Source organism: Notolepis coatsorum, assembly GCF_963971535.1.
Source record: "Notolepis coatsorum genome assembly, chromosome: 1".
Lineage (NCBI taxonomy): Eukaryota > Metazoa > Chordata > Actinopteri > Aulopiformes > Paralepididae > Notolepis > Notolepis coatsorum.
In genome coordinates this window covers 195,361,359-195,433,447 of record NC_140165.1, presented here as the reverse complement: position 1 = coordinate 195,433,447, position 72,089 = coordinate 195,361,359, and the positions used below count along the sequence as shown (strand labels likewise).

Sequence of the window (72,089 nt, the reverse complement as noted above, 5' to 3'; positions counted from 1 at the left end):
CAGAGCGCTATCGCTTCTAGCCCGGGCCGAGAAATACGAAAAAATTTAAAAAATTTAAAAAACGTGATGTCACTTCCTGCTCAGGAAAACGAGTGTTTTTTTATTTGAGATAATAACGTTATATTGTGCATTGGAAATACAAACATACTTAAAATGAGTAAATATTATTCATTTTAAACATGTTTATATTATTTATAGGGCTATAAAACAAAAAACTAAAAAGTTTTATTTTCTTCTTCTGTGATTTAACAGCAGCTGGCAGCAGGTGGGTCGGCGCCCTTGCGCCCCTAGTGGCAGAGCCGCCACTGAGACTAAGACTAAACAAGACAAGAAAAACACTAGACTAACAGGGCAACATTAAGAAGGGCAAGAGAGAGAGCATGAGAGAGAGAAGGGAGAGAACACTAAGGGACAGGGAGATGAGAAACACATACAGGGGCGGGAGAGGTAGAGCAGGGGAGATCAGTCCATGGCTTGTTGGGTAAGGACAATCTGACGTAAATTTCAGCTTGATCGTGCATGGTTTTCATACCCATCCCCCTGATCGGCGTGTGTTGTGGTAATAACGAATGCCGTTATTGGCAATCAATTCAGAAACGACCCCCCCCCCCCCTTTCATGCATTCATGATGAAACATAATACCTATCATATGCATTTGATTTGAAAATAATAGCGTATCCAGGTACGAAAGGCCAATGGTTTTAGTAGAATTCACGTTGCGCCCTATAGCCAGCCTCCCAGGAATTAGCCCAGATGATTCCGAAATTATATTCATATTCACCACGGGATAACACGTGAACGTATTCATGAAAAACTTGATTATTTTTTGCAACTTAAACGGAAGATAGTTACTGTCAAATGACCATGGTATTGTATCCATAGCTATAATATAAAATATAGATTTAGCTTTACAAACAACGTGACGCACAGTGAAACTATGTAATGAAAATCTGGCCGTGCTATAGCTAGATGGGGAAATCGAATGGCCCCGAATGTGTTAATGTCTGCTTAAGCAGTTTAGTGGTTATTCGTTATACGAATAACTTAAAGAGTCCCTATTATTTGCTAGTGACCCAAACATCTGCAGCCCTCACAAAAGTTTGTTTTGTTGTCTGATGAATGTGCAACACAAACAACAATTCCAGGTGTGAATGTTGTTCTGGTGAGGCTCCCCATGCATGCATCCCACTGCTCCATCGGAGACTCAACAGTTCACACCTCAATGACCTGGGAGCTCATTACTTTCTCCACCGCCTGAATATTGTCACCTTGTTGACCTGGGAGCTCATTACTTCCTCCACCGCCTGAATGTTGTCACCTTGTTGACCTGGGAGCTCATTACTTCCTCCACCGCCTGAATGTTGTCACCTTGTTGGCCTGGGAACTCATTACATTACAAGGCTTCCAAAAACAAGTGTAGGTGCATCATCAACAAATTAGTGACTCTTCAGTGAACTCTTAACACAATAAGAACTAGTCACCACAGTGAGATTTTACTATGTTTGTGGACAATAGCACAACAGACAATTCACAGCATGTTATAGTTTAGTTTAGTTTAGTTTAGTGAAGTTTAACTACTTAAAAATTCTGGACAGACATCTTCTTTTAGTGGCAGTACATGTCAGCTTGTGGCAATGAAGGCTACAATATAATGCTGCTCACAACAGAACGTAAACAATACACACATGTATCCCATCTCCGCTCCTAGAGCATTATCCTGGGCTCACCCAATAGATCATCATAAAATCCCAGAAGCGACTGTACTTCCTTAGAAGGCTGAGGAAAGTTGGCATGCCACCCAAAATGTGCAGCAACCTCTATAGAAGTACAGTTGAGAGTGTCCTTACCAGCTCAATTTCATTTCAACCTTTATTTAAAATCGTAAGCTTCTGAGGTTTCCCTCATTTACAGAAACGACGATTGTACAAATGTAAACAGTACACAATAAAAGCAATATTCACAGAAAATTAAACACAACTCTTTTGTATATAGTTATAGTTATAAATAATAATAAAAAACAATGGTACACAATTAGGGATGCTCGATATTGGCTTTTTTACCGATACCCATATACCGATATTGTCCAACTCTTAATTTCCGATACCGATATCAACCGATATCACATTTTAATGCCGATATCGGCCGATAATATCGGTAGGCCGATAATATCGGACATCATTTCTATAGAAATGTAAAAAAAATAAATAAAAAAAAATTGAAAACCGATACCGATATTTTCCGATATCACATTTTAATGCCGATATCGGCCGATAATATCGGTAGGCTGATAATATCGGACATCCCTATACACAATGGTCTGAAATCATACATTTAAACATACCAAGGGAAGGTAGAACCTCCAACTTCAGAGAGAGTTGGAGGACATTCCAAGAATTAGAGCAGGGGTTCTCAAACTTTTTTATACCACAACCCCATTTTATTTAGGATTTTTTTGGGTGACCCCACACTTAATGTATCGTGTAATTTCAACGTGGAAATAAGGAATATCAAAATAAAATCACATGTTTTTTAACTTGATCATGCGTATTTATTAGAAAATGAAATTACAGCACTATGTTATCAATGAAATTAATGAATATTATCAACAAAAGCAACGGAATTGTTTCTGTATACACATTTATAAAACGAGGCATATTTAACCCAAATATGTTGCCAGAACATAAAAAAAGAAAAGAAAATGCGTTCACATGCGCAAAAAAAAAAAATAAAAATACTTAATGGGAAGGGTGTGCTTGTACATTTGAACAGTTCCATGATACGTGGCTGCGTTGTGAACTTGACTTTCTCGTCACACGAAAGATCACAATTTGCGCCTCCTGCTCAGACAGTGGGAGGCCTGTTGCGTCATGCGTAATGAACGGATCTAGGATCCAGTTGTCCAAATTATCCATGCTCTCTCTTTCAGGAAAATAGTTCCACAATTGTTTAATGAGCCCTTCTATGTGGCTACAGATGATGGGCTTCAAATAATTTTTTTCAACATTCTGTTCCTCCAAAAAAGCCATCAAGCTGAGTAAATACCCCAAAATCTCTGCTGATTATCCTGGAGTGCCACTCTCCATTTTAGTCCAAACAGGTCTGTGTCCTGACCTTGTAGTCCCAGATTCAATGCATTGAGGCGGTCAAAGATGTTGGCTAGATAATATATCATTATCAGCATATTTCTCTGCCAATTGGTTGTTTTTGTCTGCAAGGCAAATCCACGCTTCTTCTCTCTCTCCGCGCTTCTGACAACTAACTAACCTATTCATTGCGAGTCCAGGTTACACACAAAAGATGAGACGTGGTCTCCGCGATTTAGGGCTGACCTCTATTAGTCGAATAGTCGACTAATCGATCGAAAGGAGCCGCAGTCGACTGCCAACCTCTTAGTCGAATACAAAAAATATATATATATGTATTTTCTTCTTTTTTTAAATATATATTTTTTTATCATTCTTTCCAAAAGAAAAGAGGCCTAGAAGCGTGGCTAACGCTAATGGCACGCATACCAGAGGCTAACTGCCTAAGAAAACAGGCACAGAGGCACTGAAAGAGGATTTCACCCATCTAATGAACACACTAGACTAGACAAATATCAAGATGTATCCATCAGTGGACCAATTGCATCCTTTTGCAGAGGACAAGAAGCCTTCCATCGACTCCTTCAGACATTAAGCACCCCCACAGCCCAAATGGAATGATAAAAAAAAAAGATTATAATAATTATAATAATTATACTTAAAAAAAAATTTCATAGTCGACTAATAGTCGACTATCGGCTAATTTCGGCCAATCATAGTCGACTATCCAAATCCTTAGTCGGATACAGCCCTACCGCGATTATACACCACTGATTTTCATTTGGTTATAAAATATAGAGATTAGTTTAAACATGTATTATGTGTTAAATTCTGACACTGTAAGAGACATCTTCTCTGTGTGCAGGGCCTGTGGGGTAGATATAAGGCAAGCCAGGCACACAGATAAGGCAGCCCGGCACAGAGCTCAAGGTCGACATTCTTGAGATGGCACCGACTTTCAAGTGATGGGGGCAGGGCAGAGCAAGAGTAAGAGAGAGAGAGAGCGTCTCTTTTGTTTAGAGAGACGGCGGTGGGGGGGGTGAAGAGAGTTAGAGAAGCATCACCAGAGAAGGGGAGATTAAGACCTTAAGCTGGTAGTTTTCCAGTAGGAGAGGCAGACACGCATTGACACATGTTGATAGCGAGACAGCAGAGAGAGCTCCAGCCTCCTTCGAGTTTATTAAAGAGTTTGTTGGACTCTGCAGCACTAATATGCCCAGAGAAAAAAGGCGCATTTAAGAACGTGCCACTCTCCCGATGCACTGTAACAAGGAGGGTTGAGGACATCTGGAGCTTCAGGTGAAGAACAGAGCGGTCAACTTTGACTATTTTCCCCTGGCTTTGGATGAGAGCTGCGATGTACGTGACACTGCCCAGCTGCTCATCTTCTTACGTGGGATAACTGCAGACTTTAAAATCACAGAGGAGCTGGCAGCCATGCAGTCAATGAAAGGGACAACAACCGGGAGTGATTTGTTCATGGAGGTAAATGCATGTTTGGACAAGTTGGGATGTAAATGGGACAAGCTGGCTGGTGTGACAACAGATGGTTGTCCAAACTTGATGGGGAAAATGTTGGACTTTTGAAGAGAATGCAGGATAAAGTGACAGAAAGCCAGATTTCAATGCACTTGTTCAAACCCAAGCCAGACTGGATTTCTCTCACTGAACAAGTAAAAAGTTACACATACTGTTGTTAGGGATTTCCTTCCCTCGTAAGTCCTTGAATTGATATAGTATGGACCAGCTGAACCAGATATATTCAGAGCGACAAAATTGTATTTCTCACAGAGTCTTTATTGCACAGAGAACACAGAGAAGAAGCGCAGTCGCCCTCCACGGGGCTCCCTCTCTCACCAGCATCAGATCAGAGGCAGATGTACAGAGAGCCACAGAGACGAGCATGTGAGCTATAGCATGTGAGCTGTCGTCATGCTGATCAGGAGGGGCACTGGACCCTACAGCCTGAGGGCCCCGGGGGAGACAATCATGCTATCATCAGAGGAGAGCTTCAAATATTAATGAAATATCCTATACTGTACACAGGCCTCATATATGAAAAAAATTTAAAGCATGTATTGCTTTTTGTATAAGGTTGATCAATTGCATGTATTTTAACATACTACAAAACATCTCTTCAGTGTTTGTGAAGATTAACAAGTTGAAAATAAAATGGAACACTGATGTAATGATTGTTTTAGTTTTTACTGTTTATTACTTCTATATTTCTATATTTCATCGGCATAGCAATGATACGAGAAGGCATGAGACGTGATAATGTTACCCAGAGATTTAGTATAGAGGGAGAAGAGAAGGGGTCCTAGGACCGAGCCCTGGGGGACATCCACCCACAGGGGGCGGGTGGTTCCATGACACTTGGTAGGAGCGGTCATTGAGGTATGATGTCAGGCAGAGCCCCAGTCAGAACTGCTTCACCTGCCGGCCAAATCATCCCTGCTGACCGACCTTTCCATCACAGTGGAAAATGTAGCTGTAGCCTTGTCCCAGACCGCCAAGAACCTTGGTGTATTCCTTGACGACCGGCTGAACTTCTCCACTCACATCGCTGCAACAACCAGAACCTGCAGGTTCCTACTGAGCAATGTCAGAAGGATCCGCCCCTTCCTGACAAAAGAAGCCACCCAACTCATTGTCCAATCAACAGTCATATCTCACCTCGACTACTGCAATGCACTGCTCGCTGGTCTACCGACCACCGCCACCAAGCCTCTTCAACTCATTCAGAGCGCAGCTACCCGTCTGATCTCCAACCTACCAAAGTCAGCCCATGTTACCTTAGGGACCTGCACTGGCTCCCCATCACCGCACACATTTGCTTCAAGGTCCTCGACCTGGCATATCGCACAGCGAAGGGAACATCTCCCACCTACCTCCGGTCAATGGTCTCTAACTACACACCCTCAAGACACATCCGCTCTACATCCTCTGGCCGCCTCAGACCCACTCCTATCCGAGCTCCGGGAGAGTCATCAAAGAGAAGCCACCTATTCTCTGTCCTCGCTCCACAATGGTGGAACGAACTTCCCACCACAGTTAGGACAGCTGAAACCCGGTCACTTCTTCAATTAATATCTGAAATTTTTAAAAATTATAAGAAAATAAAATATCCTTCTTACTATCATGCACTCTTCCTACTATACTAATATGTATTTACTAGTGCTGTCAAACGATTAAAATATTTAACTCGATTAATCGCATGATTGTCCATAGTTAACTCGCGATTAATCGCAAATTAATCGATTTTTTATTTTTTTTACCTTTTTCAAGTTCCAAGTTTTAATACTCTTATCAACATGCGAGTCAACAAATGCTTGCTTTGTGCAGCCATTTAACACAAAAGGATGACCCTCATGCATTGCAAATTTGCATCAAATTCAAAACAGAGTGATGCACAAAATAACTTAAAAGAAAATAATAATTTAAAACAATGAATAAAGTGTGCATGAAATAATAGGGGAAAGAAAACGTTAGGAACTTGTTACATTCACACACACAAGGGCTGATTAATCACACACCCCCCTCTCTCCCTCACACACACACTCTCCCAGCTCTTTTTCTCTTTTGCCCCTTCCTCATCTCTCTCACCCCCCTCTCTCTCTATATCTCACACACACACACACACACACACACTCACACTCACACTCACACACACACACACACACACACACACACACACACACACACACACACACACACACACTTCAGAAACAAACATAGTATCAATGAGAGCATCAATAATACACCTGAGTGAAGTCTAGTAAAAAAAAAAAAAAAAAAAAAAAATGTTTAGTTAATCTTGAGTTAAAAAAATTAGTGGCATTAATAGAATCGGGAGTTAACGCGATATTAACGCGATATATTTGACAGCCTTAGTATTTACTAATATGCACTCATCACTTCCTGCTGACTGTAACGGTTCCCCCGGTCCTGCTCCACAACCCCCACTTGTCCATGGACATTTTCCCCCCGGTCCTGCTCCACAACCCCCATCTGTCCATGGACATTTCCCATACCTGAACTACGGCTCTCAACCACCAGGTGGCCTAGTTCAGTGTATTCATCTTTGTTGTCTTGTACTTATTAATGTCCTGTCTGTCATCACTAATCTGTTGTGTGTTCATCTGTTGTCGGTGCTGTGCACCATTGTCTAATTTAGTTTTGTCTTCCTTGTGTTGTATCTATGTGCATTTGGTCTTGTCATGTTTTGTATATTTACCTTGTTATGTTTTCTGTTTAGTCATCTCCCCAGCTGTGTGTCATTCACTAATCATCCTCTTGTCTCTAATTAGTCCTTGTACTTTAAGTGTTGTTGGCCCAGCACTGTTTGCTGGGTCATTACTTTTGTTTGCTGTTCATCGTCGTGAGTACTCTGTTAGTGTTGTGATTATATCGTTTTTTGAGACCACGGTCTCTCTTTTCTTTTCCTTTTCAAAGTGTTCTTTTCATATTATGCACCGTGTGTCAATAAAGTGCACGTTATTTTGAAAGAAGCAACCAACGCCTTCCGTCTCCTATCTATCCTCTCCTCGGCCTATACTGCAATTGGGTTCCACACCACATCATGCCATCAAAACGTTCCATTCGTAACAGCTGACTTGTCATACAGAACTTGTACTGTAAGTCGCTTTGGATAAAGGGTCAGCTAAATTACAAAATGTAAAATGTGACCCGGCACAGTCTAACCCGTCTTGTTAACACTTTAATCGCAGAAGACGCTGGGCAGCGTCTTTCCCCGCCATGCTTATTCTGCCGAAGACGCTGGACGGCGTCTTTGATATCAATATTTCAAAAATCTGTGATCGAAATCATATTTCTCCCCCGGAGACATGATATGTACTGTTGAGCCCCTCTCAACTCTCCAACGGTTCAAGAGCGCCATCTGGTGGCCGATCGGCGGATCGCCCAAACAGGAAGTGATGAGGATGAAGTGGTGCTCACCCATATTTCGTCCGGGCACTCGCTATTGTTAGCGGGACTCCATCTTGACACACTGGACACCGATCGGTTGCAAATAACTCGATAAACAACATGATTTGGACGTATATACTATTATGCAACCTGGAAATGGATCGGATCTATCGGTTTTACTGAAAAAATCCATGAGGAAATGAACACGGCTATTATCAGCGCGCGCCTCGAATGGGTGTGCGTGTATGTATAATATTGATCATCTAGCGTTTATTTGAAAACTATTCATAAATAGGCAGACAAATATCAACGTTCTGGAATATTCCAGTAAAAGACGATTATCATAGAATGCCACAGAATGGACTGTTTTTTTACCTCAAAACGGGTGCTTTTCAAAATGCTCTCAAACGGAAATGAAGCGATAAAAAACCAATCTGCCTTGACAGCACTGACTGGAAAAGGATTCTTTGATAAGCGACGGGCAGATTAGACACATAGCCATAATTTAAAACATAGATTAGGCGATATTAACGATAACATTAAAGTGGATGGTGGCATTGAAGCGCTAACTCTGGCGCCACCTCGTGGCATAGAAAGTGTTAAAATGGAGATATTGGCAATTTTTTGTGCTTTGAAATGCTCTCTATATGGGCGCAGTGGGCAGGGCGCTCCCCACTAATGCAGGAGATGCTGGGTTCGAGCCCAGCTCTCGGCATTGCTACCAGCTTGGCTGGTCGTTCATACTAACGCAATTGGCAGTGTTAGGGGTGGGAAGCTGGTGGGTGGGGATCGGACGTTGTGGACAGCGACTCCTACAGGTCGGTTGGTGCGCCTGCGCAGCAGAATCAGGAAGCAACGGGGGCGGCGTGTCCCTCCCACGCAGACCCTCGCCGCTGAGAGATCGCGCTGTGCAGGTGAAAAGATGCGACGGCTGCCTCCTCGTGTACCGGAGGGGACACGTGATGCAAGGCTTCGTCCACATTGCAGCCGGCCAGTGGGAGGCATGGCCTAACAGCGTTCGAGACAGGGGAGGGTAGAATTGGACAATACGAAATTGGGATGGGAGAAAAATAGAAAATGGGAGAAAAAGTAGATAAAAAAAGAAATGCTCTCTATATGTCTCCTTATTTGCAAAACTTAATATGACTTGTAAATGTGTTAATTATTGTTAGATTGTCTGACAGTATTATTTTCCTCGCTGTGTGAAAAAACTACAGTTGCGTCTGAGGGGAGTGGCTACTGGCTAAGTTCTGTCTCGGCTGTCGGAGAGGAGACACACAGAAATGAGAGGAGAGGAGACACACCAAAATCCATTCCCAGACAACGGGCCCAGTACTTTGTTGGCGGTGTGAAAATGTACCTTGACCTTGATATCTTTGGAACCGTTTGTGTTAAATTGTATTTGAATCGGGAGATGATCTTCTCTCCGTCACACAAAATCTTGCTGGCAGTCGCATTGAATTGAGTCTGTAAGCTTGCGCATAATGGAATATAGAGAGAAGGCTCTATAGCAGAGGTCCCCAACAATCGGGTCGAGGACCGGTACCTGGCCGTCACCGTGGATCATTTGGTACCGGGCCGCAAAGAATGAATAAAGTTGTTTAAAAGGAAATGTATTAGTCTTCCGGGTATTTTACTTTGAAAATGTGCCACTTCCGCCCTCGCCTCACTCTTTTTCATAAAATAAGTCTCCTGCCATAATGCTTCCCTTCGTGTAATTCACTCACAGCGCTGTGGTTGCGACAGAGACATGATTATAATCAGGTTTTTATGCACTTGAGTTTCCCGAACACATAGAGACAGCGTACATACGCTGCACTATGGTAACCTTTGCGCACCTACCCCCTACCAGTGAATGCCTCTCACCTGGAAAAGGTGTTAGGTGGGGGAGGGGTTAGGTGGCAAAGGCCAGTGGGTATTTGTAGTTCTGCATGCATCTTAAGTAAACAGCCAACATCCCATTTGAAGCAAACAAATTTAAGCTTGTGCCTGGTCACAAATGTAAATGTCTGCTCTATTACATGCTTTATGCTCTATGTCAAGTTTCAAGTTTCATGTCTGTTCTATTACAAATATTCAAGGAGGGTTTAATGTCAATTCTCTGCTCTTTTTATGTAATTATGACAACTGTATGCTCATTTTGAAAGGTGTATGAAAGGTGCTATACAAATTACCATCATATACTCAGAACATAGGGTCTCATTCCCGAATATTTTCCAAAGATTTCTCTTGGAAGACTTATGCTGGAAGCGACTGAGACAGAATCTACGACAAGTTCACAAGATGTCTTAAATTAAGTGGCTCAAACTATCTGAGCTGAGATGCCGCGATGAGGAATGTCACCGATCTGAAACATGAACGCGCGTCCCCGTCCGAAGCTCCTTATAAGGCAGCCAATAGGGCAGTGTGCAGATGAAATCGCAAAAAGTCAATAGTTAGATGTCCATCTCATTAGAATGCAACTGACGATGCAGCCGTGTGAAAATGGTGGCCGATATGCGGAAGCGCTTTGCGACCGATCAAAATGAGATTAGATTAATGTATTGTCATCATATATACATAGTACAGCTTGTGGTACACCTGCGGCAGCGTGCGCGGCTGCGCGCACACACACACGCGCGCGCGCAGTATTGTATAGCCTACGTGTGTAATGAATGAACGCAGTATAGGCGTATATTATTCTAATGACTTATTTTATTAGGAGAGCAGCAAAGACACTGTGCTGCCTGCCCCGTAGACCGTAGTACAGACCACCATGCAGTCCGCTCATGGTATGCCCGACTCTGGCGGCCTTAATATGTGTACTGTACTCAGGGCCGCCTGGGAGAAATGCGAGGCCCTGTGCGAGATTTAACGCGAGGCCCCCCCCCCCCCCCCAAAAGGTTAAAAAAAAATATATATATATATTTTTTTTTTACAGTCAACATATTCTTAAATAATAGCGCTGCCCGAGGCGGGGCATGATACAGTCAACATATAGCAAAAGAGAGAGCGAGAGAGAGCTCCCGTTCTACAGTCAATATACAGTGTACAGAGAGAGAGAGAGAGAGAGAGAGACACATTGGAAAGAAATTGAAATGCTATTTGGCCCTAAACAGAGAGTACACAGTGGCAGAATACCTGAGCACTGTGACTGAAGATCCTTGAGCACAGCCTAGCCATCGAGAAAGGCCGCCATAGGCAGACTGTGTGTGTTAGAAAGAGAGAGAGAGAGAGAGAGAACATGTGTGTTTGTCATGTGTGTGTGTGTTAGAGAGAGACTAGAGCATGTATGAGAGATTCAAAAGGACAAAGATCAACACTTAAATCCAAGAGAGAGAGAGAGAGAGAGAGAGAGAGAGAGAGAGAGAGAGAGAGAGAGAGAGAGAGAGAGAGAGAGAGAGAGAGAGACACACATTGGAAAGAAATTGAAATGCTATTTGGCCCTAAACAGAGAGTACACAGTGGCAGAATACCTGAGCACTGTGACTGAAGATCCTTGAGCACAGCCTAGCCATCGAGAAAGGCCGCCATAGGCAGACTGTGTGTGTTAGAAAGAGAGAGAGAGAGAGAGAGAGAACATGTGTGTTTGTCATGTGTGTGTGTGTTAGAGAGAGACTAGAGCATGTATGAGAGATCCAAAAGGACAAAGATCAACACTTAAATCCAACAACAAGAGGGTCTATACCAGAGAAACCAAAGCAGCAAGGAGCCAATGGCCGACATCAGCTAAATAGGCTAGCCAGGTACTGTGACACCAGGCCACACACAGCTTTGGCCAACGGCCCAACGCTACCCAAGCTACACAAACGACCATTCACACACAGCACATGTCGTATCTCCAAATGTTGTGAAGTAGCATATGTTTTGCCTGAAAAAAAACATCGTTATTAACAAAACATTCGGGAGGGGAAGGAAGGAAGAGTGGGGTAATGTCATGACATTTTCATTAATCTTACCTGCACAAAAGGAACGCAGGGCGAAAGGCCGCAACACAGGTCTCCACGTTGACGAAAGGCCTCTCGCTGTCGAGACAAATAAGCTATGGCCAGAGCCTTGTCATGGTGCAGGCCCGACTACATCTTCTGTCAAAGATGATGTCGTAGTCAGAGTGCCAGGGCCTGCTATTCTCAAGGCTAACTGATAGCATCAAACGAACGTTCCCAGCTGACGCTAAACAGCTAACTGGCTAACAGTTAGCTCAATCAGGCACCTGGCTGTATGTAGCCGCATAGCTTGCTTCTGCGTTCTGCAAGCTATGCGGCTACATACAGCCAGGTGCTCTCACCAGGCACACACCGTTAGCTACTAGTAGTACTAGATTAGCTAGTCGACCAGTTTGGCTCCAGAGAGAGAGAAAGAGAGATAGGTCAGGTCCACGGCGGGAATATAATCATAGGTTGACTCACCATAACGCAGTATCAACGCGGCGCCAATGGTAAAGTTGGAAGGAGACTTTCTTGGCCCACGGTGTAATTTCTTCTTCTTCTTCTTCGAGTACTTTCCGGCAGACTGGACACCTTTCGGCGTATTGCTGCCTAACAGATTTATCTGCTCACAAGTTCTCTTCTCCTTCTTTTGAAAAGACATCCACTTGCCTCGCTCCTCTGAATAGCGCTGAATTAGATCATCCCTGTACCTCGTGTGTCCGAGAAGAGCCCGGAAACACTATCCTAAAATCTGTAGAGCAGCAAAGCCGCAGAAACCGGAACACTGCAGTCTGCAGAGCCGCAGAGGCAGGAACAAGTCAGACACATTCTACAAACGTGTCTAATGTGAAATATATAAGCATATAAGCAAAACTAGATTTTAGGTCTGTGATGAAAAAGGGCCTCGCGGGAAGGGGGGCCTCGCAAAAAAAATAAAAAAAATAAAAAAAATAATGATAAAAAAATAATTTTTTTTTTTTTTTTTTTTTTTTTTTTTGCGAGGCCCCCCTTCCCGCGAGGCCCTGTGCGACCGCACTGCTCGCACACCCCCTGAGGCGGCCCTGACTGTACTAGTGGAGGTTTCTCTATGACAACACGTGAAACACAAATTCACTCATAATTCATAATTATTATTAATTTACATATAGGAAAACATTTCTAAAAAAAAACATTATAATAATAAAAAAATTAAAAAAACATATATATATATATATATGTGTTTTTTTTATTTATTTTTTTATTATTATAATATTTTTATTTTATTTTATTTATATTTTTATTTATTATAATAATAAAAAAAAAACATATATATATATGTTTTTTTTTTATTATTATAATATTTTTTTTAGAAATGTTTTCCTCTGTAAAAAAATGCCAGTGAATTTATTTTCTTCAAAAATTGCCAAAATTGCCAGCTCTGAGCAGGCCTGCATTGCAGTAATGCCTGCAGTAAATATTCGTGCAGATGGCTGCACAGGTTGACCCAGGATTAAATAAATAATAAATAATAGCCAATCAAAATAGGCTATTAACGTCATCTAAGCACGGTCTGTGCAGTTAAACTCTTGCCATTGAATGGTGAATTGAATGATTGACAGCTTTGTTATCCAATCAGCTAATGGTTTCTCTTTTGCTGCTCTGCGGCTCTGCAGCTAGCATGATTGACAGCCTTGTGGCCCAATCAGATAATGGTTTCTCTTGTGCCGTGCTGCGGCTCTGCAGCTTGTTTACAAAATCATTTTTATCTCAGTTTAAGAAGATAACTTGTTGGAGCTAACGTAGCTAAAGGGCTACCACCGCAGCTATCAGGCCCAGGGTGGAGTGTTTTGCTATTGTTCATGAACTTATTGTGCATCGTTTGATGATATATATATACACCTGCGATAAAAGCTAAACGTGACAACAACAACGTCATCGCCTCGCGGGCACTTTGAATTCTCTAGTACTGTAGATAGCGTTGCAATGGAGTAAGGAGATATTGTCGACTAGCTTGCTTGCTAGCTAACGTTATGTTGTAACGTTATGCAAGTCTTGTGAATGTCTAAACAGGGCTGATGGCATTGATGAAGATGATATCAATAACAACAATGCCTCTCCATGGCCCTATCTGGAATGAATGAATGGAAAAGATGACATTGTGGGATGCATGCAGCAGGCGCGGCGCATCTAAGGTAAGGGACAATAATAATGTTGTTGTTTAAACTGCCGCCGTGCAGCATCAGGCATTGGGCTGTGTTGGCACTTTCTTCAAGAGTATATATTTTGGTGTTTATTTGATTGATTTGGCCTTTTATTTATTACGTTTCCACAGTTCTTGCTAGCTAACGTTATGTTGTAACGTTATGCAAGTCTTGTGAATGTCTAAACAAACGGCATTGTTTGATTGATTGATTGAAAACTTTATTAATGACGCAATGAAGCATATAGCACTAGTTAGAGGGGAAATTCGGATTCCTCTCGGATTCATTCATTGAGCAGAACTGCAATTTGCTCAGCTGCAGAAACGTTGAGGAGACAATACCCACAGGACTTGGAGGAGAACTTTGTTTTCACTGTCTGTCTATTGTCTACACATTTGGAGCAAGGCGCGTCAGCTGCAACAATGGTGAGTAACCGAATAACCGTTCATAAGTGATGCCGCTGTGTGTGTGTGTGTGTGTGTGTGGAGCCAAACTATATGTTCTGCCGTGAATTGAATTGAATTGTAAAACTTTATTAACAGATTGCAGAATGGGTACAGTACAGTACAGCTCAATACATACAATTGTTAAGGGGATGCAGACCAGAGAAAGACTTTCGTCTTGTTTACATCAGGGTCCCCCATTTTCAATTCATCATAACATATATGACATACATGACATACAGATAGACAGTACTGCTACATCTATACATTTATGACATACCAGACTTGCAAATACAGTACTGTTTGTGATATAAAAAGAGTCCAGAAAAGGGAGTATATACATTTGACGTAGAAACTGTACATTGGAGGAGGTTGGATAGGGGGAGGGACTGTACATTGGAGGTGGGGTGGGGGACATACACTGTACAACTGTACAAACAAAACTGTACATTGGAATATTGACAAAACCATACTTGGTAATTTACTGTACATTGAGGGGGTTGTGTTAGGACATTTACAGGGGCCAGTACATGTACATGGTCTGCTTGGTTTGATTTAGGGGAGTGGTCTGCCCTGCAGGGGGGCCCCGACATATTGCGCAACGCCACTGCATACCATTGACTCAGAATGGTCTGTTTTATTGAAATCGTCACAGCAGTATAGTTTGTTTATACTTCAGAAGGATGATATTTAAACATGAATGGAAGCGAATGAGGAGCCTGACACCTGGGAGGAATGGGGGTGTTGCAGCGTAAATTAAATATAATTTAATATATAATATAATAATTTGTGCTTCACCTAAAAATCTTGTCAGCAGCCTCCACTGTACTGTACTTATTGTATGTAGGGCAGAGCATATATATAGTATCTACTAAATCCTAATGAAACAAGTAATTAGAATAATATAAGCCTACTGTTCATTCATTAAACACGTAGGCTATACTGTGTGCATGTGTGTGGCGCACACAACAAGACTTATGGAATATTAATGCAGTCTATTTCCACGTGATTAGCTTTAGTTATTTATTTATTTATCCACTGTCATTTCAGTGTGGGTGTAGTAGGCTACATAGTGTATTTCAATATCAGTTTAATTGATTAATGATATATTCGAAAGAATGCAGGTTTATAGCTATATCAAACAAAGGTCTGTCCCATTGTATACCAATCAATGGGATATATTGCATGTTGACCTGCATTCTTTCAAATGTATAATTAATCATTAAAACAGATATGTAACAAATAATAAATACAAATTCCACAGAAGGCATTAAATAATTATTATTTTCAATCATTTCACAATAATTGCATAATTGTGTTTGAATATCTGAGTAATTAAAGTAATTATACATTTGTCCAAAATAGCTGGTTTAGATATGGTTAATCCAGCTGCCCTGTAATCAGATGAATCCATATTATTTATTTTTCTGACATCAAATGCGTAATTTCTTATCGTACAAATATTGTCATATTTATTTTAATGATTAAGTAATTCATTCCAAGGAGGCCTGTATGGTTGACATGACGGAATCACTTTGATTCCTCCCAAATAAAGCCATTAAGAACATGGAGAACACAGTCTGTCAAGTTAATACAATTTTCAGTCAATCAATCATAAGTGTGCTCCTGGGAATCTCACTACCAGCCCTAATGTCGTAAATCGCCAGAAATTTGCCTGAGAGCAAATTTCTTGTTGTAAAAATCCGTTCGGGAATGAGACCCATTCTCCTGGGTGCTCTGTGTCATCTTACACCATCAGATACATTTCAACCAAATAAAAAAAAATAGCAGGAACAGCTAGTGGTTTAGCCTTGCTAAATGGCACAAAGGTGTTTATTACATATATATAGCAATAGTTATATAACCATTCATACACAGAGGCTTTACATATTACAAAGTGCTTTACATATTACATAGAAGACATGATTTAAAAGGAATTAAATACAAATGTAAAAGAACAAAGGAAAAGAAAAATACATAATAAAGGTACAAAGTTAAAAAGCAGCAGAGAACAAACACGTCTTAAGCCTGATGTGAAAAGTTGTCAAGGTTGGAGTGCGTTGGAGAAAGTGGAGGATAGTAACTAAAAGCAGCCTCACCAAATGTATGTCTTCTTAGGAACAGCTAGCAGGCCAGTTCCAGATTACTTGAGTGGTCTTGCGGGTCATATCATACAAGCATGTCAGAGACATCTCTTGCAGCTATAGGCCATTTAGTGACCTACAGTATAGCAAGCGGTAGGGTTTTTCTGGCAGCCAATGCAGGGTTCTGAGATCTGGTGGAACGTTTGTTCCTTGAACAATGTACGTAATACATTTGCAGTGTGTAGTTCCATAGTATACGTATTTATAGGCATGTCAGACTTTCTTTTGGCAATGGGAGTGGGTTTCTTCATTGAGCGCTTATCCTTATCATTAGGACACAAGTATATATTATGCATATATTATACATTCTACATCATATTAAAAAACTGAGGCCATGACATCATCTCTACCTCATATTAAAGGACTGAGGCTATGACATCATCTCTACATCATATTAAAAAGCTGAGGCCATGACATCATCTCTACATCATATTATTAAAGGACTGAGGCCATGTAACACTGGCGGTCGCTAACGGTAAACATCTCATTGGTTCTCTGTCACAAGAGCACAACCTCTCCTGACCAATCAGACCAACCGTTCCCCTGACTGCCCCTCCCTCGTTTTCCATGACATCAGAGATGGAATACACACCTACAGACCCATCGTCAAATCCCACAAACACAAGCTGCTGCTCACACACAGTGAGCGTGGAGGGAGTCTTACAAAGACAAAGCCTCCCCACTCTCCCCCCATCAGAGAGCCGTACCACTGACAGCATAGGCTTAGCATGCAGGTGGCAGACAAAACCATCGCCTCGAGACGGGGGGTGGGATATGTAGACAATGTACTGTCCCGTTTTCTCCAGGTGGGCTTTGAAGACACTCCCCTCAGTCCTGAACATGCACAGTTTGGCCTGGGACAGGTCCAGCAGCGTGATGACATCATCATCAGTGGACAAGAGGGCATAGCTTCCATTAGGGGACATGTGGAAGCAATGCGGTGGGCGGAGAAGTGTGTAGGGGAGCTGAAATTGTTGGCAGACCGTCTCCTTGGCTAGGTTCCAGGTATACAGGCACGCAGATGCTGACATCACCACCACAAAGTCAGGGTGCTCTGGAAGCATCTGAAACGCTGCCACGCCCTCTGAGCAGGAAAAGTGTTTACTCACGGAGCCTGACCACAGGCTGGCGGCCAGCAGGTGTCCACGGTGACGACCAATCAGAAAGGTGCTCTCCAATGAGACCTGGGCATCAGTGAGGTACAGGTGTATGTGACAGACCACACCCCCAGTCTCGAGCTTCCATACCCGAGAAGGACCTGTCTCTGAGAGACTCACCCCGAAGACGCCGCTGGGAGTGACCAGGATGTCTGTGGCCTCACTGCCGTGGATACGGAGGACATTATGTCCCCTTTCCCTCCAGACATAAATCTCCCCCCCAGAGAGTGTCACAAGACTGTTGCCATCTGGAGAGAGACAGAGCTTCTCCACCGGGCCGTCGTGCAGGTAGTGAGTTTCTGGACATCCTGTGTCTAAGCCCCACCCCCACACTGTTTCTGACCCATCAGTCACATAGAAGCGCTCCCCCAGTGGCTCAGACAACACCTCTCTCACCTTAGACCTCATTCTAGGGGCCATGCCTGCAGTGAGGATCAGGTCTGAGTCCCAGACTGTCAGACAGCCACTCCCAGAGACAGATACGAAACAGGAGTCCAGTTTGAGGAGAGTGAGGGGTTGTGTATCAGCAGCTGAGTTTAGAGACAGAACACACTGTCTGGTACTGACCCTCCACACCAAGACCAGGCTACAAGCCTCTAGCGAAGCTAGGAAGAGGTGGCCTTCCGGGGCAAGCAAGGCCATGGTGAAAGTCTTTTCATGTGGAGCTAAGAACTCGTCCTGCAGTTCCCAGACCCACGTGTCCCAGAGTGTGATCCGGTGGGCTTCACACACCAGTAAGCTGTTCATTAACTCTGAATAATCTGTAGAAATAACAACGTCAGTAGCGCTGCTTTTGTTCAACCTTTCTTTCCTAAGAGTGGGTGTCTGTGTTTTGGACACCATGTGCCACAGAAAAACGTTCCCCAAGATGTCAAGACAGGCCACGTCCTCCTTATCATCACAGGGAATGACAGACTTTACTGCAGTTTGCCTGGGGTTTGAACAGGTACTAATGAGAATGCCTGCATTCAAGTCGAATAAGGACACTGAGCCGTCCTCCTGCCCGCAGTACAGGTAGCTGGAGCTACAGGACAGACAGGTGACGGCGCTGTCACACTGGTACCGTGTGGGAGGCACTCTGTCGGAGACAGTACACACACTCACAAAGCTCTCTGCCCTCCACCACATACACAACCTGTTCTGGCACGCTACAAACCCCTCCACTATTTTGGGCGTGGCCGGATTCCACCCTGGCTCCGCCTCTGTTTTTAAACTGTGTTTAAGCGACAAGAAGGCCTGAGGTCTGGTCAAGTCCCACAGCAGGAGCTTGTTACATGTTGTGTGGAGCAGGATGAAGTCACCGCTACTCTTCACAGCAACAAACGTCAGGCTGTACAGACACAAGTCCTCCACCTCACTACACCCACCTCTCCACACCCAGGCAGAACCATCTCTCCTTACTCCCACTACTGTCCCACATGCTGTCCCCACTGTCCTACACACTGTTTCTACTGTCTCATACCCTGTCCCACAGGCTGTCCTTACTGTCCCTGTGCTGACTGTCCCACATGCTGTCCCTGTCCCCACTGTCCCACATGCTGTCCCCACTATCCCATAGGCTGTCCTCACTGTCCCTGTCTCTGTCCCCACTGTCCCAGATGCTGTCCCTGTCTCTGTCCCACACACTGTCCCTGTCTCTGTCCCCACTGTCCCACATGCTGTCCCTGTCTCTGTCCCACACACTGTCCCTGTCTCTGTCCCCACTGTCCCACATGCTGTCCCTGTCTCTGTCCCCACTGTCCCACACACTGTCCCTGTCTCTGTCCCCACTGTCCCACATGCTGTCCCCACTATCCCACACTCTGTCCCCACTGTCCCTGCTGCCTTTGCCACAGTCCTCTCTCTAGACTGGTGTTGAGACAGAGTTTGGTGAAGATGAAGTACACTGGAGGGAGCAGGACAGAGCATCACTCTCACCCTGCCAGCTCTACTTCTCTCCTGCTGTAACTCTCTGCCATATGCCTCCAGCTCAGGATAGACCCCCAGGTAGGGCAGAAGCCTGGCCTCCAGCACCATGGACAGCTCCAGGGGTGAGCTCCGGAGGAGGCAGGTGGAAGACTTCAGTATGCTCACTAGGAGTGCTCTCTCCCTGGGTAAGGGGAGGCTGGTGGACCCCTGCTCACCTTCCAGCAAAGCTACGAGCTCGCCCAGAAGCCCTGCCCGTAACATGGCCCGGTGGAACCTCAGTGATGTCACCAACAGGCACCCTAGCTCCTCCCACCTGCCACTCTCCTGCAAGTGATAAGGTAACTCTGTGATCTTCCTCAGGTTAACCAGACCAAGCTCACTGGAGGAAGAGCATGAGGGTTCTGCAGGTTCGAAGACAAAGGGCTGGCCTGCAGGCTGTCTGTCTATGTACAATGTCACTGGGGCAGAGGCAGCTGTAGTCTCATCAGGGCCTGAGTCCTGGGTGACGTTGAGAGGTTTAGCCCGTCCATAGGCCCATCTGCCGTTGAAATAGTCAGCCATCATCGAGTGGATCTCCCGTCTCACATGGTCAGATCCTATGAACCTCTTCTCCACCACCACACGGAAGTGTCTGCTGACCCAGACCAGAACCTTCCTGCCGGCCACTGTCCTTTTCCTCACAAACCCTCTGAGGTCCAGGAGGAGAGTCTCAACCTCCACCTCTGAGACCCTAGAGGGCGGGTCCTCGCCAGTCCTAACATACCTAGACAACACCTCATCATCGCTGGACACCAGGTCTGTGAGTTCAGTCTCTGTGAGGCCTGTCCTGGAGAGAGAGAGGTAAGACAGAGAAAGACGTAGCAGAGAGGAACCGTGTCTCTGCTGCAGGATGTCCAACAGGAGAGAGATGGAGGAGTGGACGCTGTCAGGGAGAGAGGATTCTGTCACCTCCAAATCTGAGGAGAGAGAGACAAAGATAGGGAATGAGTGAGAGAGTGAGAGATAGAGAAATAAATAGAGAGACAGAGAGAAAGAGAGTGATATTATAGTTGACAACTATAATATTACATTTTGAGTTTTACTTTAAGGCGACAATGTGAAACTGTGGCGCCTGCTGGCCACAAGTAGTACGGTCTCTGTGTTTTCACTACATTTCCCATGAGCCACTTTGCTCTGTTGCTTTTGTGTATATATATTTTTTTTCACATGCAGACTGAATTCTTGGTTTCTTGGTGGTCATGCAGACCAGAGTTTTCCATTGTTGCAAAAAATATGTAAAACATCCTGTCTGGTTGGTTCAAGGGGTATGTCTGGTTGGAGAAGACTGACCAAGCTGGTTGCACCAGAACCAGAACCAGAACATGACCACTCTACCTCGTGAGACAGTCGCCCCCCTGTGGTGAAGCGCAGATGGTCTCTGTTTGTTCTATATATGTTCCTGAACTTGATTCATTAATATAAAAAATATTAATTGATTAGCATCTGATTAGCACTATACTCAGTAGTACTAATTAATATATATTTATACCCAGTTTAATCACCTGTACATTTTATATTACTATGTTTGTATATCTGAGGTCTACAGGTCTACAGTGAGGTGTGTCTGTATACCTGAGGTCTTCAGTGAGGTGTCTGTATACCTGAGGTCTACAGTGAGGTGTGTCTGTATACCTGAGGTCTACAGTGAGGTGTGTCTGTATACCTGAGGTCTACAGTGAGGTGTGTCTGTATACCTGAGGTCTTCAGTGAGGTGTGTCTGTATACCTGAGGTCTACAGTGAGGTGTGTCTGTATACCTGAGGTCTACAGTGAGGTGTGTCTGTATACCTGAGGTATTCAGTGAGGTGTGTCTGTATACCTGAGGTCTACAGTGAGGTGTGTCTGTATACCTGAGGTCTTCAGTGAGGTGTCTGTATACCTGAGGTCTACAGTGAGGTGTGTCTGTATACCTGAGGTCTACAGTGAGGTGTGTCTGTATACCTGAGGTCTACAGTGAGGTGTGTCTGTATACCTGAGGTCTACAGTGAGGTGTCTGTATACCTGAGGTCTACAGTGAGGTGTGTCTGTATACCTGAGGTCTACAGTGAGGTGTGTCTGTATACCTGAGGTCTACAGTGAGGTGTGTCTGTATACCTGAGGTATTCAGTGAGGTGTGTCTGTATACCTGAGGTCTACAGTGAGGTGTGTCTGTATACCTGAGGTCTTCAGTGAGGTGTCTGTATACCTGAGGTCTACAGTGAGGTGTGTCTGTATACCTGAGGTCTACAGTGAGGTGTGTCTGTATACCTGAGGTCTTCAGTGAGGTGTGTCTGTATACCTGAGGTCTACAGTGAGGTGTGTCTGTATACCTGAGGTCTACAGTGAGGTGTGTCTGTATACCTGAGGTATTCAGTGAGGTGTGTCTGTATACCTGAGGTCTACAGTGAGGTGTGTCTGTATACCTGAGGTCTACAGTGAGGTGTGTCTGTATACCTGAGGTCTACAGTGAGATGTGTCTGTATACCTGAGGTCTACAGTGAGGTGTGTCTGTATACCTGAGGTCTACAGTGAGGTGTGTCTGTATACCTGAGGTCTACAGTGAGGTGTGTCTGTATACCTGAGGTCTACAGTGAGGTGTGTCTGTATACATGAGGTCTACAGTGAGGTGTGTCTGTATACCTGAGGTCTTCAGTGAGGTGTGTCTGTATACCTGAGGTCTACAGTGAGGTGTGTCTGTATACCTGAGGTATTCAGTGAGGTGTGTCTGTATACCTGAGGTCTACAGTGAGGTGTGTCTGTATACCTGAGGTCTACAGTGAGGTGTGTCTGTATACCTGAGGTCTACAGTGAGGTGTGTCTGTATACCTGAGGTCTTCAGTGAGGTGTGTCTGTATACATGAGGTCTTCAGTGAGGTGTGTCTGTATACCTGAGGTCTACAGTGAGGTGTGTCTGTATACCTGAGGTATTCAGTGAGGTGTGTCTGTATACCTGAGGTCTACAGTGAGGTGTGTCTGTATACCTGAGGTCTACAGTGAGGTGTGTCTGTATACCTGAGGTCTACAGTGAGGTGTGTCTGTATACCTGAGGTCTACAGTGAGGTGTGTCTGTATACCTGAGGTCCACAATGAGGTGTGTCTGTATACCTGAGGTCTACAGTGAGGTGTGTCTGTATACCTGAGGTCCACAATGAGGTGTGTCTGTATACCTGAGGTCCACAATGAGGTGTGTCTGTGCAGGAGACGGACGTAGAGACCCAGAGGACAGGAAGTGAGGGCCTGGTTGACCAGCACCTGCTGACCCGAGGTCACACTTCTCCCAGAATCCTTCAGCAGAGACGCCAACATCTGTGCACACTGTTTCCTGTCCACAGGACCCAGCGTCACACGCACAACGGTCTCTGATCCATGGGGCGGTGAGGTGGATTCTGGGAATAGTAGTCTGATGGAGGAAGAGGAGGCCAAAAGGAGGACTTTAACATCGGGGGGAAGAGGAGAGGGGAGAACCTGAAGGACTCTAATCTGATCCAGGATCAGAACCAACGGTCGGGTAGCGGAGGGGAGGTGAGAGAGGAGATGAGAGAGCTGGTTTTTTAGCTGAGACACACTGAGGCCTGGGATAAGGCAGGGATCTGGTTCACAGTCAGAAAGGGTGTGGTTAGGATCTGCGTCAGGAGCATTAATGACATCAGAGGAGGGCCTGTAACCATAGGCTACCTGGTCACACAGTCTGGACAGCAGCTGTTTAGGGGAGGGGCTTGTTGATGAGCAGGAGAAATAAGTGACCGTCACAGGATCTCTGTCAGCGAGCCACGCCTTCATCTGTAGAGAGAGACACGGAGAGACATTTTCGATTTTTAGAAAAACTTTATTTACACAATGTCCCTACAAGGATTGTATCAATACAATCAAATAAATAACAAAACCATAAAAAAACATATAACCATAAGAACAATTTTATCGACCCCGGCACTTTCACATGAAAACACCACTAAATGCTAATTCATCATCCACCACCGAGAAAATTACATTGTTATAACACCACTGTTCCACAAAAGTATCTACATTTTCCATCTCTTTATGAAACCTAAAATCTATACAAACCCTTGCTCTTACCAGTGTTACAAACACATCCTGAAACATTTATTTTTTTATTTTGTATCTACTTGTAAGATACAATGCCACTTAACCGCCTCACTTCTCCTGTAACCAGCCCCAAATATAAAAACAGCTATAGACCATTCCTCATTAACCAACAACTACTTGTTGGGCACAAACCTGTTAATATTCCTCAATGGGAGAGGAGGGGAGTTCATACTCTGGGGGATATATGATAAAAACGGCCTTCGAGTGTTTCAGGACCTAAGAGAATTTTATGATCTCCCTGGCGTGTCCTTCTTCCTCTACTTACAACTACGGTCGGCGCTCAAGGTGCATGGGGTACCGTGGGCTCAAGCACTACACCCACACCCTTTTATTAAGCTTATCAGGGATAGAACAACCTCAAGAGGGTTTGTCTCAGATTTGTATACACTCTTAATCAAATCCACATATAAAAACGTATCATTGGATACAGTCTGGCGAGGGGACATCCCGGAATTAGACTCTGAGTTTGACTGGGATGATATTTGGACAAATGTTACAATAGCCTCCTGCAACCCTAATCTCCAGCAAATACATTTAATTATATTCATAGGACGTATCTCACACCTAGGAAGCTGTATGCTATGGGACTGGTGGCAGACTCTCTGTGCACTTTGTGCGCTCTGGGGACCACTGGCACTTATATGCACATGTTTTGGGATTGCCCACCAGTAGCTCGTTTTTGGAAATCAATAACAACTAAACTTTCAAACATAATTATGTAACCTAACAATCCCACTTACGGCAGCAACACTACTCCTAAATGATATATCATTACTACCGGAATCCATACAACAAAAAATAATCATTCTGGCGGGCGTTACTGCAGCCAAGAAGCTGATAGCCATGAGGTGGAAGGAACCTGAGAAACTCACAATGATTAATTGGTCTCTGATACTACTACATGTAATTTATATGGAAATCTCTACTGCACATGTGATTGGGGTTGGACTGTATTTATTATTTATTCTATTGTCATTATTGTTATTGTTAGTAGCCTACTATTATTGTCCTGTGAAGTCCTGTCTATTATTATTGTATTGTGTGTTGTCATGTTTTTTATATTTTGTATTTCTTGTCAAATAAAAGAAAGACATTTTTAAAGAAATTATAAAAAAAATAAAAAAGATTTATATGGAATTTGTTAATCTATTTTTAGTCTATTCCATATATCGGCTCAATTGGTTGTAGTTCCTATTCATTTAGTTTGCAGTGTGTGTGTATTGCTCACAATGCCTCATTGAGTCATGACTATAAATGCAAAACGTAATTGTTAATGATACAAATATTGTCATATTTATCATTATTATAATTATTTAATTGTCTGTAGAATCAACGCAATCACCAACTATTTATCCCAAATGAAGCCTTTTAAATTGCATGTGTCCGGATGGCAAAATTCAGTACTGTATCTGCAAAACCCCCTGTAAATCATCTGCCCTTTATTAATTAGCTTAGACTTTTTGTACACTTGATCTCAAGAAGGTGCTGAATGAGGTCAGTGGCAATTCCCACGTCTGGTCAATGTTAGCATGGTGTTATTCACTGTCAAAGATGAAAAAAAGTATATTCTTCTTTGGGTCATTACAATTTACTCAAGCATAGTAACAGACACAATATTCTTGACACTGTGACTACATTCCCTGGGGGTCCATAGATATCCCTAGATACCAAGAACATGCTAATTGACCTTGTAGAAGTGGAGCAATCTTCCATTTACTTCGATATGTACTTTTCTGAAAATATGGCTAGGGCTTAAGAGGTTAAGAAAATAAATGTTTGCATTAATGGGAACCCAGCTGCGTTGATTCTGGCCACCTATGAAGACCGTTTCGCACGTTCAGGAATCAGGAGGAGGATTTTTGTAAATTTGTTAGTACAAACTTTTTACCATGATATTTACAAAGGTACTTACGAACATGTTCAAGAATGAGGACCAATGATTACTAGTGTAGGAATTTGGATTAATAATGATTTGAGGTGAGACCAGTCATCTACCTGCCGAGTACAGTGAGCGAGGAGGACGGTTTTCCCGGCGCACGGACATCCTGTCACCACTAGAGGGCACGCTCTATCTCTCTGTTCCACATAGGCCCTGATCTGCTCCTCCTCTGGCCGTGTGATGTCATAGAGATGAGACAGGACACAGGAGAGTTCCTCCTGCTCGACTTGTTCCCTGACCGATGCATCATCCAGGTGAGACGGCTGACGTGCGGGTGCCATGGTTTCCATAGAGACGGCACTGTCAATCAAGTCCAGGAGGTCAGAGTACAGCTGCTCACAGAGAGACTCGACATAGCCCCGCCTCTTGGCTTGTGTGTAACCATGGTGACGGTCACACTCCGTAGTGGCGGTGTAGACCAACAGCCGGCAGGAAGTGACAAGGCCAGGCAGGAAGTTGTCACACAGCTGTGACATGAGCTGCTCATCTGAGGGCTGCATCCAAATAGTCTGGTCGAGAGTCAACTGGTGGTAAATATATGATAATAATAACAATATACTTTATGCATATAGATAATAATACAGTTATGTAGTGTATTTACTTTTTCCACTGAGGATCAACATTGAGAATCTGTGTTTGCTCGCTCTAGACCCACCCCTTCATTCTGGCTTCTCATTATATAGCTCGACCCATGGCCGTAGCCAGCTATGAGGTCACCGAGGTCCGGACCTCGGTAACTATTTGTAACTATTAAAAAAAAAAAAAAATTATAAAAAAAAAATTTATATAAAAAAAATTATAATTTTTTTTTTCTTTTTTTTTTTTTTTTAACGACCGGCCCACTACTAGGCTGAGACATCGGCCCATTGGTACTGACTGACACTGGGCTGGCCCAATCACATCTCTTACTAAGCACCCCCCCCGCCAGTCGTGCAGGTATATGACTGAGAGGGGGGCTGGTACATGACTGAGATGGGGCTGGTACATGACTGAGAGGGGGCTGTGGTACATGACTGAGAGGGGGCTGGTACATGACTGAGAGGGGCTGGTACATGACTGAGAGGGGGCTGTGGTACATGACTGAGAGGGGGCTGTGGTATATGACTGAGAGGGGGCTGTGGTACATGACTGAGAGGGGGCTGGCTGGTACATGACTGAGAGGGGGCTGGTATACATGACTGAGAGGGGGGCTGGTATACATGACTGAGAGGGGGCTGTGGTACATGACTGAGATGGGGCTATGGTACATGACTGAGATGGGGCTGTGGTACATGACTGAGAGGAGGCTGGTACATGACTGAGAGGGGGCTGGTACATGACTGAGAGGGGGCTGGTACATGACTCAGATGGGGCTGTGGTACATGACTGAGAGGGGGCTGGTAGATGACAGAGGGGGCTGGTATACATGACTGAGAGAGGGCTGGTACATGACTGAGAGGGGCTGGCTGGTACATGACTGAGAGGGGCTGGTACATGACTGAGAGGGGGCTGGTACCATGTATTGTGCATCATTGTAGGTCAAACCATTAAAAAGTTAATTTCCACGGCAGCCATTTTGGATTTTGGTCTCTCACAAATTTCCCCCGCCTTTTTAAAAAATCCATTGAGAAACGAAGTGCCACAGATGACCCAACTACTAGGTCCATATCGTATCATCATAATATTATTTTTTAAATCATTAGGATAAGGGTTCCCTTGATAAAGATGCATGAAAAGGCTGTATAATATACAACACCTATAGCTCAACTGCAAAAACTGCTTTTTTATTTGATTAGATTTATTTGGAAATTAAAAACACATCATAAAAACAAATGATCTTGACCAATTTGTATTCCTGAGGATATCACCTAAAAGCATTCATTAACAAGCATTAACACTTATTTCCAAGGTGGTCCTCGATGGAAGACATAAAAACACAGCACATTATAGCCTACTCAACTGCAAATTTTTCCTCAACTGCAAAAATGTATGCCTACTTATGTATTAGCCTACAGGGAAAAACACATTCACAACAGGCAGCAAAGTTTGTTTTCAGCCAAGTATGGTAATAAGGTAACTATTAGGATATATATGGTATGGATTACTTACTCTTAATAACTTATTACTATCTGTGGTAGCTCTAGTCTCCACCTACACAAATTGTTTTTGTGCTGTCCATTGATCATGCACCTTCACGTGGTAGGCACATAGGTCAAACTCCCCAAACAAACACACCATTGATTTAATTGCCATATAAGATGAATATAAAACAAGAAGGTGATCTATTAACTGTGTAAACCTTATGCAATATTCATCATTGATATTTGAATACTTGAAATCTGTATGAACTGAGTAGTTAGTATCAAATGAAATAAGATGGAACTGCTCCATGCATTCATTGAATAAACAACTATTTTCTCATTACCAGTATGGTATTGTTTAAATTGTACAGCTTTTTGCACATCTTTGTCAGGGGATTCCAACAATTCTGGACCTGAATGTACCAGTTAATTGTAATCATCTCTCTCCTTATGTCTAGTCAAGCCAGGTTGTGGAGGAGAGAGACAGGGATGAACAGGCTATAGACTACGTTGCCCATCCTGAGCCTGCTATGATGCAGGTGTTTTTACATCACCACCCAAAACAAGATTCAGCCAAGAGCGAGTGAGTACACTGGTCCACTTGTCCATGGCACTTACTACCCAGCTTTGTAATGGATTGGGGGGGGGGGAATAGTACAGTAGGTACGCATATTTAAGGGGACCGTAAGGATGGTGTACTGGTGGGTGGTGTCCGACCGATTATAGTGGGCCGGTCTGGGCCAAAAAAATAAATGGACCTCCCTAATTTCTAAACCCTGGCTACAGCCCTGGCTCGACCCACCCCTTCATTCTGGCTTATCATTATATAGCTCTAGACCCACCCCTTCATTCTGGCTTCTCATTGTAGATCTCTAAACCAACCCCTTCATTCTGGATTATCTCATTGTAGATCTCTAGAGTCCCATCCCTTCATTATGGCTCCTCTCATGATAGAGCTCTAAACCCACCCCTTCATTCTGGATTATCTCATTGTAGATCTCTAAACCCACCCCTTCATTCTGGATTATCTCATTATAGAGCTCTAGACCCACCCCTTCATTCTGGCTCCTCTCATTGTAGATCTCAAATCCCGCCCCTTCTCCTTGGCCTTTATCATTGGTGGTCTTGTGGACATAGACCACGCAGCGTGGGATGATGTCATGAGTGGATTGGTTCTCCAGAGCAAATCGCAGATCAATGTCAAGAGCTGGAGGGAAACACAAAGAAAAGCATCAAGTCACAGGGTGTTTACATAGGTTAATTATATATATATAAACCTGCTGGGTCCCAATTATCTTGCAGTCCTACATGTTACATAATATATTATATGTAACATGTAGGACTGCAAGATAATTGGGACCCAGCAGGTTTCCTTGACAGACATTTATAACAGACAAATTCTGCGGAAGGCTCAGACGATTTTAGACAGCTCTGACCATCCTCTCTTGGAGGAGTTTGTCCCCCTCCCCTCTGGCAGGAGATATAGGCTCCCCAGGCTAAAGAGCAACAGATAAAAATGTCCGTACATCCCCAGGGCACTAAATGCACTTAACTTCCTTTAAAATAACAGTAATGCATTTTCATTTTCCTTTTCTTTTTCCTGGTTGGATTCTGTAAGATGTGATGTTTCTTGTGTTGTGTTATTTGTTGTTGTTGTTGTTGTTGTTGTTGTTGTTGTTGTTGTTGTTGTTGTTGTTGTTGTTGTTGTTGTTGTTGTTGTTGTTGTTGTTGTTGTTGTTGTTGTTGTTGTTGTTATTGTTGTCTCTACCACTGCTACCAAAGCAAATTTCCCCTTGAGGGACAATAAAGTCTGAACTGAACTGAACTGTAGGACCCTATGGCTTAGAGCAGACTGCTGTGGGAGGATATATGAGAGAGTGGGATCCCATGAGATTTCCCAAAGTCACGTTTGTACATGTGGCCATTGCTGAATCCTGTGAAAGAACATAGGAATAGTGTGCTTGCATTGGGTGTATGGCTTTTTGGCAAACATTCAAGATGTATACACTCCTCATGTGGATTTTATGATTTTGACTTCCAATTTACTGTATTCTGTATACTGTATGTATTCTAGACGTACCTGTTGGTGGAGCAGAATCAAACAAACCATACTTCATACTTACCTGGTGATACAGCAGAACCTAGTGAGGTAGGAAGTTAAACAAACGTTTATCTATTTGTCTTGCGTGTGTGTCTTGTGTGTGTGATGTTTGATGATGTTTGGTTGTATGTGTTGATTAATAAATGTATGCCTTTTACAGTTACCTGGTACCTGATACCTCAGAAAACTGATCCCTGATCGGCAGCACATCCACTATTTTTCCTCCATAGAAAACCCTCTTTTAAATAGTTTTAGTTTGGTATTTTTTCCAACACAGGGGCGAATTCACAAAGAATGGATTGCGCCTGCTAATAGCTCCCTTAACTGCGTGTGATTTGTGCCGGCTATTTGCTCCGTCTTAACGACCTATTCACTAGGGACGACAGTGAGGTAGGTAGAGCAGTCATCTGGTTATCCGGAGGTTCCCTGTTCGATTACCGCTCCTCCCGGGCAGTATGTCGAAGTGTCCTTGAGCAAGACACTTAACCCCTAACTGCTCCCGATGAGCAGGTTGGCACCTTGCATGGTTGCCTCCGCTGTCGGTGTGTGAATGGGTAAAATGTGAGGAACAAATTGTAAAGCGCTTTGGATAAAAGCGCTATATAAATGCAGCCATTTACCATTTAAAGATATTGCGCAAATGATATACTAGCGCAAACACGCCCATACGGTGTGCAATTTGCACCAGATATCTGGCAGTGCTGTTGGCTCACGGAGTGCAATTTGCTCCGGCTATCCGACAGCACAGTTGGCTCGCGGAGCATCCGAGTGGCTCCTGATATGGTAACATAGTATAAATACTGCCCATGCAACAGTATGCATGTCAATACTTTAGGTCTAGATACTGTACTAGAGACATGACCAAGTTTTTATGCACCTGAGTCTCCTGAACACGTAGAAATAAACCCAGAGTCGATCGGACCTTCCTACGCTGAGCTATATTGTAACTTTCATGCACCTACCCCCTACAGGTGAATGCCTAATTGTTGCGGAGGTATTATGCGGTAGGTGCACAAAAGTTACCATATATAATAAAACACACTCGCAGGGACGTGCACAAGAATTTAGAGGGGCAGGTGCTCAAAGGCTGAAAAGGGCACTGGGCCTGTGCGAGTGTGATTTTTGGGGGGCCTTTTGGGGGGGGGGGGGGGTGGTGATCAAATATTGAATATTGAACTATAATAATCAGTGCAGGAGCTCACTTATCCTTGAAAAACACTTTTATCACTGACTTTAAATGCATAAAAAAAAAACGTTGCATAAAAAGGGCACTTTTTTATGAGGCACAAAAGGGCAGGTGCTCAAGTGTGCACGTGCCTGCACACTCGTACACGCGCACACACACGTGCGCATGGAGCTGACCTGATCGGTAGAAGCTGAGGGCTGTCTCAGGCGTTATCAGACCCTGCTGGACACACAGGCTGACAGACATCTGAAACATCTTCATCAGCTCTTCCTCTTCCTCTCCCAACTTCCTCTCTAGTTCCTCCTCCTCCACACAAAACTAAGACACCAACAAGAAATGAAGAAGAAGAAGAAGAAGAAGAAGAAGAAGAAGAAGAAGAAGAAGAAGAAGAAGAAGAAGAAGAAGAAGAAGAAGAAGAAGAAGAAGAAGAAGAAGAAGAAGAAGAAGAAGAAGAAGAAGAAGAAGAAGAAGAAGAAGAAGAAGAAGAAGAAGAAGAAGAAGAAGAAGAAGAAGAAGAAGAAGAAGAAGAAGAAGAAGAAGAAGAAGAAGAAGAAGAAGAAGAAGAAGAAGAAGAAGAAGAAGAAGAAGAAGAAGAAGAAGAAGAAGAAGAAGAAGAAGAAGAAGAAGAAGAAGAAGAAGAAGAAGAAGAAGAAGGAGAGGTGGAAATAATAATTACTAACCTTAATAACCAGTTAACTCTAACTCTAATAAACAGTTAATAACTAACCCTAATTTAGATGAGATTAGATTAAAATGTATTGTCATTATACAGCACAAGTACAGTACAATAAGTTTAACATCCAACCACAGTGCACAGTACAGATGATACAGATGATTAAAGTGTGTATACTATATATAAATTAGTACTACACAGTACATTTTGCAGAGTCAATTTTACTCAAACTGAGTACATTTGACTCAAACTGAAATGTACTGTGTACTGGGTGTAGTGCTAATCAGATGTATATACTGTACAGAGTTGTAATGCCAATATGTACAGTGATACAGGTATAAAGATAGTCATACTTGCCAGCAGTGGAACTAGTAAGAGTAGGTAAGGGGTATGTACAGATATAGATATAGTATCTACAGATATGTAAATGATTATGTGCAGGTATGTACAGACAGGTGGATATATATATATATATATATATATATATATATATATATATATATATATATATATATATATATATATATTGGTATATACAGCATTATCATACATGCTATCATACAGTTATATGGGTTATATGCAGGTGTATAAGTAGGTATATGAGGATATATATATATATATATATATATATATGCAGACAGATATGGATATGTATATACAGTATATGCGGTAAATATTAATATATTATGTATATATGCGATATGTACAGCACTGTTGTATATGCTATCATACAGAGTATATGGGTAGACTGTAGTGTAGTGGGGTAGGTAGTTAAGATTATTATTATTAATATAATTACAGTGTAGGGCAGTTGTAGACAGTGAAAGCACTATGTAGGTATAAATTGAGTAGGCAGCAGAGTTCAGAGTCTCTGTCTGTTTTTCTATGTGTTTGCCTGTGTGCCCTCCCATAAAACGGAGTGTGATTGTTGTCTATATGTATCTGTGTATTTACCCTCTAGTCTGTACAGCACTTTGGTTGACACGCGTCATGTGAAATGTGCTTTATAAATAAATTTGATTGATTGATTGATTGATTGTCATCTCTCTCAGAGAGATGACAGCTGAGAAAAAGAAGTTGTTCCTGAGTCTGCTTGACTTGGAGAGGAGGTTTCTGTAGTGTCTCCGGGAGGGGAGGAGGGCAAACAGTCCATGATTGGGATGAGAGGTGTCCTTGACAATGCTGCATGCCTTCCTCAGACACCGATTGTGATGGATGGACTCAATTGTATGGAAGGGTGTACCGGTGATGAGTTTGGAGGGCATGATGGTGTTGAATACTGAGGTGAAGTTGATGAACAGCATTCTCACATGGGTATTGCTCTCATCCAGGTGGGAGAGGGCAGAATTTAGCGCTGAGGAGATGCCGTCCTCTGTGCTGCTGTTCTCACAGTAGGTGTTACGAAGGATCAGATTAAACCGAATATATATATTTATTGATTGATATATATTGCATAATATTTGTATATCGTTTGATATCCCTTGTGTATTCCTTGTACATATACACGGAATATCCCTTTAACCTAGTACAGACCATAATATTTCGTTCTCCTATTGGACAGCGGTCCCCTAGGCGCCACTGCCATACCCCCAAGGTCTGGTTCAAAGTCACCGCCATAGACTTGCCTGGACATGAACGGCTCCGCGCAAGAATACGAGACAGGAATAAGGCTGGTACTAGTTTGTTCGCCGTACGTATAAATACGTCGCAGGTGGATACAGCAGTAGTCTTGTCTTATCCTAATACGTTCGTTCAACGTATCGTTCGTTCCTTACTAGTAAAGCCTTCATCACGAGTCAACGACCAAGTGAAGTGAGCAACCGTGCATCTAAATAGAGCACTTATAACCGCGTGCGAATAGGATAGTAAAGTGTCAGAGCTTAGTGGAATAACGTCAAGTTCGACCTAGTTAATGTGAAGTACCGCGCACCGGAGAATCTACACCGGTGAATGCAGAGCCCTTTCCAGCTGGATTATTGCTTTGGTCCTGTGGATGTTGGAGCGGAGGAGAATCGTCTACGCCCACTACTGTGTGGGATTTACCCGTGAGGAACATCACTCGAGCCCGTCTCTTGGAGAGGCTGGCCGGCTTTCACCTATGCTGCACGCATAATTGGATTACAGCTGCTGCTTTCGTCTGCCGAGCAAGGGAGTAATATACCGCCTCCCATAGCAGGAGCTTATTGAGTCCCTGTTGATCCAGACTTTGCATTAGAACATTTCCTCCCCCTGCTGGCTTACAACCGGTGGGAACCCCTACCAGTATCTCCCGCTGCCTTTCCTAGAGTACCATAGATATAATTCCTAATATTCAGGTTGTATTAATTATCTCCTGCGTAATATGAGAATGGACATACGTTATTGATTTGCCTACGCACATTCTTTGCCTTATAAGCGCACCTTAAGTAAAGTATATTATGTACTATCATTGCTGCTAATAAATACTTAAACCCAGTTTTGTGTGGAACCGTGTCATTGTGGGAAGTGTTCACATCATATACCTGTGTACTGTATGGCCAGTAGTAATGTACATAAGACAGTAGTGGTTTAATGATACCATACTTATTAATACAGTCAGGGAATTGTACCCCTCAGTTACAATTGGTCCTTCGAGCCCCGGATAAGAATTAGCGTAATATTAATATAATATTAATATTAACATGGCCGATGATGAACACTCCACAAACGGTTCTCCTAAACTAGATCGCCCGCAGCGCAGACATCAGCCACCTCCTTATCTAGAGGCATACGTTGTCAGTCCAATACCTAGCTTTAAAAAGAAGTTAAATACGGATAGAATAACTAAAGCGGATAGTAAAAGTATGTCAAACCCTACCGAACAGGCGACCCCGCCAGTAGAGACCCTAGTGGGTTCTAACATAACTGACCAAGCTCACGGCGGGGACCAGGAGGGACGTGACATGACTTCACCCCCCGACAACGCCAACGGGACAGTCCCCGGAGAGCTCCAGGATAAAGAAAGCGCTCCAGGGACGGAACCCGACCCACGACCAGAAGAGACGCATACCCAGGAGATGGATCTCCTCGGAGCGCGACAGGAGAACGGATCTCCAACGAGCACTGCCAGAAGCCGATCACCTCCGCCTGTGTCTTCCCCCAGCGAAGCGGACAAGATGCTGGCGCAGGCACTCATCGCCACCCTGGCAGCCTCCACCGAACGCGATCGACTTCAGGGTGAACGCGATCGACTCCAAGCGCAACAGACGAGCGAGCGCGAACAAGCTGCAGCCGAACGAGAGCGCCTTCACGCGCAACTCCAAGCGCAAGCCCTCAGTGAACGCGGACATTCTGCAACCGAGCGAGAGCGCTTCCAGGCGCAACAAAGGAGTGAAGACGACCGCATAAGACTGGAGACCAGACGCCTTCAGACGGAAGAGAACATTGAAAGAAGCCGCGCCGATGCGCAGCACGCCGCCGTCAATGCGCAGCGCGACGCCGCCAATGCCCAGCGCGAAGCAGCGCGCGACGCCGCCCATGCCCAGCGCGAGGCAGAGCGCGACCGGCTGCAGGCGCAGCTGATGGACAAATTGATTACCATGGCGACACCCCCTCACTCCGCACGGAGCTCCCGGAGATCGTCACGACAAGGGTCTAGGACACATTCCCCTACCCGACCAAGCGACCCGGGACCCCGCCAACATGAGGATCCTGTCCACGTCTCCGAACCCCCTCCCCGGCCGGTCCATACGAGACCCAGCAACCGGGAAGAACCGGACCACGCCGAGAGACTGAACAGAAGACTCCAGGACCTAGCAGAGGAAGAGGAGGAGGAAAAGGAGGAATGTCAAGCCGACCAGCAGCAACGTACTCTGGACCAGGAGGCCCAGTACAGCCCCGACCAGCAGCAACGTACTCTGGACCAGGAGGCCCAGTACAGCCCCGACCAGCAGCAACATACTCTGGACCAGGAGGTCCAGTACAGCCCAGACGTCAGCCCCGAGGCACTGCGCTACAAACCCCCTACTCAACTCACGGGTGAGTTTGACGCACCGTCAGCACCGAGGAACAGCACCTGGGTACCCGACCTTCGGTACCCACCAAGTAACAGCCAAGACGACACGCACGGGGAGACTCGCCCAGGAGGCCTCTCCCCCAAAGCTCACCGATGTGCCAGCCATCCATGGCATCGTACCTTGGCACACCGACGTTCCCGGACTTCACACACGAGAACAGAGCACAGTACACAGAGCTACGAATGTGCTTAGAGACAATGATGTCCGATGTACCGGATGAAACGTACAAGTATGCTATCCTACTCAAGCACCTGAAGGTGCCCAGAGCGCACAATATAGCGCTGGCATATTCCAACTCTACTACCCCATACACCGCGGCTCTAGTAGCTCTCGACCAACGTTATGGACGCATATGGGACTACGTGATACAGGAGATAAGAGACATTGACCGTCTCCCCCCAGCCAGAGACAACAGAGCATTGGATGACCTCTCTATCAAGGTACAGTCCCTGGTAGGGATGCTGGGGGCCCAAAAGGAAAAGGGGATATACGAACTGTACGCTAACTCTAATGTAGAGAGAATATTAGAGAAGCTCCCTCCCGCCCGACAAGAGCGTTTTCGGCGGCAGAGAGACCACCGCAACCCCAACGGTCCAGAGGCATCCCTCCTAGACTTGTCTGATTTCCTCGCCAGGGAGGTCAGCAGCCTACGACTGGACACGTTCGTATGGAGTGGACCAAGCCCAAGACCAGGACCTCGGGGATCAAATGATAACCGCCGGTCGGTGACCGGTATGCACCAAGCCGAATCAGTACCGCAGCACAAGAACCACAACACCCCCTCGACGAAAGAGGAGTGGAAGATTGAATGCCAGTACTGTGAAGGGGAACATCGGCTGTATCAATGCGACGATTTCAAGAAGCTGACCACGGATGAGGTGAGTCAGTGGATCAAGGACCACCGCCGCTGCTTCCGCTGCACGCGCAGCCACTTGGCAGCTGAGTGCCGCTTGAAGAAGAAGTGCGGCAGGTGCGGCGGCGCCCACTTGGAGGTCCTGCATGACATCAACAGGCATCAGCCAGGACAACAGAGTGGGCCCGTCGCGGTAATGTACCATGCCGAGGCGGTGGCACCAGTACCAAAGATCCACCAGACCGCTCCCTGGTGTCCCGACTGCTACAGCAGACACTGGGAGTCACGGTGCTACTCGGACGACCGCGAGTCGGCACCACCCCAGACGATCCAAAGCAACCGACCAACAGGAGTGCTCCACATTGACCAGCATAGCGGAACCCCCCGAGTGCTCATCAAAGTGGTCAGAGTGCTCCTGAGCTACGAGGACAAGGTCCTGGACACTTACGCCGTCCTGGACGATGGGTCTGAAAAGACTCTCCTCCTCGCTTCCGCAGCAGCCCAGTTGGGCCTGCGGGGTGCCAAAGGTACCATGACAATACGCACCATCAGAAGGGACCAGAAGACCATAAAAGGTGAGAAGGTCTATTTCAAGATAGCAGCGGTGGACCAGCCCGAGAAGCAGTATAGTATAACCAACGTCTTCACCAGCCACGACATAGGCCTGTCTCAGTACACCTACCCCATCCCACAGCTGATGGCGAAGTATGTGCACCTACGTCGACTACCTATACCGCTTATCGACGGCGCCACACCGACCCTGCTCATCGGCTCCGACCACGCGGACCTCATTCTCCCAATTGAGGCGGCCCACATCGGACCCAAAGGATGCCCAGTCGCGGTTCAGACCCGACTGGGATGGACGCTCCAGGGCCCTCTCTACGGACTTGACAGTCAACCCACGTCTACACGCTGCCTACACACAAAGGTGAGCGACACCGGCCACTCTCTCGTACAGCCCGTTGAGAGGCTATTGACATTAAGCGAGAGGCCTGTGAGAGAACCATGGGCACAAGAGGGAGTTCGGAACTCCACCCCCCTCAGCTGCGCTCCAGACGTAGCTGACCTCGAACCCAGCACCCAAAGCGACTCCTTGACGGGGCGGCCGGCACCGGCCCCTCTTCAGACGGGGTACAGAGCAAACAAGAGAAACAGACGGAGGAGGAGGAGGCACAGCCAAGCACAGATCAAAGCAGTCTCAGGCCCGCTTCCTCCTAAGCCCCCCTTCATCCCGTCCAGTCGTCATGATCATAGACCAGTCACTACCCCGAGCTGCGTGGCCGGCCGGCCGTGTAAGCAAAGTGACCACTGGTGCCGACGGAAAGGTCAGAGCGGCAGAAGTGCTCGTCCAAGGGCGGACATACACTCGGCCCGTGGCGAGGCTGATAGAGTTGCCAAGGCTCCCCAACACTATTGATGACGACCATGACCCCCTGACTTTGTGAACTGCCCTACCCTCACAACAGACAGTGAGTAGTGGACAGTGCGGTTAATCTGTCTCTGCTTATCTAATTAGGTGGGACTAATTCGGAGGCGGCTGTTACGAAGGATCAGATTAAACCGAATATATATATTTATTGATTGATATATATTGCATAATATTTGTATATCGTTTGATATCCCTTGTGTATTCCTTGTACATATACACGGAATATCCCTTTAACCTAGTACAGACCATAATATTTCGTTCTCCTATTGGACAGCGGTCCCCTAGGCGCCACTGCCATACCCCCAAGGTCTGGTTCAAAGTCACCGCCATAGACTTGCCTGGACATGAACGGCTCCGCACAAGAATACGAGACAGGAATAAGGCTGGTACTAGTTTGTTCGCCGTACGTATAAATACGTCGCAGGTGGATACAGCAGTAGTCTTGTCTTATCCTAATACGTTCGTTCAACGTATCGTTCGTTCCTTACTAGTAAAGCCTTCATCACGAGTCAACGACCAAGTGAAGTGAGCAACCGTGCATCTAAATAGAGCACTTATAACCGCGTGCGAATAGGATAGTAAAGTGTCAGAGCTTAGTGGAATAACGTCAAGTTCGACCTAGTTAATGTGAAGTACCGCGCACCGGAGAATCTACACCGGTGAATGCAGAGCCCTTTCCAGCTGGATTATTGCTTTGGTCCTGTGGATGTTGGAGCGGAGGAGAATCGTCTACGCCCACTACTGTGTGGGATTTACCCGTGAGGAACATCACTCGAGCCCGTCTCTTGGAGAGGCTGGCCGGCTTTCACCTATGCTGCACGCATAATTGGATTACAGCTGCTGCTTTCGTCTGCCGAGCAAGGGAGTAATATACCGCCTCCCATAGCAGGAGCTTATTGAGTCCCCGTTGATCCAGACTTTGCATTCGAACATTTCCTCCCCCTGCTGGCTTACAACCGGTGGGAACCCCTACCAGTATCTCCCGCTGCCTTTCCTAGAGTACCATAGATATAATTCCTAATATTCAGGTTGTATTAATTATCTCCTGCGTAATATGAGAATGGACATACGTTATTGATTTGCCTACGCACATTCTTTGCCTTATAAGCGCACCTTAAGTAAAGTATATTATGTACTATCATTGCTGCTAATAAATACTTAAACCCAGTTTTGTGTGGAACCGTGTCATTGTGGGAAGTGTTCACATCATATACCTGTGTACTGTATGGCCAGTAGTAATGTACATAAGACAGTAGTGGTTTAATGATACCATACTTATTAATACAGTCAGGGAATTGTACCCCTCAGTTACAGTAGGTGAATTGGTGACTGTCCAGTGAGGGTGAAAGGCCAGGTTTGAGGTGAGCCAGGACCAGCCTCTTGAAGCACTTCATGATAATGCAACAGAATGTAATTCATTCAGGCTTGAAGCAGAGGAGTGTTTCAGCACTAGCATAACCAGTCAATATATATAATGTATGTAGGTGGAGATAACAGTGGAGAGAAACCTATGATCAGAATAGTCATTCTTGTATTCTCTCATTGGGCTAAACTTCTAGTGAATTAAATATTGGTGAAATTGATCTATTATAAATTGTTCTGGGGACCCTCTGGAACCCTCTCAAGGACCCCTGGGGATCCCTGGACCCCACTCTGACAAACACTGCTTTAATTTACAGAGTTCTGGGGAGTTTTGTCTATACACATTTTTTCTACATAATATACAGCATATTCATATTAATTCATTCTTATGATAGTTGTTCATGTTCACAAACCAAATATGTTATCACTTTTTACAATAGAGCTGGACATCAGAGTGACATTACACCGTGGTGTGTGTTTGTGTGTATACTAACCTCTGCTTGGTGTGTGTATGTTGGTGGGTGTCTCAGACAGTATGACGGTGGTAGGGTGTTCTCATCTCTGATGTAAGCTCTCTCGAGTGGCTGGGTCCTAACGCCCGCCCCTTGGCACGCTTGGAGCAGCAGGTGGTACAGAGAGGATTCCAGCTGGCTGGGAAGACTGGCGGCACCATACTGCTGTCCCACCAGAGCCTACAGCGCCATCGCGTGGACACACAGGGAACGTCAAAGAGTTAGGTTACAATAATAATGATAATAATAAAATGTCTTCGTAGAGCACCTTTCATACAAGAGATGCAGCCCAAAGTGCTTCACAGCAGTAAAATGAGCATGAAATAGACATAAAATAGACATGAAATAGAATAGAAAATGGGCATGAAATAGACACATCACAGTGATGAGAGCACTAACTATAATCATAGTTACATAGTGGTGAACTTTAGATTAAAGGAAGTCACGTTAAATCTGACACATTTTTCATTGAAAATGCAATTGTTGTACCTTCAAAGCATCAAATAAATGTAATATTGACATAATTAATTATGAACATACGACTACCTCCTCATACCGTACTTGTCATCTGTACTCATAATATAGACTCGTGGGGCTCTTGGAAGAGCTCTTGCATCTACCCCATCGAAATTGAGGCTGAGGATATTTGGATTTTCGTTTTCATGCTTGCCTGGGGGTGGATTTGCCTTAAGAAGATTTCGGATGGACTTCAGTCACTGGCTTTGCCGACACTGGCCAATATTGAGGTCTGCCACCTTGAACTGCTTAAGATATTCGCTGCGTACCAGGCAGATGAACACCGGAGATCTGCAGTCATTCTGGATATTGTTGTGAAAATTCAAGCCGCGCTAAACCATGTTTAATTCAGGGCATTTTTCATTCGAGAAGCATTTTTTCTACTTCAGAGTGTGACCCCCCCCCCCCCCCCCCCCCCCCGAGCCATAACAAATTCCGCTGGGGAGAGGAGGGGCTCAAGGTCATGATCCAGAGCCGAATGAAGATAAGAGAGAGTGGTATGCGGTCCTCCCACCCTACCCCCCGCCCACTTCCCCCACCCCCCTCCTCCCGTGTTTGTCTGGCGCCTGACGGCAGCTAATTAATATGCGGGCAAGGGGGGGGGGAGCCAAGGCCGTCTCGCCTTCCCAACCCCCATTCCCCATTCCCCTAGCTAGCGGCAACTGTAGCTAGAGCAGCAATGATAGTATATATAACAATACTTTACTTTACGTAGGGTGCGCTTATAAGGCAAAGAATGTGCGTGAGCAAATCAATAACGTATGTCCATTCTCATATTACGCAGGAGATAATGAATACAACCTGAATATTAGGAACTATATCTATGGTACTCTAGCAAGGCAGCGGGAGATACTGGTAGGGTCCCTCCGGTTGTAAGCCAGCAAGGGGAGGAAATGTTCGAATGCAAGCTCTGGATCAACGGGGAATCAATAAACTCCAGCTACGGGAGACGGTACATTACTCCTTTGATCAGCAGACGAAAGCAGCAGCTGTAATCCAATTATGCGTGCAGCATAGGTGAAAGCCGGCCAGCCTCTCCAAGAGACGGGCTCGAGTGATGTTCCTCACGGGTAAATCCCACACAGTAGTGGGGTGTAGACGATTCTCCTCCGCTCCAACATCCACAGGACCAAAGCAATAATCCAGCTGGAAAGGGCTCTGCATTCACCGGTGTAGATTCTCCGGTGCGCGGTACTTCACATTAACTAGGTCGAACTTGACGTTATTCCACTAAGCTCTGACACTTTACTATCCTATTCGCACGCGGTTATAAGTGCTCTATTTAGATGCACGGTTGCTCACTTCACTTGGTCGTTGACTCGTGATGAAGGCTTTACTAGTAAGGAACGAACGATACGTTGAACGAACGTATTAGGATAAGACAAGACTACTGCTGTATCCACCTGCGACGTATTTATACGTACGGTGAATAATCTAGTGCCAACCTTATTTCTGTCTCGTATTCCTGGGCAAAGCCGGGCATGTACAGACATGTCTTCGCGGTGACTTTGAACTAGACCTTGGGGGTATGGCAGTGACCGCTGTCCAATAGGAGAACGAAATATCATGGTCTGTACTAGGTTAAAGGGATATTCCGTGTATATGTACAAAGAATACACAAGGGATATCAGACGATATACAAATATTATGCAATATATATCAATCAATAAATATATATATTCGGTTTAATCTGATCCTTCGTAACAGCCGGTATTGCACATCATTGGAATCCCTCTGGCTGGGGCTGTGCATCATTCTAAGAAGTCCGGTCCAGGTTTTCCTTCTCGGGAAAGAGTAACGTTATAACACACGGATTGGGGGATACTGGAGCAGCGTGGATTCATGTGTTTTGGTTGAAAAACGTTGGATCAATAAACGCGATCAATATTTGGAATGGCGATCAGATGTGAGGTAAGGACTCTATGTTACCAATCTTGGGTTCATCCGATGTTTCTTTCGTAATGATCACAATGTGTCTGTGTGTGTGTGCTGTTGGCGCCGACCAAAGCACGGAGGGGCGACTTTTCAGCCCCCGCTTCTGTGCGCGCATGATGAAACATATAATACAGATAATCTAGCGTTTATTTCAGAACGATTCATAAATCAAGCGACAAATGGCACGATTTCTAAGGAAATGCATTGAAGCGCCGTTTGCTGGAGTTTATTGGGATTCGACAGGATCACTCTAAAACTATACTCTTATTCACCACGGTATAAAACGGAAATGTATGTATGAAAAAATTATCTGTTTTTTGCATGTTGACCGGAAGAAACTCACTGACAATCGACGTGTTTATTAGATCCATAGCTATAATATTTAATATAGTTTTAGCACTCGCAAACACCGGCATTATTCCCATTGCATTACAGCGCTGGCCTTCTTACCAGACGGTAAACAGCAACCTCTAGGCGCTCATTGAGTTAATATTAATAGTATATATTTTAGTTTTTTATTATAATTGTATTTCTTAAATTTCTTTTCATTATTTTGTCATCTCTTTTTTCACAGCCTGTAGATGAGCCAAATAACCACTTTGAGTGCTATTTAGCACCCTTTTTGTTAAGAAAGTAGAACAGCAGGCCTTGTGCACACACCACCTGCCCTCCCCTACTAAATCAGGGCCCTGTTCCTCGTACCTGGCTAACTGAGTTAGCCGGATAATTTTCAGGATAACTTGACATAAGTCAGACCTTTCAGTTCCCCGAAGCACGTTTGTCTAAATCACTATGGCAACAGATCAAAAAGTTTGAACCTGCTCCAGCGCAGGGTTTAGTTCAGTTAGCAGGATAAACTGGCCATGCCCTCGCAAAAAAATGCCAGCTCCCTTCCTCACATATCCCATTATACCATTCTGAATTCTGTTTTTGTGCTTCATTTATCTAGAGGGGACTTTTGAAATGTAAAATAATAGGCCTAAAATGCTGATAATAAATCATATTCAGCCTATGGATTTACTTTTGTCAGGGCTGGCCCAGTACTGCGCGCTTCTCAGTGCCAATTACCATCACGCACCTGAGAGGAGTCAGCTCGGCGGGAGCACTCTTATACTCGGTTTGCTGATCATTCTGTGTCGGGTCGTTTTGTCACCACCAGCTCTACTGCTGTTCCCTCTCGTTGTTTCTCCAGTGCGCCCCTTGGAAGTTGCTGCTGTGTTTTTCTCTCTGCCTCCGTGGACCCGTGGACCCGTGCCTCGTTACCCACTTCGGCTTTGCTTTTGGTGAGTTCATTTGGAGGACTATTTTTCCATGAACTGCAATCCTCGTTCTGTCCTGGACTCTCCGCCTTGGTTCAGTTTTTTGTGTGTTTCCTACAACACTGAAGAAGTGTAGATTTGTTTGGTTACTGGACTCTGCCCTGTATTTTCTGCGCTCTGGGACTAATGAGATTCTCCGTTTCCTTTTTCCCGCAAGTTGGGATAACCTAAGGCTGCAGCGCTGCAGAGCCGCAGAACCGCAGAGTAGACTCTGCTAAGGACAGCGCTGCAGAACCGCAGAGTAAACTCTGCTAAGGACAGCGCTGCAGAGCCGCAGAACCGCAGAGTACACTCTGCTAAGGACAGGGCTGCAGAGCCGCAGAGTCAACCCTGCTGTGGGCAGTGCAGCAGAGCCCTACTTGACTAGAAGACATTCCCCTCTAATGGAGTTACTGTTTTGCTGCACATTTCTGTTTTTTGTGAAAATAAATACGCCCGTCGTTTTTGGCTAACTCTGAACTACCTGTCTGTGTCATGCTGTTGGGGTTGTTTACAAAACCTACTATTACGACCCGACCATGTCGACCCCAGCCGACACAGACGGTGTTAGAGCAGCCTTGGCAGGTCAGATCCAGCTGACCAACGCCCACACCCAACAGCTAGAGGCAGCTGCAGCTGCTGTGCAGGGCCTCCGGGATTTCTCTGGACACACTAACCACCCAGCAGACTGCGGAGGGTAATCAGCAGGCAGATATTCCCACCAGTGGCAGGGGTCCCAGCCAGACCACCACCGCCGCCGCGACTAACCCTGCACCTCCCGACCCCGCTCCCCAGGAGCCCCATCTCTCCAGCCCACGACTGTTCGACGGTAACTTCGAGGACTGTGCCACATTCATCATGCAGTGTGAGTTGGTTTTCATTCATCAACCCAGCAGATTTACGAGAGCCCAGGTGGCTTACATGACTAACCTGCTCACAGGCCGAGCAGCACAGTGGGTTACTGCTTCCTGGTCCATGAGGGCTGACTTCTGTTTTTCCTACCCAGATTTTGTGGCAGAGCTCCGAAGGGTTTTCCACCACCCAGCTTGTGGCCAGGATCCTGGAGCCCGGTTGGGCACCTTCCAGCAGGGCAGTGGCAGTGTCACCGACTACGCACTGGAGTTCAGACTGGCCGCAACCGAGAGTGGTTGGAATGACCGGGCGCTTCATCTCACTTTTCTGAAGGGGCTCAACGAGGCTGTGAGCGACCAGCTCGCCACCCGGGAGGAGCCCGATTCGCTCAAGGCCCTAATCAGCCTCGCCATCCGCATCGACGGACGCCTCCGGGAGAGAAGGCGCGAGCAAGGCAGACTTGGACCCCCAACCGTCCCCCAGATCTCCCGCATTCGTGACTGGACTGCTGCTCGTCCTGCCTCCTCCATGACTGGTCCTGACCCATGCAGCTGGGACACACACACCTTAGCCCGGCTGAACGGGAGTCCCGGCTCAGGTCCGGCCTTTGCCTCTACTGCGGCCTTGTGGGACACCGTGTCTACAATTGTCCTACCCAGCCAAAAGACTAGGCTTGCTGGGACCCCGGGAGATCCTGGTGAGCCGTTTTTCCTGTTCCCACACCCCTGCACCACCTAACCATCTGACGAGCGTCACCCTGGCTTGGGCGGACCAGCGGGCGATGGTGGGTGCACTCGTTGACTCGGGGGCTGATGAGAGCTTCCTGGATTTTGAGTTTGCCACCCAGGCTAACATTCCACTTGAGAACCTCGAGAGGCCCTCGGACGTATTTGCGTTGGATCAGCACCGCCTGGCCGACATCACTCAACGCACCTGTCCTGTCCTCCTCACCATTGCTGGTAATCACGTTGAGAAACTCCAGTTCTTTATTACCAGGTCCCCTTCAGTCCCAGTAGTTCTGGGCCGTCCCTGGCGCGCGCTGCATGAGCCCCACATCGCCTGGTCCTCCGGCACCATCATGAGGTGGAGCTCCTCCTGTCATGCCCAGTGTCTTCAGGCTGCGTCCGTCACCCCGGAGTTCCCCTAGTGTGCCGCCCCCAAACCTCTCTACTATCCCCCCTGATTACCACGATCTCGGGGAGGTTTTCAGCAAGTCCCGGGCTCAGGCCCTTCCTCCTCATCAGCCTTACGACTGTGCAATTGACCTCCGCTCTGGGGCTCCCCTTCCCGGCAGCCGCCTTTACAGTCTGACCGTCCCAGAGAAGGCAGCGATGGAGGAGTACATCTCCGAGTCCTTGACAGCAGGCCTCATTCGGCTCTCATCCTCCCCGGTGGCGGCCAGCTTCTTTTTTGTTAAGAAGGACGGAGGTCTCCGGCCCTGCATTGACTATCGCCAACTCAACGAGATCACCATCAAGAACAAGTATCCTCTTCCTCTCATGAACTCCACATTTGAGCCCCTCACCCAGGCTACCGTCTTCACTAACTGGATCTCCGGAGTGTCTACCATCTGGTCCGGATCCGAGAGGGCGACGAGTGGAAGACAGCCTTCAAGACTCGCAGGGGTCATTACGAGTATCTGGTAATGCCGTTCGGCCTCACCAATGCTCCGGCGGTATTCCAGGCGCTCATGAACGACGTCCTTCGTGACATGCTCGATGAGTTTATGGTGGTCTACCTTGACGACATCCTCATCTTCTCCAAGACCCTCGAGGAACATGTCCATCATGTCCGCCGAGTACTTGAGCGCCTTCTCCGCAACCGGCTCTTCGTTAAGGCAGAGAAGTGCCGTTACCACTCCGATTCCGTCGATTACCTTGGCTTCATCGTGGAGAGTGGCCAGACCCGAGCCGACCCCGGCAAGATCCAGGCCGTGGTAGAGTGGCCGGAGCCCTCTTCTCGGAAGGAGCTACAAAGCTTCCTCGGTTTTGCAGACTTTTACCGGAGGTTCATCCGGAACTACAGCCAAGTGGCGGAGCCACTTACCAAGCTGACCTCTCCCTCCCTGCCGTTTGACTGGTCTCCAGTGGCCTGCGCTGCGTTCCTTCAAGAACAGATTCACCACCACCCCGGTCTTGCTCCTCCACCCAGACCCCAAGAGGCAGTTCATTGTGGAGGTGGACACCTCGGATACTGGACTAGGGGCTATCCTGTCTCAGCGGTCGGCAACGGACCAGAAGGTCCATCCATGCGCCTTCTACTCTCGTTGTTTCCTTCCTGCTGAGAGGAACTATGACATAGGGAATCGGGAGCTGTTGGCAGTGGTAGCTGCCTTGGAGGAATGGCGTCATTGGCTGGAGGGAGCCGAGGAACCGTTCACCATTTGGACTGACCATAAGAACTTGACGTACATCCACGCATCCAAGCGCCTCAACAACCGGCAAGCAAGGTGGGCCAGCTTCCTCAGTCGGTTTGACTTCTCTTTGACTTTTCGCCCTGGGTCCCGCAACACAAAGGCTGACTCTCTGTCCCGGTTACACTCCAAGGGGGATCCAACTACTGAGGATCCGACTCCCATTCTCCCTGAGGTCAGGGTGGTGGGAGTGGTCACCTGGGGCATCGAGACCGTGGTCAAGCGTGCCATACGTTTCCATCCCGCTCCGAGCAATGTACCTTTTTGTCGCCTCTTCGTCCCAGACTCTGTCCGGTCCCGGGTTCTCCAGTGGGGCCACACCAGCCAGTTTGCCTGCCACCCCGGCATCTGGTGGCCCACCATGAGGAACGACGTCAGGGAGTTTGTGTTGGCCTGCACGGTCTGCGCCCGCAGCAAGGCCTCTCACCAGGCACCCGCCGGTCTACTGCAGCCACTTCCCATTCCGTGCCGCCCTTGGTCCCATGTGGCGTTGGACTTCGTCTCTGGCCTTCCACCCTCCCAGGGAAACACAGTCATTCTGACGGTGGTGGATTGTTTCAGCAAGGGGGTCCATCTCGTGGCCCTTCCCAAGCTTCCATCTGATTCCGAGACAGCGGACCTCCTGACGAGCCACGTGTTCCGCCTCCATGGTTTTCCCCAGGACGTCGTCTCGGACCGGGGGCTCCAGTTCACTTCCCAGGTATGGCGGGCCTTTTGTAAGGGATTGGGGGCCACTGTTAGCCTTTCATCTGGTTACCATCCACAGACTAACGGGCAGACGGAGAGAATGAACCAGAGCGTGGAATCTGCTCTCCAGTGTGTTGCCGCCAAGAAGCCTGCATCCTGGATCTGGTTCCTCCCCTGGGTCGACTACGCCATCAACTCCCTGGTCAGCTCCGCCACCGGCCTCTCGCCGTTCGAGGTATCTCTGGGCTACCAACCCCCTCTTTTCTTAGAACAGGAGTCGGAAGTGGCAGTTCCCTCCGTGCAGGTTCATCTCGACTGGTGTCGTCGTGTCTGGGAGATCACAAGGACTGCGCTGCTCCGGGCATCGGAGCGCGCCAGTCGGGGAGCTAACCGACGCCGGATCCCTGCGCCGACTTACCATCCAGGGCAGAGGGTATGGTTAACTCCAAGGATCTCCCGCTTCAATCCACCGCCAAGAAGCTGAACCCCCGGTTCGTCGGCCATTTCGAGATCCGGAAGGTGCTCAGTCCCACGGCGGTGAGTCTCAAGCTTCCAGCATCCATGCGCATTCATCCTGTGTTTCATGTGTCCCGAGAAAAGCCTGTCTCTCTCAGTCCCCTGATGCCTCCTGCCCCAGATCCGCCTCCTCCCGAGATGGTGGATGGACACCCCCAGTGGAGGGTCCGCCGGCTCATGGACATCCGACGCCGAGGACGGGGGTTCCAGTATCTGATGGACTGGGAGGGATACGGTCCCAAGGAATGGAGCTGGGTCACCCGCCAACTCATCATGGACACCGCCCTGATCACAGACTTCCATCGTTCCCATCCGGAGAAGCCGAGGCCGGGCAGGTCGCCGGGTGGCTCCCGTGGAGGGGGCGGTACTGTGAGGGCTGGCCCAGTACTGTGCGTTTCTCAGTGCCAATTACCATCACGCACCTGAGAGGAGTTTCCAATCAGCTCGGCGGGAACACTCTTATACTCGGTTTGCTGATCATTCTGTGTCGGGTCGTTTTGTCACCACCAGCTCTACTGCTGTTCCCTCTCGTTGTTTCTCCAGTGCACCATTTGGAAGTTGCTGCTGTGTTTCTCTCTCTGCCTCCGTGGACCCGTGCCTCGTTACCCACTTCGACTTTGGTTTTGGTGAGTTCATTTGGAGGACTATTTTTCCATGAACTGCAATCCTCGTTCTGTCCTGGACTCTCCGCCTTGGTTCCGTTTTTTGTGTGTTTCCTACAACACTGAAGAAGTGTAGATTTGTTTGGTTACAGGACTCTGCCCTGTATTTTCTGCGTTCTGGGACTAATGAGATTCTCCGTTTCCTTTTTCCCGCAAGTTGGGATAACCTAAGGCTGCAGCGCTGCAGAGCCGCAGAACCACAGAGTAGACTCTGCTAAGGACAGCGCTGCAGAGCCGCAGAGTCAACCCTGCTGTGGGCAGTGCAGCAGAGCCCTACTTGATTAGAAGACATTCCCCTCTAATGTTACTGTTTTGTTGCACATGTGAAAATAAATACGGCCATCGTCTTTGGCTAACTCTGAACTACCTGTCTGTGTCGTGCTGTTGGGGTTGTTTACAAAACCTAACAACTTTGTCCTAAATAATACACATCATAGCTATACAGTGCTCGCGAGTCACGACACACACTATGTGGTTATTTTAATAACGGAGCATTGCAAATGTGAATCCCACAGGGATATTTTTAATGATTGAAACCTATTGGGCATTTGGCTCTGATTCGTTTCATATTCTCTTCTGTGGATGTATTTGCTTAACGGAGCGCCAAGATTGTGTTTCATTCAAGCATAAATTGAAGTGTCTTTATGCGTGGATTGTGGATGTGAATTACGACGAATCTGAATCTGTGGATTGTTGAATTGTATCACTGTCACTCACACGTTATTGTGATATTGTAACTGGGATTAAAATGTCTGAGGAGACGCGCTGTTTGACGGATTTGATGACGTGGACGTGACTTGATAAAAGTGAATGAGCAATTGCAAGCCTTTGACGTTTTGATGAATGAATTTGAGAAAATGCACTGTTATCTGATGATGAACAAGAGGGTGATGAACATGACTGGTGTCACTGGTATAAACCAAAGGTTAACCTGTTCCACCCCAGGTGAAAATCTGCATAAAATGTATACCTAGGTAAATGGAATATTGCTCCACTTCTACAAGGGCTATTTGCATATTCTTGGTATCTAGGAACATCTATGGACCTCAATGAATGTATTCTCAGTGTCAGAAATATTGTGTCTATTACTAGGCTTGCTTAAATTCTGATGAAACAAAGGAAAATATGAATTATGATTTTTCTTTTCATCTTTGACAGTGAATAAAACCATGATAATAATGACCAAACTTAAAGAACTGCCACTGGGCTAATTCAGTACCCTCTTGAGATCATGTGTACAAAAGATCTAAGGAAATTAATAAAGGGAAGATGAGAAAATTGAAGGTTTTGTATATACAGTACTGAATTCTCCCATCCGGACCAATGCAATTTGAAATATTATTATAGAATATAGAATATATGCTTATACATTACCTTATTATAGCCAATTCGCACATTTATATATATATACATATAGTATCTTTCAAATGGCCGAGTTCAATTTGGATATAGTATCACCAGGCATGCGTAATAACATATACAGTTATTTAATGTAATCGACTGTACTTTTTTATTTCTCCCACAGTGTAATCATTCTGTAACTAATTTCAGATCTGATTCTTCCTACATGATTACAATAGTGTGGAGAAACTGACTGCGTTTCAATATTTGTCAAAAACGTTACCTTTTGTAGCTTATTATCGCGAATCATAAGAATTATTGATATGATTGCTTCAGAACGCCGAACTTTGAACGACCATAGCGGACCACAGGAAGTGTAGTTTGGTGAAATTTCAACACTGCCAGATAGCTAGCGAGGTCCTCTTGAAAATGGCCGCAAAAAGATTCCAATTCTGATCGTTCAACATTTTCATTTCCGCTTCCGGGTCAAGAAACGCGAGTTGAAAAAAAAACTTAAAATGATAAAAACTCACTTTTAACCTATTGCTAAACTATTGCCAACCTAACGTTTTACATTCTACATGTATTTGTGACATAGTAGTGATAATAATACTTGAAAACGTTTGATTTTAAAAAACGCAAATTTATTGCATCACTCATAAAAATATTAATATATGATAATAATGTCAAAAAGGGGTCGGTACCGACCCCGTGGGGGGGAACAGGTTAATAAAAAAAATTAAATCAGGATTTCTGCGATCGACACCTGCTGTCTTTTCAAGTGAGGCGGCCCCACGCAATTATCCTGAGTATCAAATCTGGTTAGAATTAACAAGAGCGAATCAGCATTCGAGGAACAGGGAAAGCCTGGTTTCAAACATCGGGTTAATTGAATCTGGCTAATGGGACTTTTGATCGACTTAGTTGAACCAGGTACGGGGAATAGGGCCCAGGTGTGTTCTATTGAAGCAGCTTGTAGACTGATATGTAGGCCCCCCATAAGAATAAGAACGTTTAATCTCATCTAATTGAATTTAATATTTGTGTTTTGTTCTGAAAACAAAATCAGCTTTATAGAGCAGAAAAAGTTTAAGGTGGGGATCAAACTGGGTACTTGCTCACATCTCTCGGCCCATATTCAAGATTTTGTTTCTAAAGTCTATCATCTACTGAATTATTCATACATAATAATGATAAATAACCTATATGAAATGATCTATGTAATAAAAAGATCTCATTATCCATGCTTTCCCAAATTCATGTAAAAATTCGGGCTCATCCCTACTTCCCTGTTTGATACCCAAACAGTTTAAAACCTGACAGTCTTTCTTCCTGTTTGATACCCACAACATTTGAAACTTGACAAATATTGTGTCTGTTACTATGCTAATTGTAAATTGTAATGAATCAAAGGAGAATATAAAAAATTTGTATTAGTAGTAATATTATTATATAATTCAGCACCTTCTGTAGATCAAGTGTACAAAAAATCTGAATCAGAATGTTGCCATCCGGACACATGCAATTTGAAATATGAATATAGAATATAGAATATCAGTCCAATAAATTACCTTATTATGGCCAAGTCATACATCTATGGATTGGGCCACATCTTCTCTTTCCAAAGGCAGAGTTAAATCTGTATTTAGTACCACCAGGTGCCCGTTACAGGGCAGGAAAGACTGTGAATGAAATCTACTGTAAGTACACTTGTATAATTTCCATAGCTCTGACATTTTTTACCGGATTGCGACACGTTCACAGAAAGGTAAAGAAACCATATACGTTGTATTTTATGGCAATACTGTTGAGGTGTGTTCAACCCACATGAAAATCACATCAATATTTGGAAGAGAAAAATGGTTGGACTTCCATTGTCTGCAGCTGGTGTGAGCTGGGTAGTGTAGTTTTATGAAATTACGTCCATCGAAAGCCCTGGGGTTCCTCTTTCTTAGGACTACAATGATTTCATGAGTGCTTCTTCTTCTCATATCTAAATCGTCCGTTTTCCGGTGCAATCTGTGGAGATTTTTATAAGCTCATATTTCACTAATAACACTTAAAATTAGGGATGCTCGATATTGCCTTTTTTACCGATACCGATATAACGATATTGTCCAACTCTTAATTTTTTATTTCCGATACCGATATCAACCGATACCGATATATGCAGGGTTCCCCCCCCCCCCCCCCCCAAAAACTGAATAATTTCAAGTAATTAACATTACATACATATACATTACATATATTGTTGTGGAATTAACACAACATTATGCATACTTTTGACAATAAATAAAGTCAGAATTTGTTCTTACTTGCTTGCCTGGGTAAATAAAGATTATAGAAATGTAAAAAAAAATTAAAAAAAAAAATTAACCGATATTTTCCGATATCACATTTGAATGCCAATATCGGTATGCCGATAATATCGGACATCGCTACTTAAAATCATTGGTAAACAAATGTAGTGCTGAAACTATACACTTTGACTGCTGTTATGATAGGGTTAGGGTCTTTACTCTTGGCTACATACAAACGCAATCACTTAATACGGACTGTATTGATCTATTTGTGACATGAAATAAATCTCTTAAGCCTGAGCGGTCCGGTACCGGTACGAGATTGATATCACGCCATAAATCCATCTCTACAGAATGTATGAATTAATGTTGGATTTTTTAATGTTGCAAATTCAGTACTGTATCTACAAAACCTCCTGTAAATCATCTGCCCTTTATTCATTTGCTTAGATTTTTAGTACACTAGATCTCAAGAAGGTGCTGAATTATTATTCACTGTCAAAGATGGAAAATTATAATAATTATATTTATATTCATTACAATTTACTCAAGCATAGTAACAGACACAATAGGCCTCATGAAGCGATATAAGAACAGATTTTGTTCTTAACTAGCATTTCCTCTTATTTTGTTCTTACCTGGGATTCAGCAATGTTTTCTTATTGTTGCTTTTCTCTCAGGCAAGACCAAATTCTAAGAGTGGTCGAGAGCACTCTTACCCAGATAAGAAACTCTTACCCAGATGAGAAACATTTAAAAAAACAATATAATACAATACAGTTTTAGTAGATAAAATTTAAATATATATATAAAATGGTGAGAGAAGAAGGAGTTCATGGGTTGAAAGTAAACCATTGGTCAATTGCCCCCAAATACAGAACCCCCAAATACGACTTTATAAACCCAGAACTTTTCAATAATTATTATTATTATTATTATAACTCATCTTGAAGCGTTCTGCTTCTGAAATGGATTATATATTGCTGTTAGAACAGTTAGATGCTGGCTGCCCAGGCCGTACGCATATAACGCATATTTAGAACCTCTCCTCTCCTCTCTTCTCTTCTCTGTATAGATGTAGCAGTACTGTCTATCTGTATGTCATGTATGTCATATATGTTATGATGAATTGAAAATGGGGGACCCTGAACAAGACGAAAGTCTTTCACTGGTCTGCATCCCCTTAACAATTGTGTGTATTGAGCTGTACTGTATTGTACCCATTTTGCAATCTGTTAATACAATTTTCAATCAATCAATCAAAACTCTGCTCCACACCTAAAGTTCTGAGCGCACTCTGAGTTTTAGCCACGGACATTTCAGAGAGAGATGATAGGTTCGGAAATACCGGATCTGTCACCTGTCATCTCTCTCTGAAAGGAGAGAGCATATGGATCAGCAGCATCAGTATACTGCGCGATTGGTTCTTGACAAGCGCGCTGCCAGTCGTTCAGTATTGACAAAGCCTACAGTACTTTGCTGGAACGATTTATTTCGCACTATACAGTACGTATAAGTATAAGTCTTTATTTGTCATCAGATTAACACACACACACATGCAATGAGCGACCCACAGGAACACACACACATGCACTGAGTCGCAAGTCGTAAGACGTGTGTGTGTGTCATTTTGAGATCAGTCGCAAATGCTTCCTGTTGAATATATCAGACAGGGATCAGATGCCGAACCACAGCTGTTTTACACACGCTTCATTCGCCTTATAAGGAGATGATGGGCGTGTCTGTATGCAAATTAATTTAGTGCGAACACGCTTTTTTGAGTTTAAGAATGAGTGGGATTCATCATGCAAATCTCCTGGGTAAGCACAGATTTCGACGTTAAGAACGGCTTGATGAATGTTGCGGTGGCTTTTCTTATTGTTCTCTTAACAGACTTAAAGAATATAAGAAAAATAATAAGAGAGTAATGTTGAATGAGGCCCAATATTTCTGACACTGGGAATACATTCCATGAGGTCCATTGATGTCGTTAGATACATAGTCAGTCTTTCTTCCTGTTTAATACATACAGTTTAAAACCTGACAGTCTTTCTTCCCTAGTTGATACCCACACAGTTTAAAACCGTAGTTTGCTTCCTGTTTGACACACACACAGTTAAAAACCTGACAGTCTTTCTTCCTGCTTGATACCTACACAGTTTAGAACCTGACAGTCTTTCTTCTTGTTTGATACCCACACTTTAAACCCTGATAGTCTTTCTTCCCTTTTGATACCCACAGAATTTAGACTCTTTTTTTATGCTTGATACCCACAGAGTTTGAAACATGACAGTCTTTCTTCCCTATTTCATACATTCACAGTTTAAAACCTGACAGTCTTTCTTCCTGTTTGATACCCACTCAGTTTAAAACCTGACAGTATTTATTCCTGTTTGATAGACATACGCACACAGTTTAAAACCTGACAGTCTTTCTTCCTGCTTGTTACCTACACAGTTTAGAACCTGTACTTTTACCAGTCTGTCCGTAGTTTTATCAGTATGTCAGTAGTTTTACCAGTTTGTCAATAGTTTTACCAGTAGGAAGACTCCAGCTGAGGTTTCTCTACACTCCTGGATCAGAGACTGTCTGGTCTGCTTGCTGGGCCACCGCCTGGGAGACCTGGACTCATACGGGTCTATCACCTACACACACACACACACACACACACACACACAGACACACAGACACACAAACACACACACACACACACACACACACACACACACACACACACACACACACACACACACACACACACACACACACCACACACACACACACACACACACCCACATGTTTACTACTGTACTGATAACTTTGGGGGTTACAGGTCCTTATATATATTTTCAACAGTTATAGGTTCACCCTCCTAGATCCCTTCCCAGCTGAATAGGGAGGTGTAGTCTGACATAACTTTGGACCGCCCGCGGGGTCCACCCGTATAGGGATTTATCATTGGGAAAATGGATTATCGGCTATTGTAACAATTCTGCCTCATGAACATTGAAAATCTTTCCATTTTTGGTCAAAATTAGTTCCCTTCTATCACTATCATTATTGTTTAAGCATTTTTGGTTGAAATAAAATTCTGCGATTTTTTTTACGATTAATTGCGAATATTTTCATGTTGAGCTATAGATTGTGGATGAATATGCGCAGAAAGGTACACCATGCAAATGTTCATGCTTTATTTGTTTTAAACAAGATGATTTAGAAATGGGCAATGGGAAAATACATTGCGTTTTCAATGTGAAGCGATACGCGTTTGGTTATAGCTCCGCTCCCGTCAACGTTAATTTCGTTTAAAAACCTTATTTGAACAATATCAAAAGAGATTAAACCACATCGTATGTATTGATAAGACCTTCTACTAACTATATCAAAAGACAGAAAGACTCAACATGGATACTAATGATAAGAAAAAGAGTGGAAAGAAAAACCCTCCAACGGCGCCGATTTTGACACGTTCGAAGGGCACAGCTGACGCAGCAGCGGTACCGTTGGAGACTAGCCCCGATGGGGGGACTATAGTAGAGAATATACCGGGACCAACGACGACTGGCCCCGAGAGGGAGACAGCAGTTGACGACACAACGGTAACGACGTGTAAAAATACCGTAAAAGATAAAGCAGGGGAATTTGAGAAGATAATCTCCAACAAACTCATCGGGTCCATCATTGCACCCACAACATCATCTGACACAAGCAGTGCAATTTCACATCCCGACTTCAACTCTCTGACTATCCTGATGAAGGAACAGATGGTCGCTATCGAGGAATTCAAAGCACACATCGATGCTAAATTCGAACTGGTTATGGAAGCAGCCGCTTTACAGGCCGGGCGAATCACGGCAGTGGAGAATACGGTGATAGAAATTACACAGAGGGTCCAAGTGAACGAGAAGAACCTCAACGATGGATTAACAGAATTATCGACGGAGATAAAACAGGTGGAGGAAGAATTTCGGAAGAAAATACAAGAAGTCGAAGAGAAAGCAATGGAGACCCAACGTTACTACAGGCGAAATAATATCCGCATCGTGGGACTGGATGAATCAGTCAAATGCACAGACGACAGCTTTCCAACAGTGTTAGTAGATATTTTAGGTAATAACAACCTTCCCACAGCGCCGACAGTGGACCAATGTTACAGAGTCGGTACACGAGGCCAAAGAGGTAGCGGTCCGAGAGTTATCATTGTTACCCTGCGTAAGACGGTAATAAGAGCATCATTAGAGCAGCGCGCAATCAAAGGGGGAAACTGAAATATGGTGAAAATTCAATAGATATCTACGAAGATCTATGTAAGGAGGCCATCGCTCAGCGTTTCCCCTACAAGGATGTGATGCAGAGAATGTTCAAGAGTGGTCTCAGGCCAATTCTTAACTACCCGGCACTATTATCGATCATGGGAAAAGACGGTATTAGGCAGGGAATACGCACGCCTAAAGCCGCCAAATATTACATGAAGCTACATGGATCAGGTCCCCCCGGGCAGGACGCAACACTGGCTTGAATCAGATAAGCTTACTCATCTCTCTATTTCTTTGTATTTTAGTAATTTTATTAGAATGACTTTACCACGGCTCAACAAAAGTAACAGATGATATGCACGCTGGCAACAATAGGGCACAAGATGTTTAATATGGCTCGTAAGGCATTATATTTACAGTCTTCTGGTCTCTGTGGAGACAATAATCCAACATTGACATTATGAATATTCTGGAACATTCTGGGCTCCTCTCTCGACTGCTCAGGGACACAAAGGAATATCCCGGAAAATACTAGAAGGTCATGACCCCTGGGTAGGAAGATCATTCTGGATCATAACAGCAGTGTTTACATATTTACTAGTATTCTACAACCTTCTAGAATATAATGCACCCCTTCAACGAAGGCCTGTAAATTTAACACTAACATCCGGTGTGAATAAGCATAGGATTCAAGGACTGAAGTTTAATTAGGCTTTAATAAGGCTTTAAAAAAAAATTAAAATAAAAAGACATTAGCCACATCTAAATGTATAAGCACAACAAGGTTATTCTAATATTTTAAATAATTACTCCACTGATTTAGAGATTTGCACAATGTAGCTCTAAAAGTGTCTGTTTTTCTCTTTTTTCTCTTTATTCAATTTTATTTTATCTGTTTTTCTCTGATGAGTTTTATTTTAGTTCTCACTATTTTTTATCTTTCATTGTTATCTTTTTTCATTTTAAGGTGTTAGTGTTTATCTCCACTCTTTTCCTTTTTCTGATGTTTCCTACATAAGTTAGTAGAAGGTTCAAATGAATATATTAATGAAGGTATATTTTTCATTTTTCAAACTATTGTTAGTACATTAATGGGAAGGTGCAAGACCAAAAGCGACGTTCTATCGAATTAGAATCAACGTTTTAGATCCTATGGCAATTAGCATAGGAAGAATAGGATTACAAAGCTCAATTTGGGTAATCCGGTGGCCTAAGGGAGGGAGTCATAAGTGTAGTATGTGTCTATGGGACACAATCCTGTACGACTCTCGATGGGAGGGGGGGAAAGGGGATTTTTATTTGTATATATGTATGTTTTTAAGCTCGGCTCTCAACAGGACCTCACTAGTTGGATGTATATCTCCAGAAGCATTACCAATAACTACACAACAACATGTATAGATTATGGCTAGTTTGAATATAATGATAATGAAAAGCGTGCTCACACTGATGAAAAAAGAACAGGTGGACGTTGCTCTGCTAAGCGAAACGCACATTCTAGAGAAAGACATAGATACGTTAGCGGACAACACATATCATAATATTAGTCACTCTAATGTGTAGCCATAGTCGTTAGACGTAAGTTGAATATTGAATTAAAGGGAGTATGGTCTGATGTAGATGGTCGGATAACTATAGCTAAGATTGTACACAAGAACAGGAAAATAGCGTTGGCAGCGGTATACGCCCCAAATTTGTACGAAGAGGGTTTCTTCACTACACTAACCAAAGCAATGTTAGACCTTCCCGATTACTCATTTATAATAGGTGCGGATTTTAATGCCATTTGGAATCCAAGGATGGACAAATCTTACCTCGCCTTTTCCAGCGAACAAAATAATTCATCTAATGCATTAAAGGATTGGTCGAAGATTACAGGTGTAAATGACTTATGGCGATCACTTAATCCCACGACCCGAAAGTACTCTTGTCGATCTGTGAGACATAACACATTATCCAGAATAGATTATGTCTTTGCATCCCCGAGACTATTTGATAACTATGAAGTGGAAATGATACCCAATGCACTATCAGATCACTGTTATTTACTCCTAAAAGGAACATTTGGTATACTATCTTCCAAGTTTCAAGTTTCAAGTTTCAAGTTTCTTTAATAGTTGTCATACAGAAGTACAGAATACTTTCATACAAAATGCTTCTTACTGTTACGCTCCCCGAGCCCCAAGATGGCGATTTAACACGATGCTGCTTAATAACAAGGAATTCATTACACAATTCAAAGAAGCTCTTATTGATCTGGGTGATTTCAATAGCGCCAATCTGAGAAAGGTATTACCTGACTTCTATCAGCATGTGACTTGCAACACCAGAGGCGGTAACATCCTAGATCACTGTTACACGCAATTTAAAGGTGGCTACAAGGCTCATTCTGATAGTGGCTTTGGTAAATCAGATCACGCGTCTATCTTTCTTTCACCAATGTACAAACAGAGAATCAAAAGTACTCCTGTAGTCTCGCGAGAGGTGCAGAAATGGGATTTGACGTCAGAGGAGACGCTCCAGTCTGCGTTTGACTGCACAGACTGGAATGTGTTCCGCGACACAGATAACATTAATGTCTACACGGAGACAGTGCTGGACTATGTTTGTACTATGGTGGAAGAAACAATCCCCACTACCAAAATGAGAGTTTACCCAAATCAAAAACCCTGGGTAGACAAATCCGTCCGTGAAGCTCTGAGAGAGCGCACCAAAGCATACAACGACGGCCTAGTGGCAGGCAACATGAATGACCACAAGGTGGCGCGATACAACGTAAGGAGGACAGTGTCAGAGGCCAAACGGCGCTACAGGGATAAAATTGAACTCCAGTTTGAACAAGCTGACTCTAGAGCTATGTGGCAGGGGCTCAAAACGATGACAGACTACAAAGGCGCCTCCCTCAAACTGAACAGTGACATCTCCTTAGCAAATGACCTCAATACCTTCTATGCGAGGTTTGATGCTGGTAATAACAACACCAGCTCACAAGCCACGGCAATGGGGGGGGGGGGGGGGTCGGCTGCTGATGGAGGCGCAGTGTTCAGGGTAACAGAGCATGAGGTGAGGCGGACCTTTAAAAAAGTGAATATCAGGAAGGCAGCAGGTCCGGACGGCATCCCTGGCCGCGTCCTAAAAGTCTGTGCCGACCAACTGGCCCCAGTATTCACTGACATATTTAACCTGTCCTTAGAACAGGCTGTCATCCCCACCTGCCTGAAGAAGTCCACTATTATCCCTGTACCCAAAAAATCCAAGCCTGCTTGCCTCAACGACTACCGCCCTGTAGCTCTCACCTCCATAGCCATGAAGTGCTTTGAGAAGCTAGTAAAGGGCTACATCTGCTCCTCCCTCCCCATCAACATGGACCCCCTGCAATTTGCATACCGCCCCAACAGGTCCACGGAGGACGCCATAGCCCATGTGCTGCACACAGCAGCATCACACCTGGACAAGAGGCAGGGGAACTATGTGAGAATGCTATTCATCGACTACAGCTCGGCATTCAATACCATTGTCCCCTCCATACTCATAGCCAAGCTCAGGGACCTGGGCTTGAACTATGACCTCTGCCAGTGGGTCTTGGACTTCCTGACTGGCAGACCCCAGGTGGTGAGAGCAGGCAACTGCACCTCCTCATCCATCACCCTCAACATAGGGGCCCCCCAGGGCTGTGTTCTGAGTCCCCTCCTCTACTCCCTGTACACACACGACTGTGTGGCTCAGCGGAGTAGCAATACAATCATCAAATTTGCTGACGACACAGTGGTGGTGGGCCTGATCTCTGCCAACGACGAGAGGGCCTACCTGGAAGAGGTCAAGGTCCTGGCGGGATGGTGCCAGGAAAACAGCCTCTCCCTGAACGTCAGCAAAACAAAGGAGATGATTGTGGACTTCAGGAGGTCGGGGGTCAAGGACTACAGCCCCCTCAGCATCGACGGGGCACCGGTTGAGAGAGTCAACAGCTTTAAGTACCTCGGAGCCTACATATCCGAGGACTTGACATGGACCACACACATTGACAGTTTTGTGAAGAAGGCACGACAACGCCTCTACTTCCTCAGGCGCCTAAGGAAGTTCCAAGTCAGTCAGAAGATCCTTAAGAACTTCTACTCATGTACAATAGAGAGCATCTTGACCGGCAACATCACCTCCTGGTTTGGGAATAGCACTGCACAAGACCGAAGCAGACTACAAAGAGTGACACGTTCAGCCGAACGCACAATTGGAGGGGGGCTCCCCACCCTCCAGAACATTTACAACAAGCGTTGCAAGGGCAAGGCTAAGAGAATCATTAAAGACTCCAGTCACCCGAACAACTGCCTCTTTGAACTGCTGCGGTCAGGCAAGCGATACCGGAGTCTCAAGGCGAGCACAGAAAGACTCAGAAGAAGCTTCTATCCCCAGGCCATCAGGCTGCTAAACGAACAATGAACACTACACAACAACAACCACCAAACGCACATAGCACACACATCCACATGCACACACTCACTTTAAACAAACACACTGTAGCACCCACTCCACACACTTTATAGCACACACCCACTTTAAACAAACACACTGTAGCACCCACTCCCCACACTTTATATTTATTGATGAAGGATTGCACTACAACTCGTACACCTTACTGTAAATTGTACCTAAATTGTACCTCATCCCATTTCTGCTTTGCACTATATAGTACTGTACATTAGTACACTGCATAGTATTGTATATTATATGGTAACTCAGAACATTGTACATATGTCTATACCGAACACTGTGACCTCATTTTCTTTTTCTAAATTACATGCTATACTATGTTATTTGATACTATCTTGTCTAGCACAGTCTCTGGAGCGTAACAGTAAGAAGCATTTTGTATGAAAGTATTCTGTACTTCTGTATGACAACTATTAAAGAAACTTGAACTTGAACTTATAGTATTCCTACGGGAGAATGCAAACTCGGTGCAAGACCCCAGAATAATATGGATGTCGGTAAAGGGAATGATCAAGGATTTCACTGATAGCTTTTCCTCCAAAATGCGCAAGAATCGATGCACAAAACTGGCTGAACTGGAAACGCTTTACTCAACATTATTTAATTCTTTACAATACAACAACTCAACTCGATTAGAAAATCAAGTTAAGGTACTAAAAAAAGAGATCAATGCCATATACAGACAACAATCGGAAATACAAATACGTAGCACAAGACAACAGCAGTACTCCCAAGGTTCTAAACCTAGTCACCTATTAGCCATGCGATTAAGAATTAATGCAAAATTTGCAGATATAACTACCATTAGAGCACAACAAGTACTTGAAACAGACCCGGAAAAAATAAACGTGACATTCAAAGAATTCTACTCCAACTTATATAAATCAGAAACGACCTTCGATCAAAACAAAATGGACACATATCTTAATCAAATTATTCTCCCTAAACTTTCAGAGGATGACGCTAAACAGTTAGAAACACCGATCACACTAGAGGAACTCAAGAAGGCCATATCCGAAATGCAAAGTGGTAAGGCTCCTGGAAGAGACGGTATCCCACCAGAAATGTACCTCTCTTGTTGGGACATAATTGGACCCTTATTACTAAATATGATCTTATACTCAGTCAAGGAGGGGAACTTCCATAAGAACGACAATATTGCACTCATAACAGTCCTTCTCAAAAAAGACAAAGACCCCACCGAGTGCGGTAGTTACAGACCCTTAAGCCTCCTCGGAACCGATATCAAACTGTACTCTAAGGTATTAGCCATCAGATTACAAAAGCATATGACGTCTTTAGTTCATCCGGACCAAACTGGCTTCATAAGAGGCCGCCTGATCACTGATAACATAAGACGAATACTGCACGTACTAGATGCCGACAAGGACGACACCATACCTAAGGCGATGCTGTCCCTGGATGCAATGAAAGCTTTTGACAGGCTGGAATGGTCGTATCTATGGGCAGTATTAGAGAAGATGGGGTTAGGTAAAGGTTTCATTGATATGATTAAAGTAGTATACAAAGACCCATCGGCCATGATTACAACAGGTATAATCACCTCCGGAATCTTTCCGGTATCACGCTCAGCTAGACAGGGTTGCCCTCTTAGTCCCGGACTATTCGATCTATCATTAGAACCTTTAGCACAATATATAAGACAATCCCAATCCATAGAACCAATCGTAATCAAGGGCACACAACATAAAATTTGTGTATATGCGGACGACATAATACTGTTCATGCAAAACCCCAACACCACACTGCCTCATCTGCTCAAGTTGATTGAGAACTTTGGAGATTTATCGGGACGCCCCTGCAAAAAAAGATATAACCCTCCCAGGAGAGATACCTATGGTAAAACATTTTAGATGTTTGGGAGTGGAAATATTCCCCACCATAAGACAAACGGTGAAGCACAATTACACAAAAATCCAAAACAAAATCAAAGACGACCTTGATAGGTGGGCAAAACTTAAAAACTCAGTACAGGCACGGATATCAATAGTTAAGATGGACGTACTACCTAGAATCAACTTCTTCAGCTCAATGCTACCGTTACCCCCTCCAGAGGGTTACTGGAAAAGATTACACTCCTCCACATACAAATTTATTTGGAATAACAAACCACCACGTATAAAAAGATCCACCGCACAGAGAAATAAAGCAGACGGTGGCATGGCATTTCCAGATTTTTTCCACTATTTTAAGGCGTACACATTAAGACCATTGACAACATGGTTTGATCCCCAAGCATTAGTATCCTGGAGAAAATTAGAAGAAAACATAGTAGCCCCACATAGACTGAAGGACATAGCATACACTAAACTACCAATCAAGCATTGCGAACGGAAATTTGGCCCCATAATTACTCATGCGATCCGGATATGGCGTGAAACACAAAAAAAATATCCTAACCCACATAAATGGCACAATCATACTCCCTTATTCAATAACAATGCACTCTTGATTGGAAAAGGACCTATAAGATTCCCTATATGGGAAAAGCAAGGCATACACTCATTAGGGGATGTTTTTAACAAACAGGGTTTCTGTAGTTATGAAGAAATACAGAAGAAATGTAATCTCACCAAGTCCACTCATCTTTTTTACTTACAGTTATTGTTATGTTTGAAGACTCAAGGTGTTCCATTAACGAAACCAATTGAACACCACAGATACCACAAATTCTTCTATGAAAGAGAGACATCAAGAGGTTTTGTTTCAGATTTTTATCATCAATTACTAACGTCCTCATATGAAACCCTCCACCTAGACTCCGTCTGGAGGAGGGATATACCAGACCTGGAAAGTGATTTTGATTGGCAAGAAGCCTGGGCAAATGTTCGACTCACATCAAGGAACCCGGAACATCAACAAATCAATCTTAACTATATTCACAGGACATACTTGACTCCTATAAGACTGAAAAAAAGGGTCTTATACAAGACTCCAAATGCTCTTTATGTACAAATGGGGACGAGGGGACATTTATGCACATGTACTGGGACTGCCCACCAGTTAAGATATTCTGGAAAGAGGTGACCCAGCAATTATCAAATCTCTTAACTTGGAATATACCTGTACACCCCTCTGTATTACTGCTGAATGATGTTTTTGAGTGTGCAGTACATCCACAGCTAAAGAGATTGGTTTTATCGGGTATCACAGTGGCTAAAAAGCTGATAGCATCACGATGGTTCCAACCGGAAAAAATTGGCCGAAAGGTCTGGATTATTACATATCTCGATGTGATCTATCAAGAAATATCTACAGCAAGAATTTTGGGTCTCAATGAATCCAAAATGACATTGTGGTTAGAAGTGGTGGAGAAAATAAAAGCTAGCATATAATGGTAATGTCTGGTTAGGAGCGAGGGAAAGTGGATGGATTATCCAATGGGGGGTCCGGGAGGGGGGGGGTACGAGCTGGAGCATATGTGTGTAGGTTTTTAGATAACAGGTATTAAGGGTATATCCTATATATGACAATTAACTAAAATGTGATTTCATTGGATGTGCACTGTCAACTAATGCTTGTATATCTTATCGTGTGTTGTCATGTTTGTTTATGTGTTTGTTTAAAAAATAATAAAAAAATTAAAATACAAAAAGATGGTGGACTGGCCGGAATCAGCAATGACGTAATCACTACACCTCCCTATAGGCACCGGACCGACCAGTAGAAGTCGCTATTGCACTGACCAAGACTCATAACCCAACCCACTAACTTCCCACCTGCAAACACTGACAATTGTGTCCGTAGGGATGACTGACCAAGACGGAGGTACAGCTAACGGGAATTAAACCTGGGTTTCTGCAGTGGTAGGCGAGTGCTTTTACCTCCAGCCAGTATATAAGGTAACTTATTTATAAGGTATAAGGTATAACAATTGGCCATTTTAGTTTTCGTTTTTGAGGACTGCATACTTTTTTTGCAAACCAAAACACTATACTTTATACTTATAGCACATGCATGAGCCTGGTCTCTTTTGAAAGATGACATTCTGAGGTTTCCGATACAATAAAGGAAATGTACTTTTAGTGCTAATGAAATAGAGTAACATAGGTCTAAACTTGAGTTGTAGAAAAACGTGTTACTCACGTTTTTCTGTAGTAGTTAGTAGTCCGGAAGTAGTATTTCCCCAGAAATTGGTATGGCGGAAACGACATAGCCTGAAGTCTTGTGTAGTACTTGTCCAAATTTCATAAGAATCCGTTCAGAAATGAGTGATTAGGAGCGAGTTTGGTAAACTGTGTAGCGTTCCTGGGTTCCTTTTCCTCATAAACTTCAATTCATTCAGCAGTTTTTCTCTTCCTGTTTTCACTCATGACTTTTCACCTAGATCCCTGATTCATACATCCCCAGTTGGAAAGCCACACTCCTTGGCTACAACCCTGTTCAATAATTTTCGAGATCGCCAAATGATTGACGGAGCTAGACCCCCGGGAGTCGCTGTTGTATTTGTACAACATTGTGTACTTCGGCGCACGCCTCACATATCGCCATGTAACTCGAGAACCGCTGAACGGATTCTGTCAACTGAAAGGGCTACAAATGGGGCTTTAATTCGATATATATATATTGTATTAAAACCACTAGAGGTCACCAAAATGCCAATTTGCCAGTGGGCAAATCGTCCTCAAGAGGGCCCACATGTGGGCCATTGCATGTTAAGGTATTGCATATAAGGTAACTAGTTTACAAGATATATAACAGTATATTAGGTATATAACAGTATATGGTAACTAGTTTATAAGGTGTATAACAGTATATAAGGTATATAACAGGATATAAGGTATATAACAGTATATAAGGTAACTAGTTCATATGGTATATAACAGTATATAAAGTCATTTGTTTATACGGTATATAACAGTATAAAAGGTAACTAGTTCATACGATATATAACAGTATATAAGGTAACTAGTTTATAAGGTATATAACAGTATATAAGGTAAGTTACCCTGAGCTCAAGTCCCAGCTTTCTGCAGTGTACTCTCAGCCTGGGAAACACATAGTCTCTGAGAGCCCCACGCTCCACCACGCTGTCTGAAACAAACAAACACACACACACACACACACGCACGCACACACGCACACACACACACACACACACACACACACACACACACACACACACACACACACACACACACACACACACACACACACACACACACACACACACACACACACACACACACACACACACACACACACACACACACACACACACACACACACACACACACACACAGACACACACAAACATACAAACACACAATTCACACATCTAGACTCTTGTACCAAAACTGAGTGTAGAGAGTTGTCCGAGGGAGATGCCTACCGTGCGGGTTCGAGCACAGGTAGATTTTAACACAGGAAGAGACGTCCATTTATGCTTATCTGAAAAAGACAGATTCAACTGAAGTTATACACAATATTCCTGACACTGGGAATACATTCCTGAGGTCCATAGATGTCCCTAGATACCAAGAACATGCAAATTGACCTCATAGAAGTGGAGCAATCTTCCATTTACTTTCTGAAAATATGGCTAGGGGCCTAGGGCTTAACATTGATTGATTGATTGAATTGATTGATTGATTGATTGATTGATTGATTGATTGATTGAAAACTTTATTAACAGATTGCAGAATGGGTACAATACAGTACAGCTCAATACACACAATTGTTAAGGGGATGCAGACCAGAGAAAGACTTTCGTCTTGTTTACATCAGGGTCCCCCATTTTTAATGTCATGTTCAGATTTAATTAAACACTGTCATTAATGTCATGTTCAGACACATTTAAACAGTGTGTCTCATTCTCCAAGGACTTACGACAAAAAGGGCTTTCTCTTATGGCCATTTGAGACCTTTCACCAACCGTCCCAATAAAACATATATAATTAATATTATATTATAATTTGTCTATATTCATGTCTTGCCCGAAAAGTGGCCCTAAGAGAAAGCCCTTTTTGTCGTAAGTCCGTTGGAGAATGAGACCCAGGGCTAGATCCACAAAGAATGGATTGCACGGAGCAAGTTGCACCCTTACTTAAAATTCATTATGAATTGAAAATGGGGGACCCTGATGTAAACAAGACGAAAGTCTTTCTCTGGTCTGCATCCCCTTAACAATTGTGTTTATTGAGCCGTACTGTATTGTACCCATTCTGCAATCTGTTAATACAATTTTCATTCAATCAATCACCGTGTGGATATAGCCCCCAATGTCTTTAAACACAAAATATCTATGTCATGTTCAGATTAATTTAAATAAAGTCTCATTAATATCATGTTCTGATTAATTTAACCACAAAGTATATTTCATGTCATATTCAGATTAAATTAAACACAGTCTCTAATGTCATGTTCAGATTGATGTAAATATAAAGTCTCATTAATGTCATGTTCAGATTCATTTAACCACAACATATCTGTAATGTCATGTTCAGATAAATTTAAACACAAAGTATCTTTATTGTCATGTTCAGATCAATTTAAGCACAGTATCATTAAAGGGATAGTTCAGATCTTTGTACATTCGGTTGTATGAAATACTGTCCAGTAGTGTAGTCGTGGATGCAAAGCTCTTAGCTTACTTACCAAGTCCTGTGGTCAGAGTTCTAGCCGGGTGAAACATACAACATATAGATCTGGCGGTTCTGTATAGATCTTACGTTTTTCCGTGTAGAGCTGAAGATGTTGTAGATCTGGGGGTTCTGTGTGGATCTGGAGGTTCTATAGATTTTAAGGTTCTGTGTCAAGCCTTTTCTTTTCTCTTTTGGTTACTGTCAGGAAACGCTGTTCCGGTCACACCCCCTTAATCACTGACTAGAACACACACACAAACTGTAGACATACATGCTACACAATGCACACAAACATACACACACCGACTACACCATTTTCTTTATTAATTAACATTTGTAATAAATACAGGCTTTTTTTCTCTTGCAGCCAAGAAAGAATGTTGCTCTTGTTGTCGTATCACCATTGCCACAGGCTGAAAGGAAGTTGAACAACATGTCTCTGATAGCTTCTAAAAAACTAAAAACTAAAGATATTATTATTAGCTGTAGTTTCTAGTGTGTTGTACCATGAAGGGTGTGATTATAATGTACCCTTCAGATAAACTGGAACCACAGAACAGCTGGGCCGCAAGTAAAAACAAATGGTATTTGATGACAGGATCGCCAGCTGCAGGACAACCGCAGCTTTTTAACCCTTTACAGTCTGGAGACCCAGGCCCCCTGAAAACATACAGAACCAAAAAGTAAGAAGGATCCATAGACTAGTCCTGTCAGTAGATTTTGACTAGTACTAGACCTGTCAGTAGATTTTAACTAGATTAGTCCCATCAGTTGATTTGAACTAGACTAGACATGTCAGTATATTTGAACTAGACTAGACCTAACAGCAGATTTGAACTAGACTCGACCTGTCAGTAGATTTCATCTAGACTAGTCCTGTCAGTAGATTTTAACGAGACTAGTCCTATAGCTTTTCAGACACACTGCTGGGAACTAGAAACTTCAAAACAAGTTTGATAAACATGAAACTGACCAGTCTACCCAGAGACCAGCTGACCTGGGACCAGTCTACTCAGAGACCAGCTGACCTGGGACCAGTCTACTTAGAGAGACTAGCTGACCTAGAACCAGTCTACCCAGAGAGACCAGCTGACCTGGGACAAGTCTACCCAGAGAGACCAGCTGACCTAGAACCAGTCTACCCAGAGAGACCAGCTGACCTGGGACCAGTCTACCCAGAGAGACCAGCTGACCTGGGACCAGTCTACCTAGAGAGACTAGCTGACCTAGAACCAGTCTACCCAGAGAGACCAGCTGAACTGGGACCAGCTGACCTCTCCCACAGGCAGGAAGGAAACACTTAGAAAGGAATTCTTTTGAGGCTGAGAACACTGGCTGATCTTCTGTGAAAGGAGACATTTTGTGAAAATTGACCTAGATGTTGTTTTAATGCCATCCTGTCATTGTCCTCCACATGAAGCTTCCTGCTTGTGTGTGTGCGCGTGCACGCATGTCTTAACATTCTTAAGACATTTTCAGAACATTTATATTTTTGCAGAATAACAACCGATTTCAGCCTAAATGTACATTGTGGTATAATTAGATCAGGTTGAGTTCATCTCCAGCTTCAAGGTCTCATACATACTCCTTTTCAACAAGTTAATATACTGTAGATGGGTCCCCAAAACATGTATTTTTTGCTGGAAATACCACTCATATGCATGCTGTTGCATTCTAGCATGACTATACACCCCTATAAATAATCCTGTTCTCAACAGGGTGCTTCTGTGTCTGTACCTTTAAATGCAAATGAGCTGCTCCTGCTCCCCAACGCCGGAACTGCATGTAAATGCTGAAGATCAAACTGTCAAACTAGGCATTGCAGATCAAATATGACTCAAGATGTAGCAATTTCATATCCTACTTCCCACTTCAAGTTTTCAACTTTAGGTAAAAAAGAGAACGTTTACAAGCTGCTATTTGTGACCGTGCCCAGCACCGCAAGTCGTCCGCTGTGAAATCGCGCAAATCACACCAGAAGATTAAAAAAAATATATATATTTAAAAAAATAAAAAAATTTGATCACAGTTTGAATGTGAGTCCTAGCTCTATTTTCTGAAAATCCGCCTGAAAATACATACCTAAGTAAATGGAAGATTGCTCCACTTCTACAAGATCCATTTGCATGTTCTTGGTACTAGGCTTGAGTAAATTGTAATGAACCAAAAGAGAATATCAATTAAATTTGTATTTTTTTTCATCTTTGACTAAAAATGACCAGACATGAAAAACTGAGCTCATTCAGCACCTGCTTGAGATCACGTATAAAAAAGATCGAAGCAAATTAATAAAGGGAAGATGATTAAACAGAAGGTTTTGTAGATACCGTACTGAATTCTGCCATCCGGACACATGCAATTTGAAATATGATTATAGAATATAGAATATCAGGCATATAAATTACCTTATTGTGGCCAAGTTGCACATCTATGGATTGGGCCAAATCTCCTCTTTCCAATGGCAGAGTTCAATCTGGATTTAAGATCACCAGGCGTGCAGCAAAAACCGTGAATGAAATCTACTGTAAGTACAGTTACTTTTTTATAATGAACATTTCTCCGACATTCTTCATCAGATTACAACGCCGTTTTTTGCTAGACGTTCACAGAAAGGTATAGAAACAAACTAACTGCCTTCTCATTTATGCCAATAACGTTCAGGTTTGTGGTAGATAATCCCAAAAAATAACAGAATAAGAAAGTATATCCAGAAGTCATATGATTGACAGTAGCTGGCTTGAGCTGGGTAGTGTCGTTTTTTGAAATTCCAACGGCCATCGAAAGTCCTGGGTCTCCTCTCCTATTATGACTACAAACAAAATGGCGGTGCGCATTTCCTGGTGTCGATATTCACTAGTTTCTGAATAGATTTCCAAAACTCATATTTCACTATAATAACACTTTAACCTATTGGTAAACAAACGTATTGCTGAAAATATACACTATGACTGCTATTTTGACAGGATTAGGGTATTTACTCTTGGCTACATTTAGAAAAGAAAAACGCAACATTAATCCATACAGTCTGTAGACATGGTTTATGATGTGATGTCATCTGCGGTCCGCCGACGGACCGCTCAGGCTAAAGAGGTTAAAACAGTCAATCAGAGCTTCCTACGCTGAGATATGGTAACTTTTCCGCACCTACCCTTACCGGTAAATGCGCCATGCCTCAGAGGATTCCCGGAGGTATTATGCGGTGTACGGAAGTTACCAAAGCATAGGAAGCTCTGACTGACTCAGGGCTTGGTTTTCCGTGTTCGGGAGACTCATGTACACAAAAAAATTATTATGATCATGTCTCTACAACGACAACTTATAACCATGCTCATGTTTCCAAAGACCAGCGATGGAGCGGGCGCTCGTGCACACACACACACACACACACAGAAAGGGAGAATGGCAATTTACAAGGCTTTGCTCCCCTTTGCGTAATTCACTCACAGCTCGGGCTGTCGTTGTGCTCGAGACATGATCATCAATCACTTTTATGCACGTGAGTCTCCCGAACAATTTAAAACCAAGCCTGAGTCGATCAGAGCTTCCGACGCTGAGATATAGTCACTTTTCCGCCTGATGCACACTTTATACTACGAAGATATACACGTTTCTAAAGATATTAAGCTTTCTCTGCATATTTTCACACCTCCAACAAAGTAGCCTACTGGGTCCATTGTCTCAAAATGGATTTGGTAGCTGTCATTTCTGCATGTCTGTCTTCGACACCTGAGACTGAAAGTACTCAGTCCCTCCCCTACGACACAACTGTAGTTCTTTAGACAGTAAGGGAAATTATACAGCCGGACAAGTTAACAATAATTAACACATTTACAAGTCGTATACAATTTTGCAAATAAGGAAACAGATAGAGAACATTTCAAAGCACCAGAAATTGTGAATATCACATTTTTGACCTATTTCTGAATCGTGCAACGTTTTCGGCATTTCTGAAGAATCCTCTCCGCCGAGATGAGGCGGCCTAGACCGTGCCGCATCATTATTGTAACCCACCTACGGGTTTGGCTGACTCAGGGGGTTAAGGGCCAAATTCACTGAAATTCATCAGATTTTAAATGTCCCACGCAACAGAACAAGCAGTAGGTTTGGTGTTGCTTTTTTAATTGTTTCAGTGTAGACTTATTATTCATCAGTCCCACAATATGTCATCTGCACTGAATATTGATGGCCACGCCTCTATTTT

The 72,089-nt window shown here is 44.2% G+C and overlaps 1 protein-coding gene across 3 annotated transcripts; it reads right to left on the bottom strand.

The window, feature by feature from the left end:
• Positions 1-16,350: 16,350 nt before the first annotated feature.
• Positions 16,351-68,050, bottom strand: LOC311227679 (NACHT and WD repeat domain-containing protein 2). Of its 3 annotated transcripts, none has more exons than XM_084313424.1 (10): positions 67,976-68,050; positions 66,637-66,695; positions 66,253-66,338; positions 55,080-55,187; positions 40,005-40,202; positions 31,336-31,477; positions 28,925-29,079; positions 25,869-26,336; positions 22,937-23,549; positions 16,351-20,708 (listed from the first exon to the last, which is right to left on the bottom strand). In XM_084313424.1, the coding sequence occupies exons 2-10, from the start codon at positions 66,683-66,685 to the stop codon at positions 17,110-17,112; spliced, it is 5,418 nt and encodes a 1,805-aa protein (XP_084169550.1). In that variant the 5' UTR covers positions 66,686-66,695; positions 67,976-68,050; the 3' UTR covers positions 16,351-17,109. The 3 variants fall into 3 exon arrangements, with proteins under 3 accessions (XP_084169550.1, XP_084169549.1, XP_084169551.1); XM_084313423.1 differs by having other exon boundaries at positions 67,902-68,029; XM_084313425.1 differs by having other exon boundaries at positions 25,869-26,321; positions 67,902-68,029.
• Positions 68,051-72,089: the final 4,039 nt, after the last annotated feature.

Coding starts and splice junctions, on each gene's coding strand:
- LOC311227679 (XM_084313424.1), bottom strand. CDS start 66,685: ATGGACGTCTCTTCCTGTGTTAAAATCTACCTGTGCTCGAACCCGCAC. Junction 66,339..66,636: donor CCTGTGCTCGAACCCGCACG/GTAGGCATCTCC, acceptor TGTTTGTTTCAG/ACAGCGTGGTGGAGCGTGGG. Junction 40,203..55,079: donor CAGCTGGAGTCTTCCTACTG/GTAAAACTATTG, acceptor ATGGCGCTGTAG/GCTCTGGTGGGACAGCAGTA.